We start from the raw sequence: 72,089 nt of genomic DNA on the forward strand, positions 1-72,089 counted from the left end.
CTCCTCCTCCTCCTCCTCCTCTTCTTCTTCTTCTTCTTCTTCTTCTTCTTCTTCTTCTTCTTCTCACTCATTAACGTACTGGCTCTTCTCTTCTCAGTAGATGTAGAAGCAGCAGATAGTAGCACACACATTTACAGACAGCTGTGCAATACAAATTCCACATTAAGATTCCTTTTGGCCACTCTCTCATGGGGAGAGATGGCAAAGCTTGCAAGGACAGCTTCCTATTTTAGAATAAGAGTGAAAATGGATGTTAGCAGATGGTTGGAGAGGAGATCAAATTGGCCTTTAAGTGTATGAGACAAGGGCTTTGTCTGTGCTGAAAACAAGTTAGAAAAGGCAGGGGTCATGTTTGCCTTTCCTGATCTTGAATTGTGTAGAGCTGCCAGTTCCAGAAAACCAAATAACTCTCCCAGCTTTCATAATTCATTAATAACTTTCTTTTAATGAATAGGTTTTGGGTTTTGTACAGAACACTTAAGCCTCTTGAAGAACATGTGGTTCAAAAGTTCACTATGAGTGCTTGAAGAATTGGAAGTCGAATAAAAGATATTCACCCTTTAAGGATGCTTTGTTCAGTAAAGGTAGAGTGAGCCTTGTTAGTGCAATGGCAAATGGCATCACAGCGGCATAAGATTTCTCTGCTCAATTTGTGGCAATTCCCCCCTTTGACTATAGCCCTTCATGGTACATCCCACAGTATTAAGTAGGTATCCTGACCCTCTGTAGAGTTGAGGGGAAAGAATACAGGGTGTAGAGTAAAGCAGGGATAGGAAGCAATATTCCTTAGGAACATGCAAAACTGACTGAGTCAAACCATTTAGGTCCATTTAGGGTGGTACTGTCTACACCAAGGGTAGGCAACCTAAGGCCGGTGGGCCGGATGTGGCCCAATCACCTTTTCAATCTGGCCCGTGGACGGTCCGGGAATCAGTGTGTTTTTACATGAGTAGAATGTGTCCTTTTATTTAAAATGCATCTCTGGGTTATTTGTGGGGCATAGGAATTCATTCATTCCCCCCCCCAAAAAAAATATGGTCCGGCCCCCCACATGGTCTGAGGGACAGCTGAAAAAGGTTGCTGACCCCTGGTCTACACTGACTGGCAACAGCTCTCTAGGGTTTCAGACAGGAGTCTTTCCCCCAGTCCTACCTGGGAATTCTGGGAATAAAACTTGAGATCTTTTGCATGCAAAGCAATGCTCTACTACTGAACCACAGCCCTTCTGCTCACATTGTATACAATCAAATGGCATACAGTTGTAATACTGAGACTATATGGGATTCCAAACACATTCAGTTTTACACTGGAACAAGATTCTATTTTTTAAAAAAATCAGAATTTTACATTCTTCACACACACAAACATGCATCTGCCCCCAAATGAAATCCCTAAGTTCCTTTTCTCACTTCTTTGTAGTCCAAGAGTAGGAAAGTCATGCGTGTATTCATGGGAGGGAGGTTGAAAAGCTATTACAAATGATAACAGAAAGAAAAAATATTACCAATTACAACAGCAGTAAGCTTCCTTGCCATTGTCTTAGTTTTAATCTCTTGCTCACATAGCTTATTAATGCTGAGTTTTTTTATTATTTACTTTTTCCATGAGCTAATGATATATTGGTTTCATCATCAGTGAAGTGTGGGTGGTTACTCCCCCCCAAAAAATGTTATGAATCCCAAAGCTAAAATAAATAAATTGCTGCACGGAATCCTAATCTCTGAGCAGTGTGGGATTCCAGAGGTTCCAGGCACTTACCTAGAGTCCAGTTTCCTTGGAATGAGGGACAGTGGCGACTGCAGTATCTTTATAATATATTAGTTTATTTACACATTTATACAACCTGAGCCAAAGATGGAGGGGCTCACAGCATTAACACCCCTGAAGGTCTTGCTTCCCCCACAGTCACTGTCTTGAATTCTAGCAGAATTCTAGCATGGCTCTGAATCCCAGGCTTCTCCCATCGGCCTCCTTCTAGCCCAGCTCTCACCCAGTCAACTCTGGCTAATGTCCCTCTCACCACCAGCCAGCTGGAGGCAGGGGCCCACCCATTTGCCGTCTGGCACAAAGCCACTTCCTTCATTGTCTCACCAAGAAGTTGACCTGGCTACTTCAACAAAGCGTGTTCTCCCTCATGGAGAGCACGTGTTGCAGTGGGGTCTGCCGAGCCACACCTCTGTTGCCAGGCAGGGTTTCGAAAGAGGGCCTAGGGCAACGATTGGATGGCTGGGTTGCTGGGGTAAATGTTATGTTGCAATTTGGGTGGGAGGGGTCAAATGTTTTAAATACTCTGCACACAGCCTGGAGCTTTCTCTTTGCTGCGTGCAGCGGATCACCTGCCCACCCGCCCTAAATTAAGGGGTTTTTGCGTTGACCTTACTTTGCCTGTCATGGGGTCATCTGCCATTGGGGTAGGAGCCTGTTAGGAATTTTGTCCATTTGGCTGATCTGCTGGGCCATTTGGTTTTTGCCTACTGTGTAGCAAATCATCACAATTTGTAAGGTTGTGGTTAGGCATTGGTTATAAATTGGTTGGAGGAGGGGTTAGGATAGGCTGTGCCTGCCCCTCCATGGTTGCTGCGGAAAGGGAATTCTGTTAAAGGAATCCAGGGGCTTGCCATCTTTTTGTCCGAATCCCTGGAATGGGACTAGGGCTTGCAAGCCCCGGGGAGCATGCGGGGAGAGGTGAGGGCCTGTGACTCAGCTCCATTTTCTTCCCGATATTGTTTTCCCTTACTGGCTTTTGGTGGTGCCCGGAAGTCAGTTCTGTCCCCAGGCGGGGGGGACAGATAGTCTAAACCAATGCCTAAACAACCACTCACATTTATGTATTTCAATAAAGTTGTGGCCAAAATTATGCCAAAAACCTTAAACAAAAATTATGTGTGTGTTGTGAGTTATTTGGGGGGGGGGGTGGATTGGGGACCTTGACACGCAACTGAATCTTCCTTATTATTGAAAGGGGTATAATCAGGGCTTCAGCCAGAACTTGCAGGAACTCAGTTCTGGAACTTTTCAGGTGGCTGCCATTGCCATTCTAAGAGAACAAGGGAGGTGTTCATGGTGAGGAGGAAGTGTTCAGCACTTCTTTTCTAGAAAAATAGCACTGGGTACAATCTAAACTTTTGCATTCTACTTTATCCTGCTGGATGTGTAGATCTGGCCTTAGTCCTCACTTGACAATTGGTTGGCATTCCAGCATCATTGTTAAATCCTGTCATCTCCTAAGTGGCCAAAAACATTACAACTCTTTCAGCAAGGAATCAAAACGAAGCTGTAAGCATACAAATATGAGATGAGAGAAATTTAGGGCAGCAGCATTTCTGAGAAAGGATTTAGAGATTATCATTATTGGATTAAAAAATACTAAGCATGAAGTGACAGAGTTTATACTGTAGCATTTTGGATTATTTCAGTAGAAGGATTGTTCCCAAGCCTTGGGATGAAATTCTGTCTGTGAGTTCCACTCACACTGATTTTCAGGCCTTCTGGCCATAAGTAGGGAAGTTCTACGAAATATTTATCCCGCTATTCATACTTCAGTTGGTTTCTGGCAACAATTTCCTCACTTCATTTAATGGTCTTCATCATTTTTAATCACGCACATTTAATTTGTGGTCACATTGCAGCAAGGTTTTAATAGTCTTAAAGCTGTGTAAACATGTTGTTGCTTTCTTTATTTGTATCTCACCTACGCCAGAGCCTCTAAGTGATTTACAAGAGACAAAATTCACAAATACTAAGTTTTAATTATTTGATTATATCTCATAGAACAGCATCAAACAATCTTTTCATTATAAAGAGCACTAAGTAAATATAAATCCCCCATGCCAGCAAAGCAACTGAAGTAACAACCTCAATAAGACAATCAGCTAGGTGAAAGAAGTTAAGTCTAAAATATTAAAACTGTGCTACTGTCAAAAACTGATAAAACAAACCTGGTGGGATGGGGGAAGAAGTATACTGTACAGTGGACGCTCGGGTTGTGAACGTGATCCGTGCGGGATGATTGTTCGCAACCCACAGCGTTCCCAACCCGCGTCTGCGCATCTGCACATGCGCAGGTTGCTATTCGGTGCTTCTGTGCATGTACAAAGTGTGATTTAGCATTTCTGTGCATGTGCGACTGCCAAAACCCGGAAGTAATCCGTTCCGGTACTTTAGGGTTTTGCCAGTCCGCAACCTGAAGCGGCTGTAACCCGATGTAAGACTGTATTTGCTTGGTGCTGAAAAGATTTTATTGTGGGTGCCAGGTAAATTTCCATGGGCAATGCATTCTATAGATACCACTGAGAAGATCATCTCTCTTACCACCTCCCTCTGAACTTCTGAAAGGGTGGGCAATTTCCTTTTGCCCTGCTGCTTTTCCCAGGGGCGGGGGGGGGGGAAGCACCACTCTTTAGCACTCAGGGTGCTGTAATGTTGTGGCATGGTGGGGACTGGGTCAGGCCTGAGCTTCCCCTGTGGGGCTTCTGTTGGGGCCTGCTGAGGCTGTGGCAGCACCCCAGACGCATGTCTGAGACCACAGAGGGCCCTAACAGAGGCCCCACAGCTGAGGCGCAGGCCCCGGCCCAGTTGCCACCATGGCGCTGGAGCACCAGAGGTAAGGCAGTGATGCATGCGGGTGGAGGCGGGGTGGCAGAGGGGGGACACCCACAGCAAAAATTTAGTGGGTGCCCCGGTCCCGTGCAGATGGCACTCAACTGGTGGCACTTAATCAGAGCAAATGGCAATTAAGACTTTTTTGGGATTGATGTTTGCTCCTTTTTAGCACTAAATCTCAGGTTTCCCTTGGGAAAGGAGTGGAGCAAGGGGGAAACTGTTCAGACCCATGGCTAGAAAGCATGGGGCAAGTGGAGAACGACTTGGACCTGAGCTTTCTAGTCATGGGGCAAGCAGAAGGGCAGATGAGCCCTGAGTGAAGACTGGAGTAATATGTTTTGAAATACCTGTTTCCTTGATCAATAAAGCTTATTTCTATAACTATGATTGGTATGCCATTTCTTTAAGGCATAGCAGATTTCAGGAGCTCTGCTCCTTTGCTCCAGTCTCTGAATGGATGGGCGGAGTTTGGTTCATTAAGGCAAACAGGGCACTGCCCCACCAATCTCAGTCTACCCATAGTGAGCCCCTTGCCTGCCTCCTTCCTTGCATCCTACCTGGTGGCACCACCTGCCAGCTCCCCTTCCTCCGCAGTCTCAGTGGAACTCGGCAGGGAGAAGGATGGGGACAAAACTAGAATTAGTTGGCTCCAATGGGGAGTTCATATAATCAGGTCCCACAGGGGCAAGCATAGTGAGAGTATCTCATTCCTCTTAGAGAATGAAGTTATTCAATTTAAAGTGAGAGATATGTCAGAAAGTGACCACCAGCCTTTCTTCAATCAATCAATCAATCAATCAATTACAGTCAATAGACACCCTGCTCTAAAACATACAGTACACAAGAACCTCAGAACGAAACAATTTGTGAAGTGTAACATAAGAACGATAATACAAAACTGTGACAATCTCAGGTTAGTCCCTGAAGATGGTATTTCCAGTTTCAGCTGGTGAGCTGTTCTATTGTTCTCACTGTTAGTGATAAAAATTTAGCCAGTGATACCTTTGCATTCCTTAAAGCCTCTACTAGATATTTATTGTACCCTGGCAGATGCATTGTTATATCCAATTTGAAGGAGGAGGAGGAGTGAGAGTCCAATACAAGAGGCTTCTTGGACAATAAGCTTTATCCAAACACTATAATAGGTGTCCTCAGATAAATGTGCTAGCAGACCCACTCCTATATTAAAAATAAAGATCTTAAGCTGAAGTTTTAAGGCTGCCGGCCACATTCTTGTCTCCAAAGGGCACTGCCCCATTTCCAAAAGTATAGCTGCATTTGGAATCTGTGGGAAAGTTTGCAGGAATTTGACTCAGCTGACATTCCCCTAATCCAAGTAGCTCCATAAAGAAATTGGGGTTATCCTAGCATTAAAACCTTTCATAGCTGAAAGGATATATTGACTTCCATTATATATATATAATGGTATGTCAGATTGATTAGGATGAGCTTTCTAAGATGCAAAACTAGAACCAAAAAACCCACCCGACAACCAGTCCACAATAAAAGCTAAAGGTAAAAGGTAAAGGACCTCTGGATGGTTAAGTCCAGTCAAAGGTGACTATGGGGTGCAGCACACATCTTGCTTTTCAGGTTGAGGGAGCTAGTGTTTGTCCACAGACAACTTTCCAGGTCATGTGGACAGCATGACTAAACTGCTGCTGGTGCACGGAGGACTATGACAAGTGCCAGAGCACACAGAAATGCCATTTACCTTCCCGCCACAGTGATACCTATTTATCTACTTGCACTGGTATGATTTCGAACTGCTAGGTTGGCAGAAGCTTGGACAGAGCAACCGGAGCTCATCCAGTCATGTGGAGCAGCCCACAATATAGTATGATGAAATACTAAATACTGAAAGCCTTAAACTAGTTCCATAATTTGGTTATCCAGAACCCATCTAAAAAATACAACTTTTGTCTCCTGAGCAAAGTTGTAGAACGGAATCAGTTCAAACTACAACAGATGTATGAACCCCTTTGATGCCAGCCCTAACCTTTCCACTGTGTTGTCCAGCTCAGTCCAGTGATGGTAGTCTTGAGAAGACATCTCTGTTCCATCACACAGGGCTCTACTGATTATTCTACTGATGACTTTGTAACTTATAAAGTAGCACTATATGCGTTGGCAGCTAATAAGATCAGGAGAAAAGAACTAGATAAAATAGTGGTCAATTGCAAAGGTGATTCGGACATTTAAGCTGGCACATTCTAGCTGAGAACCCCCTGCTATTCTATCGTATGCAGCAAATAATTTCTAGGAGACGTGACCATGGTTTATTGTATTGGCAGTACCTGATATTTTTTATGGTTTTTTATGATTATTGTTGCTTTTCTTTTTGTTCCCTTTGTGAATGATGCCATGGCCTTTGGCTAGTTCAATAAAGTTTATGATGATGATGATGATTACTCAAGATCTCTACGTATAAATTTCTGGGAAACCACGTCAAGGCAGGGCAATTGCCACCATGCTCTGCTTATGGGCTTCTAATTAGGCAATGTGGGAAGAGTCTAGACTAGATAGGTCCAGCTGGACCTTTCCTCTCTTCTTAGAATGATGTCATATATAATCACCCAAGTTGGAAGCCTCCTGGGTGGGAGGCACAAAAGTGGAAGAGAGGGCAATTGTGTCCCCACAGGAGAACAAATGCACAGAAGGAATGAATGGGAGGGAAGAGAATTCAAAGTGTGACGCTTTCTCTGTGTCCAGCTCACAGCACATCTCAGTGGATAATAAATGACAGGGCACTGTCTGTATTCTCTCTGTGCAGTGGGCAAGAATTTTTCATTTCATGCTTCATTCCCAGCCTGCTGCTGTAATTTTAGAGTGGGCACCTCTGCTTAGCACAAAAGGAAGGACAACAATATATTTATTGCTGCTTAGCAACTTGGTCACAAATTCCATTTCTAGTTGAAATCTCCCAACAGCTTCTCGCTGCCTTGAAACAAAGTAAAGAGATTGTGGAGGACTCTGCAACAAAAACTCAAGTTAAGTCCCATTTGGATTGTTGGGTTCTGCGGTGTCTTTCTTTGACATTTATGGCATGCAATTGGCTTTGTTTGTTTGTTTTCGGTCTGCAATCTGGGCAACCTCCTGGGGGCCACAGGCTAGTGGTGGGAGGAGCCAGAGTTAAAAGTGGACAGCAAAATGAATGCATTTTTTTCCTTTTGTACAGTAGGCACACACTCACACTCACACCACTCCATCCTCCATCCTCCATCTAGGCAAGCAAGAGGCAGGATAAGAGATCAAGGGCCTATTTCAGCCAGGCAAAAGTACTCAGTGAAGGTGCAAAGCATGGCCAGTGAAGGATGTTGCATGGGGGAAAGGAGTATGACTGGGGCAGAGGAGTGGCCTGAGCAGAGTCCCAGGGACCAGACAGAGAGATCAGGAGGGCCACATTTGGGTCCTGGGGCTGGGTTTCCCCACATTTGGTGTAAGGTAAGATGTATATCTTGCCACAGGGAAAACACTCGCAACCTTTGAACATGAAGGTTTGAAGCTGCTTTCACACGGCTCAGTCTGGGAGGGCTGTGCACTAGATTCAGCCAAGTGCAAGCCAGATTTGAGCATTTCCATATTCTCACACAGACAATTTCCAAGTACTGCTACCTGAAAACATTTTTTTAAATATCAGGGATCAAGCCTGGGGTGTTCAAAGTGTGTGTCTATTACAAAGCAGTGCCCCCATCCCTCATAGAATCGCTGTAGTGTATCGGATGTGCAAAAGAGCTGTAATTTAGAAGGAAAGTGGTAAAAGGTAAAGGTAAAGGTACCCCTGCCCATACGGGCCAGTCGTGACCGACTCTAGGGTTGTGCGCTCATCTCACTCAAGAGGCCGGGAGCTGGCGCCGTCCGAGGACATTTCCGGGTCACGTGGCCAGCGTGACGAAGCTGCACTGGTGAGCCAGCACCAGTGCCGCACATGGAAACGCCGTTTACCTTCCCGCTATAAAGCGGTACCTATTTATCTACTTGCACTTAAGGGTGCTTTCGAACTGCTAGGTGGGCAGGAGCTGGGACCAAACGACGGGAGCTCACCCCGCCGCGAGGATTCAAACCGCCGACCTTACGATCAGCAAGTCCTAAGCACTGAGGTTTTACCCACAGCGCCACCCGCATCCCTCTAAGGAAGGTGGTAGCGTCGGGCTAATTGCTGGAACTGAGAAAACACTGCCCACCCCCACCCCCCTCAAAGAAGCAGCAGAAATGGAAGCCTGTGTTGGCTGAAAGATGATTGGCACTTCCTCCAGTGAATAGGAGTAAGGGTGCAAGATTAAAATTTCATGCCAAATTTCTACAATCCCCTGTCATTCCTTAATGGACTCTGGTAAGCTGCATCTCACACTATAAATAGCATGGCACCAGAAGGTGCAAAATTCCAGGAAATCTTTTTTCATGCATCCGGCTTCATACATCTCTCTTCATTGAGATAGATAAAAAATGCACAGGCTTATAGGCTGCCACCTGGTTGGCAACATTTATATGGTATTATATTTTTGCTATATACGCATCTCTCTCTCTCTCTCTCTCTCTCTCTCTCTCTCACACACACACACACACACACACACACACACACCATACTAAACAAATCACAATCTGAAATGAACAGACAGGTAGATAAATGCACATTGATAGTTCTTTCTTTGCTGTGTATTCAGAGCTGTAACTATGGTACTAATAGCTTTAGAAATAATCATTAATCCAAGAAGTCAGAGAAGATCAACATGGATTGCGCATGGCATATGATCCACATGCATAATCACATACTCAAAATGTTCACATTTACCAGGGTCAGTCCCTATTTTTTCATTTCTAACTACTGTTCCTGTTCTGTGTCTATTTTTGGAAATACCTTGTTGAAATTTTTACTAGTGTGAGCTGCACACATTGTAACTCCTCAGGGCGCAGCTCCCCACTCAAGCATACATGCTTGCCTGGGAGTAAATCTCATTCCACTCAACAAGAGTTATTTCTTAGACATGTATAGAACTGTGCTGTAGAAGTTAAATCCCTGAAAGACAGAGCAAATAGACGTAAGAAGAGCCTTGGTGGAACAGACCAATGTCCCATCTAGTTCAGCATTCTATTCCCACAGCGGCGAGGAATTCCACAAGCGAGACATGGGCACAGTAGCACTCTCTCACATGAGGTCATGGCTCAGTGCCAGAGCACATACTGTGCATGCAAAAGGGCCCGGATTCAGTCCTCAGCATCACCCCAGCATCTGAGGGAGACCTGGTCTGAATCGTTGGTGAGCCACTACCAGTCGACCACAGCTGATCAGTCAATAATCTTTTTCAGCCTAAGGGCTGCATTCCCATCTAAGCAACCTTTGGAGGCCACATGCCAGGGGTCAGAGGCAAAAGTAGGTCGAGTAACACTCAATTACTATCTTCAGTCCTCAACCCAGGAAAACAAGAGACAGTATCAGAGAGCAAGGACACATTTCATGGAGGGTGTGGAGTAGGGCCAGCAGGGGGCTCAGTCTGGGGAGAGTCTGGAAGGCCAGGCAGAAAGGTTTGGGGGCTACATTGGATCAACAGGACTGAGGATCTCCATGCCCAGTGTAGACAGTATTGAGCTATTTATTTATGTATTTCAAAAAATTTATACACCCCTGAATTGTTAAAAACACACACAACCAAACCTCAAAGTGGTTACAAAAGCTAAAACGGTAAAATGAAGAAAAGAAAAATTGCTTTCATAGAATCATAGAGTTCCTGCAACACAGGAATTTCAACTAAAGCATCCATGACAGGTGGCTACCCATCCTCTGCTTTAAAAACCTCCAAGGAATGAGTGTTCCCAACCTCCAGAGGGAGCTTTGCATTAAAACAAATGTTAAAATACTAAAAGAAGATTTAACTATCTAAGCTTGGCTAGACTTGTCTAAACAGGAAGCATTTTAGCAGGTGCCGAAAAGAGGACAGTGAAGACACATGCTTGAATTCAATAGGAGGGAGTTCCAAAGTGTAGGGACTGCCACAGTAAAGGATCAAGTTTTACAAATGAAGAAAGGGTATTACAAGGCAACTGTGTTAGTGCCAATTCTGCTGATCAAAGAGGTGACCACCACACCGGTGCTGTGGAAATGAATTCCACTGTGTAACTATGTTGCGTCTGTAGAGTCTTCCACCGTTCAGCTTCATTAAATGGCCCCTGGTTCCATGACCCCCTAACTGATGCTGGAGGCCCCCCATCCATATTAACTGCCCCCCAACAGGAATGCCTGCTATTATGAGCTGGGGGTGGGAGGGATCATTCCTTTCTTGTCTGCAAAGCACCAGCATATAAATGCAGACACATGAACACCAAGGCACCTTGAAGTTCCCCACTTGCCATTTCTTGGTGCACAGCAGCTGCTGAAGTTTATTTTGAGCAGTGATAACATATTCCCAAACAATTATGTTATTCAAATATGTCTTTCACCTAAAGAGCAAACACAGCTTTGGCTCTTAAACCCCGGAGGACAGCCTGGAGTTGACAGAGAAGAAGCCTGCCTCAGCAATGCATAAAAGGAATGGGCAGTGGTATTCATTGTTGAGAATAAGAGTGGCCCAGGTTTGTTCTCATTTTCACCAATGTCCAGGGATTTAATTGTCTAAAAATATTCATGATGTGCTTTTTTTTTAAAAAAAGTAATCCTGTCTCAATTTTTAATCTTGATGAGAAGCATGGGTTTCCCCCCCTCCCAGTTTCTCCAAAAATATGAACAACCCCTGCATACTATATATACATTGTTATACAGGCAATATTATGCATACAAACCACTCCAGGTTTCCTAAAGCAACCAACACATAAACCAATACATACAGCAATGAATGCAATGGTAAAAAAATATGTACATTATTATGCAGGAATATAGTTCAGCCATGGACTTGAATCTTTTATACGCAAAATATAGATAAGGGGTTTTTTGGGGGTGGTAGAATTCTGAATATAATTTGTTGGGCTTTTTTTTTTTAAAAAAAAAAAAACCCAGTACATAAGCAGGCGTTGAGTACATGAGGTAGTCCAATGTGCACAAAGTTCAACTGGGTCAGAACTATCAAGTTCTAGGTGTTCCTGAATGCCCGTCCTATTTGGAGTTAGACCCCTTGAAGTTCATGGGTGTGACCCAAGTTAACTTGGATTCATTAATGTCAGTCTGTTCACTCTGAATATATTCCTCTTCTCTTCCTGTTTGTGGCAGACTGGATAGTATGCATAAGTAATGATAGTTTAAAGTGCTGAGGATATCACCAAGAGGAGAAGGGCTTGTAAAGATTTATCAGTCCAAGATGATAAGCCTGGCAAAGCTTTGGGATCAATAAAACATTAAGACTACTGCATTCTAGGTAGCAATCCCATCCTACAGATGAATGTCTGTATGCATCATTCCTGATATTTTGCCTTCATTGTAATTCGGTCATTACAAACAGGAAAAGAGACACAGATTCATGAAATGCAGATGATGAACTAGGTGAAATTTCAGAAATAGACTGGAAAGAGAAGCTGCTGAATTGCAACTCATTACCAAACTTAAAACCATGGAGAGACCTGGTCTGAACAAAGACATTGGATTCTTATCTCATTATACATGACTAAGCCATTTCTCACCTTCTCACCCCTTGCCTTTTCCTGTAAGACCTATTACAGTCGTTAAGAGTCGTCAACAGGCTCATCTCAGCTATCTGCCAATCTCCCATTCCCACCACCCTTCTGAGTAATACCCCTCCCCACCTTCTCACTATATAGAAGGATCTGGCAACTTCTGTTTCAGTGTATCTGAAGAAGTGTGCATGCACACGAAAGCTCATACCAAGAACTAACTTAGTTGGTCTTTAAGGTGCTACTGGAAGGAATTTTTTTAGGTGAAATAAACTGATCCTTCCATCCAATGGAAGCAGTTATGTTTTTTAATAACTGTACACTCATACATTAAAAAAATAAGGTTTATTTCTGTTGATTCCCAACTCAATCTACCTCCCCTTTGTGCTCTTCCATAACCAATTTCAATTCAAAGGTTCCATTCTGTTTCAAATTATTACTTATTTTTACTGTGATTCTGGCTTGAGGAAACTGTGGCCTGAAGTACCACAGCAAGTCAGAGTATTACCAAATACCAGAAGCAAATAATTAACAACTTCTTCAGTTCCAATATTTTATATTATTTATTCATTTCATTTCTGTACCGACTTTCACCATGAGCTTCTAGCTATCATGAGAATGTAAGGGGAGCCCTGCCAGCCAGAAGTTCATGGGAAGCCCCAAAACAGAATATGATGGCAACAAGGCACTCCTCACTTGTGATGCCCAAAAACTAGTTTTCAGAAACTCTGCCTCTGACAGAGGAGGGAGGATAAAGCCATCGTAGCTAGTATTCAATGATGCCCATAACGTCGGTGGGACAAGTTGTTCCCTCCACATGTTCACTGAATACATGGGGATGGATGTAGACCCACACTCAGTGGTCCTGCCCAAGACTTCCATGCCAATATCAATATGAGTTCGGAGGAGATTCAAAATGGTGCCACTTTTGAGGCGAGGAAGAAAGTTGTTTGGGGATCTAGCAACTTATAGGCCTATAAGTCTACCTCGCTATGATCTGCGGTTTTATTGACTTTATATTGTTTTCAATATACTGTACACTGGGGGTGGGAGAGAAATTTGATTCACTTCTTAATTTGTCTACCTAATTTGCACTTTTTGAAACAATATCCAAACTGAAACACAGCCATCCTTCAAAATTCACTTTTCTAAAGTGTGCATGAAATGCATGTATTAGTGAAAATAACATCAAAAAATGCATCGTGTCAGGGAACATTGCTTTGCAAAAAATGTGTATATTAGGAGAAATTCATACTAAAAGTCCTAAGTAGTCTAGTAGCATTCTTGGGTCAGATTGCAAACAGTGGATGAAAGAGAGCCTTAAGCAATCTGAGGGGAGGGGAGGCAAGGGGAGCCAACACAGTGACTCCTGTCTCTCCTGTCAGCACACACCACTCAAAATACAATATTTCCCAGTTGACTCAGAACACATATTTACCCACATCAAATCAAGTGATGAATAATCCATTGCTGTGCATGCATTTGTGAACCAGCCTTATGCCTGCTTCTTAACTCTTATGTTGACTGTAAGATGCTGAAACACTGGAGTGATCCATGAAAAACAGCTTGCAAGACGTAGACCTGCATAGCCTAAGGTCATACAAGGCTGCTGTTGCCAACCATGATTACTGCCAAAGATTTTGTTTTTGATTTTGGCTACAGATATATCTTCCTTCATGTGGGCCATTTAGTGACCCTGCCTCCACACTGCAAATTTTCCAAGCTCATCAACTTGGACTTTTGTTAATAAATCAACAGCGAGTCCAATGATGCATTCCATTATCTCACATTTTGTTTGTATGACATTTGACATGTGGTCTTTTCTACTGTGATTCATGCCATTGTGATGTTTATTCCCATAAGCCTCTTACTTTGGGCTCTTTGTTGCACTGACATTCCATTGGATGAAGCCGCAGAGAAAGAATCTAGGTTTTTCAAGCATACACCACCCTAAGTTGCCATACTGATGGTCCCAGTTTTGGCTTTCAAACAAATTGCTTTCCCCTTTAATTTCAATCTCTATTCTGGTTATGTTCCCCAAACCAAAACTCTACCATACAGTAAGCCTGCAACTTACATGTTCTGGGGATCACACCAAAAGCCCAAATCATGCATAGTCAAATCACATTGGGTTCAATGGCAGGTGGATTGCCAGTTATTGTTCCAAAAGCCTCGCCCCCTTTCAATCCCCTTTTCATTTATTTATTTATTTGCCACATACTTAAAGCTGAATTTGCATAAGTTGCAGGCTTACTGTATACAGAAGGACTCTATTATGTGTCTTCTCATTTGCTAATTAAATAAAATTATACCATTTGGCAAAATAAATAGATATGATGCCATTTTTAAATACAAAACACAGCCTGCCATCATTAAAGTGCTGCAAAAATCTCAGGTTTCAACATGCTTGCAGAAGACCTCCATTACAACTGAAAGAGAAGTCTGCGAAAGAGTAAAGGTTAGTTGTGAATAATTCAGTGCCAGGCTGTGGAGAACAATTTCAGCCGCTCAAAACAAGGAGTGTAGACTAGACTTAGACATGGTTCTCGTGTAATTATTTTTACCCCTCCATTCAAGTGGAATATTTCCCGTGGAGTCCTGTACACAGCTAAAGACACATCAAGACAAAAGATCCATGTAGACTCTGAAAGAAAAAGTGAGCAGGTCTCATATCATGTCCACAGAACTTTGCAATCAAATTCAGAGAGCTTACAAGACATGTGGGAATATGTGTGTTGGCCGTTTGCATGGATGGTTGACAAACTGAGCACCGAGTCTTGCAAATACAATTTTGGAAAGATCTTCTGATGTTTGCCTTTTTTGCCTTTGTACCTAACATCAAAAATAGGGCTATTTATTTATTTATCTGAAGAAGTATTCATTTGTCACGCTCTCACAATGTATCAGGACTGTGTACAGCAACTTTCAAACACAGCTTTCCCATTAAAACAGTACAAAAGAATCACAATGACTGGCTACTCAAGAATATTTTTAAATACCAGTAACTCCATGGGTCTGTTGGCATAAAATGTCTTCAAGGCATTTGCCTAAAAGCTAAATCTCTGCTGGAAGAGCATTCCACATATGGGGGCAGGGCTGGGGGTGGCACTAAATGCTCAACTCCTTTCTGACATAGTATGCACCAAAGTTGTTCAAAGCTTTGCATGCAAGAGCCTTGAACCTGTCCCAGTAGCATAAAGGTAAAGGTAAAGGGACCCCTGACTGTTAAGTCCAGTCGCAGACGACTCTGGGGTTGCAGCGCTCATCTCACTTTACTGGCCGAGGGAGCCGGCGTACAGCTTCCAGGTCATGTGGCCAGCATGACGAAGCCACTTCTGGTGAACCAGAACAGCACACGGAAACACCATTTACCTTCCTGCCGGAGCGGTACCTATTTATCTACTTGCACTTTGACGTGCTTTCGAACTGCTAGGTGGGCAGGAGCTGGGACCGAGCAACGGGAGCTCACCCTGTCGTGGGGATTCGAACCACTAACCTTCTGATCGGCAAACCTGCGTCCCGTCCCAGTAGCATATGGGCAGCCAATGTAGCTGTTTCAACACAGGTGGTTTCCAGCCACCCGCTGTTCCACCAGCCGTCCAGCCACTGCATGGTACACTAGGTGGAACTCCTGGGTCACGGGTTGTAGTCCTACATTCCTATGTGCTAAACTTCTTCTTCTTCTTCTTCTTCTTCTTCTTCTTCTTCTTCTTCTTCTTCTTCTTCAAAAGCGAGGTTTAAAGTACTGCTATCAAATTGATTTTGTAGTAGATTTTAAAGAAGAAAAACCACACTACTCATTGGTAATGAAGAGTTTGTGGGCATTCATTGTATTTCATCCAACAGTGATCTCAGGTGGTGAGTGTGAATAGAAATGAAGGGGAAATGGGATCACTAAGGAACAAGAAGGATGCATCAGCATGTTGGGGGAACTCAGTTTCAGAAAAGTACAAAAACCCTACCCTATTTTAAAAAAATAGCAAACCGAAGAAGGCAAAACAAACAAAGAAAGAAAGAGTCCAGAGAAGTATGAGCTTACTTAACAGCCACAGAATGTTGAGTGCTAACTAGAATTTCTTTTTAGAAAATTGGAAGTAGAGGGGAGCAGAATACCCTCCTTGAGGCCCCTGCAGCTTATAGTATGCTAGAAGATGGCATCACTAGCTGGGACTTAGCGATAGGTGAATCTGTCAATTTCAGTTTATCAGTTCAGTTCTATCTTAAGCTCAGTTCTCCAAATTTCCACATCAGTTTGCAATCCCTCTCTCTCTCTCACTCTCTCTCTCTGTATATATAATCATGAAAAAGAATCAGCATTTCAGCGTATGTTTCTTCTAATATACACATTTTAGTGCAATTTTGCCTAATACCTTGGTTCTCAAACGGAATCCATTCTGGAAGTCCATTTGACTTCTGAAAATGCTTGAAAACCAAAGCGCGGCTTCCAACTCCTGCACTCAATCGGAAGCCGCGGAAGCCACGTTGGACATTCGGGTTCCAAAGAAGGTTTGAAAACCAGAACACTCACTTCCAGGTTTGTGGTGTTCGGGAGCCAAAACGTTTGAGTCACAAGGCGTTTGACAACCAAGGTATGACCGTATGCATATTTGGCGAGGCAATTTCCCCCCAATATAATGCATCTATGCATTCCTTTTTTTTTTTTTTTGAAATCAAACCTTTATTAGGCATTGTACAAATAAAACCATAAAAGAGAAAATAACATGTAAGTGACTTGAAATATATATAAAAAAGCAGCGGTAGGCTACATACATATATATATATATACATATAGAGTCAGTGGTTTTCCTTGTTAACCTGCTCCTTGGAGGGCTGCTACCAAAAACTCAGCTACCCCCGCCGTTACCCTTTGGTCAACGTCAGATAGGCAGAATCCCACACATTCACCTTGCTGGGGTTCCAGGCCACCCAAAAGAGGGGACAGCACGCGTTGACGGAGCGTACTGTACAATGGGCAATGAAAGAGAATATGCTCTACAGTGTCCGGGACATTCATAGAACATCTGCAGAATCTCTTGTTTCTAGGGATGTTTTGATATCTTCCCCAGACAAATGCTGAGGGAAAAACATTCAACTGGGCCAGCATAAAAGCCCTACGTTGGGCTGGGATTATTAATTTAGTGACGTAATTGGCTCTGCTATCTAAGATATTTAAATCATAGAATATGGGGGAGCAAATTTTGTTTACAGCTGCCATAATATTTTGTCTCTCGACATCCTTTAGTCTAGTTAGGATATTATGGAAAATGTATTGCTCATTAGAGTTGTACAGGGGCTCCAGCTCGATGCCTAAAGATTCAATCTTTTTTTCAAGGTACTGATACCATCTTGATTTATAGGAGTCTTCGAGCAAATCAGCGAGCAGGCTTGATGGAGAGCAGCGAAAATGGCAGCGTAACCAGTACTTTATTGAGGTGGACCAGGCCCAGTATTCCATTGTGTGTATGCCTATTTCTGCACACATTGTTTCATATTTGATCACAGCTGGGAGTCCAAGAATACGTCTCAGAAAGCTGGAGTGAATCTTTTTTAAATCACTGTTATATGCTTGGACCCATAGTGGGATTCCATAGAGTATCTGGGCTTGCACTTTTGTTTGAAGTATCTGATTGGCCGCAGGGATAAATTGATTACCTTTCTGATAATAAAAACGGGCAACTGCTGATGAGGTGCACGGATGTGAGGGCGATCTGGCTGCGACATCTGTCACCCCATTGATCGCCAGGGTTGATTCGGCTGATCTGGCTGGCTAGGCGGGTGTCCCCTTCCTCCCTCACCGCTCCATGTGCGTCCCTCCCGAAGCTGCGCGCTCGGTGGAAGAGGACGACCATCCCAGATAGAAGGAGTGTACCGTTCTTCGGTCAAGGGTATACGATAGCTGCGCTCCCCTGCTAGAACCTCCAAACAATCTATGCATTCCATTTCACTAATAAACACAATTATGCACACTATATTCTAGCATATGCATTTTTATATACTACTTGGCTGCAAAATTGGAAACCCAAAATTTGGGGGGGGGGGTGAATTTTGAAGGATGGCTGTGTTTCAGTTCATGCATTGTGTTGCAGAGTGCAATTTAGGTAAGTTTCCTTTTAAGTGCAAACTGATTTTCTCCCCCTCCTTACTGAGAGGTAGTGCAGGGACTTTTTTGTGAGCGAAGAAGCAAGGACTAAGGTGCTCTGCTTGTTCACCTCTTCATTGCTGCAGATACAGCTGCCCATTCTCCCTCTTAGAAAGAGGAGAGCCTGAGTTCAAAAAGTCTGAGAAACACCAACTTAGAAGTGAATAAATCAGATTGTTTCCATGATGGCAACAAGGCAATAAAAGCAAATTAAAGTACTTGATGGATGTTAATGGGTTACTAAAATCTATATGGCAAGATCATTAAAGTATATGCTAAAATCTCTAGCCAGTAAACCTAACCTATAGTTTTATTTCAGTAGGCATTTTAAGTAACCTTTATTGTTTATGATTAATTTTAATTGATTTTATCCACTGTATTTTTTAAAAAGGAAACAATCTTATTGTACAGATGAAAGAATCAACAAATTTCAGTTCTCTGTTTCTTATTTTTCCAATCTTAAAATAAGTTCTCTTAATTCGAAGCTATTTGCAGATTTTGGTTTTCAAAATCCTCATGAAAATTATTCAGCACTTTAGTGTGAATTTCTCTTAATAAACACATTTTTAAAGGAGTTTTGATTAATGCACACTTTTTGCAACTGATTTCTCCCAATATGTTGCCTTTTTGTATGTTATTTTCACTAGGAAAATAATTGTACCTTAGAAGTTGAACGGAATCCGTTCTGGAAGTCTGTTCGACTTCCAAAATGTTCAGAAACCAAAGCTCAGCTTCCGATTGGCTGCAGCCAATCGGAAGCTGTGGAAGCCCCGTCAGACGTTTGGCTTCCAAAAATAGTTTGCAAACTGGAACAGTCACTGGTTTGCTGCGTTTGGGAGCCAAAATGTTCAAGAACTAAGCTGTTCAAAAACCAAGGTATGACTGTATATGCATTTTTAAAATATTGGCCTGTTGGGAGAACTCCATCACAAAATTCAGATAAGTGCAAATTTTGAAGGATGGCTGTATTTTGGGAAGGTGTAGATTTGTTAGAGTCACCTTTGTAAAAACAAAACAAAACACTGCTGCTTTTTCTTTTTCCTGAACCACCTCAGGCACAGCGCTTTAGATACTGCAGGGAAAGTATGGCACAGAGTCAATCCCATTTTTGTGGAGTTTTGAACTTAACCCATCCAACTATTCTTATTCTAGGCTTCAGAAAGAAAGGGTGTGTGGAAACAACCCTGAAAACAAAACATGCTACGAGGATAATGTGTTCAACCTTTCAGTTCTCAAATTGTTTATCACAGTTCTAATTGCAGTCTCCCACAAAAATAACCTCCTAGAGAGAACATTTGGATGGAGTATTTTTTTGAATCGTTATTTGCTGTACAGAGATAAGACAATTGATTGTGGTCTACAAAATAACGAGTTACAGAGTATCTACTACTTAATTTTTGAAAAGAAAAACAACTTACCCTTTAACTTCACCACAAAATACATTAGATTACCTGCCATCAATACAGATGCTTCCAGTAGGAAGAAAAAGAGGAAAGCTATAAACCTCAAACTAAGGACCAAACATGGGACATGGGTGGTGCTGTGGGTTAAACGACAGAGCCTAGGACTTGCCGATCAGAAGGTCGGCGGTTCGAATCCCCGCGACGGGGTGAGCTCCCGTTGCTCGGTCCCTGCTCCTGCCAACCTAGCAGTTCGAAAGCACGTCAGAGTGCAAGTAGATAAATAGGTACCGCTCTGGCGGGAAGGTGAAAGGCGTTCTCGTGCACTGCTCTGGTTCACCAGAAGTGGCTTAGTCATGCAGGCCACATGACCCAGAAGCTGTACGCCGGCTCCCTCGGCCAATAAAGCGAGATGAGTGCCACAACCCCAGAGTCGGCCACAACTGGACCTAATGGTCAGGGGTCCCTTTACCTTTACCTTTAAGGACCAAACATGATGCAAAATGCATTAGGAAGTCCAGCAAGATCGTGGTCTCTTTAAATGTGAGACAAATCAGGATTCTGATTTATTCCTCACTGCGATTCCAATTGAAATTGTTCCCACTGCATTAGCTCTAGAAGCAAAAGCTTCTATTGGTACCAATGGGGGCTGCCCCCTGTCCCGAGGGCTAAAAACTGCATGGGGAAAAATAGGACACCCACTTGCTAATACACACAGATGTACATTATTTCACTTAAATCTAGCTTAGCTCTTAGTGTTGCACAGCATTGTGATATCATGTATTGTTCACATCCGTCTGTCTCAAGAGACAGTGGAAGATTGTACCATTGGGGGTAAATTCAAACCGTTGGATAGTTATAGTGCTTGCTGTGGCTGTACAAACCGATATGAGAGAGACATGTTTTATTGCAGTTGAGACAGACGAAGGAATTCTGTTTTGCTGCTACACCAAATTGTGATTCGTGTCACCATTGGCACTGTGATAGCTCTGTGTGACACAAACACGGTTCAATGATGATTGCCTGGTGACAATCAATTCCAACTGGTGCCAGTGGCCTGACCTTTGATATCTGAAACATCAGTTTGAAAGCTGTTGTTCTATATCATGTGGTTATGTGATAATGGGAATGGGGGGCGGGATTTATTTGGTCCACATTTTAATGTGAAATGACCTAATATGCCTCTCCTGAACTTATATGTGGATCAGAACACAGTTGTCCATCAATACACGCACTTCTCCAAATTGTCAGATATAGTTTCAGTTTTCTGAAAAATTGCTGAAACTGTATCAGACAATTGCATCTGCAAATCCGCTCCAGAAACCCCAGAACAGATATGGAAGCAAGTGGGGGGAGAAGGAGGGACAAGTTCCATTGTGTAAATATGAATAATTGCACTAACCAAATGAGTTGCTTTTTGCTATTTCGAATATAAGACTTACGACTGAACCCATGCATCATCATCATCATCATAAATTTTATTTATATCCCGTCCTCCCCAGCCGAAGCCGGGCTCAGGGTGGCTAACAACAATAAAATAGTACAAAATTCTAAAATCATTCATTATAAAATTAATTCAAATCAAACTGATGGCAACCATTGGGCTAGAGATTCTGTGAAGATTGCCAAAGGAGGGAGTCAGGCTGTGCCCTGACCAAAGGAAACTGACATAGAATGGAAATATGTCAGGGGCGTTGACTTGGGCCCTACATTGTGGGTGCCCATCATGTGTGCCCTGAGCTGCGTTGTGATGTGATGATGCAATGTGATGTCATGACATCATGTTGTGATGGTGCGGTGCACACACCGAGGCACTGTAGTAGTGACTGGACCTGTGGGACCTCGCGGCAGAGGCACAGACCCTGATTCAGTCACCGCCATGGTACCAGAGGTAAGGCAGCAGTCAGCTGTGGCTATGGCACACGGAGGCTGCGGACATTATTGAAACATCTTTTGAAGTGGGACTTGGGTCTGCAGGAAGGGCAAAGGGAGTAGGACTGGGGAGGGGACGAGGAGAGAGCCGGGGTGGGCAGGATGGCAGCGGAGGGACCAGGCAAGGGCTGTGGTAAGGGGTTGTGGCAGCTGCTTTTGCGGAGGCAGTGGTAGGCGACAGCTGACATGTACAGAGGAGGGAGAAGGCTGGCTACCCAAAGGGCACCCACAGCAAAAAAAGGGGATCCTGGGCACCCAGGAACCTGGGAAATTGGTGCCTATGATATGTTGATCTGTCCATCCCTGCCTGATAATAGAACATCCAGTTCTGTATAATCCCTTGCAATATTGCTTTTTATAAAAAGAAAGAAAAAAAGAAAACAGTTCAGTCTACCTAAACAGACTTTTGAGGTCCATTTCTTAAGGAGGGCAAGCCATAATTGACAAATCCTATCTTTATCAGTTAACACCCCGTATTAGATCCAAAATCAGCACATGCCAGCCACAAATGGCAAGCACAATGAGAAAATCAACACAGTGGGTACAGTTGATGGCAACCATAGGGTCTAATATAATCTTATCAACACATCATAAAACCTTAAAATCACCTTTTCAATCCAAATTATTTGAATTAAAATTGAAAGTCTATTATGAACCACCCTCCTTTCCCTCCTGCTGGGTTTCATCTGCACATTCAATAGAAAAGCCGAGCGACTGATTTTTAAAATCAGCTTTTGGAAGTAAAAGGCTACATGGGAGAAAGCAAAGCAGTCTACCTACAAATTGTTGGGACACTGGGGTATTTCGTTAAGAAATAACACCCCCTGTAAGGTTGCCTGAATGCAATCTCCAAGAGTCAGATTGCCATTTGATAACTTGGCCCCTCCTGCTGAGAAGATTGACAGCTCTCAATGTGTTATGGGGATAGATGGTAGCAAGTCCAGGCTTACTTATACACACACACACTTGCTTTGCTTTCTTATTATTCTTTTTAATCCAACTGCAGTTTCCAGGTCTCATCTTTAAGGCCTCATAATACTTTTCAGCTTGAAACCACACAGTCTAATTTAATCAAGCAACCTCTGGAAGAATAAGAAAGTTATGCTATTTTATTTTTAAAAAATTAAAGTGTATTTAAAATGAAAATTTCACTTTGTGCCAGAATCCCTCGACCCTATTTTATGAGTAACTTACTCAATGATTTTAATCTTTATTTTTAAATGGAGGACTAAAATGGTTCGTTAATGTGCAATAGGCTCATCAGGAAAGGGTCAGGCAAAAAATCAGTCCTGGGAACAGAGGTAGACAAAACTGTTAAGAACTACAGAGAAAATAGAGCTAAAATTACATTTCTGCAAATAAAGTTTTTGAATATTAAAGTCTGGACATTGGTTTAATTTCCAAATAAATATGACTTGAGCTTTTTAGCTGTGTTTTCACTACCCTTACTCCAAAATATGTGATGCAGGCCAATTAGTGTCACCCCAAAAAATTCCTGCTCAGTCCCCTCAGAGAAAGCAACTAGCAGAGCCTGCAGTGGAAAAGGGGTGGGAGGGTCAGAGTCTGAATGTGAAAACCTGGAGTACTGTGTCCAGTTCTGGGCACCACAGTTCAAGAAGGACACTGACAAACTGGAACGTGTCCAGAGGAGGGCAACCAAAATGGTCAAAGGCCTGGAAACGATGCCTTATGAGGAACGGCTAAGGGAGCTGGGCATGTTTAGCCTGGAGAAGAGGAGATTAAGGGGTGATATGATAGCAATGTTCAAATATATAAAAGGATGTCATATAGAGGAGGGAGAAAGGTTGTTTTCTGCTGCTCCAGAGAAGCGGACATGGAGCAATGGATCCAAACTACAAGAAAGAAGATTCCACCTAAACATTAGGAAGAACTTCCTGACAGTAAGAGCTGTTCGACAGTGGAATTTGCTGCCAAGGAGTGTGGTAGAGTCTCCTACTTTGGAGGTCTTTAAGCAGAGGCTTGACAACCATATGTCAGGAGTGTTCTGATGGTGTTTCCTGCTTGGCAGGGGGTTGGACTCGATGGCCCTTGTGGTCTCTTCCAACTCTATGATTCTATGATTCTAAAACCGGAGAGTGCTCTGTGGAGTGGGCTTAAATAGCCTAATCTCTACTTCTCCCCTAAATGACCAGTTGCCCCATGTGGTTGAGGGAGAGGGAGAGGGAGAGGGAGAGGGAGAGAGAGAGAGAGAGTTTACAGTATGTAATACCCCTTGTACTTTATTTCTAACTTGTACAATTTCAAAATATGGATATGCATTGCATCTTTCTGATATCATTCAGAAACTTTTGAGTTAATTCAGTGAATTAGTAAAACTGAATCAGTTCATTCTATACACAGCTTAAAACACACTGCTTTCACGAACTGTTTTAGTTTGACAATATAGCATTATTTATCTTGCAAAAGCTCCTCTTACCAACTTGACTATTTCTTGAGAGTTTGTGGTGCCTGTGGGGGATAACTCCAGCTGATTTTTTTTTTAAAAAAAAATCCTTAGTCTCTGTTTGTCTTTAATTAGGAATTGACCTACTTGAGTCAAATCTTATTCAAAAACTGCCAAATGCATTCAAAGAGACTGAAAGTGCAACTGGTAACCTATTTGTCTCAGCAAATGTGTGATTTCATAGAGCTACAGTTTTTTTTTAAGTACAGCTTTATAAAATATTTTCTCATGCAAGAGAGACCCTCAAGTAGCTGTCATCGCACAGCAGTGGGTAAAAGCAAGAATTTAGTAGTTCCCTCATCTCTTCTCTCACTATATATTAATAACTAGAGATTATTGAAGTCAATTAGACTAACCACATAGTTTTTGAAGTTGATTTGACTCAACACAGCCGATTCTTAATTAAAGGCAGTCAGCTTTACTAGGTGAGCATGTAACACTGTCTTTTAAGTCTTTGGGAATATCTGAAGCTGTCTTTTACTTAGTCTGGGTCCATCTTGCTCAGTATTGTCTGCAGCAGTGTTCTCCAACCTTGGGTCCCCTTGTTGGACTACATCGCCCACCATCACTGGCCATTGGCTAAGCTGGCTGGGGATGATGGACACTGTGGTCCACCAACACCTGGGGATTCAAGGTTAAAGAACCTCCAGATTTTGTAGGATTCTAACTCCCATCAGTCTCAACTAGCAGCAGGGTCAGGGATGGTGGGAGCTGTATTGTGACAATATCTAGAAGGATCCCCAGCCATGATCTACGCCAGGCATAGGCAAACTCGGCCCTCCAGATGTTTTTGGCCCACAACTCCCATCATCCCTGACCACTGGTCCTGTTAGCTAGGGGTGATGGGAGTTGTAGTCCCAAAACATCTGGAGGGCCAAGTTTGCCTGTACCTGATCTACGCTGACTGGTGTGGCTCTTCAAGGTTTCAGCTCCACCCAGAGATGCTGGAAATTGAATCTGAGACTTTATGTATGCAAAACAGATTTTTGCCACTAGCTACACCCTTTCCTGTTTCCAATTTTACAGTTTTTTAAAGAATATGTGCAGATTTTTCAGAATTTATACAGTTTTGTCATTGAAAACCTGCACTGAAAAGGGGTGGAATTATTTAGTCACATCCTGTGATGAACTAGCTCAACATCTACTAGGTCAGGCGGACGGGTCGGGTCTTGGATCACTGTCTAAATTTCCCAAACTGTAGCGTCACTTTAGGCCATTTTGAGAAATTAAAATTGTGTTGTGGCCTTGACTAGGGTGACTATGGTGAACCCTGCTGACTGAAATTGGCATGTGCTGATGCCTGGCCTGAGTGGTGGACTGATGGGGACAATTATAATGGGATTCTGTGAGAGCTGCTCCCTCTATGTGTAGGGCACAAGATTACATCCCACCCCTTGGCCACAAACATAAATCCTTCCTGTATTGATTTTACTATTTCATATTTGCATCCATTATGTTCCTTGCAGTGGAGAAGCTACACACAAACAAACACACCACATAACTTCCAGTTGCATATTAATAACTAACAGAGATTTGCCCTCTCTTGGTCAACCTCCTTACATCTCCAGCATCTCCAGAAAAATAGGTGTTGGTACTCACCAGGTAGTTGTTACAGTAAGTGCCATATTTTTTAACAACAACAAAAAGGGGTGACGGTACTGTGTGCCCTTGAGAAAACACATTGGCCACCATCCCTTTACATTTGAAACAGTTGCTCAAAAAGCATACTTCCATATCTTGGGACCAATGCACAGGATAAAAAAAAAAGTGTTATATATACACATACATAATTCTATGTGGTATTTAATGTCACTACAGCAGAGTTCTGTGGAAAGAATTATTTGCTACACTCAGACCCAGTCTGAATATAAGCTTTTCAGCAATCACATGGCCTTTGGAGATGCCTGTTGAACATCAGTAACATTTCAGATTGGTTATTTCATTTTCTAAACTACCATATTTAGACACCCCCAAAGAAGAAGGTTAATCATCCCGTAAAATGAATATGTGTTATGAATTGCAGCCCATTACATAGAATGAAGATGGCAAAGCAATATATTTGGAAATAGTAACTGCTGATTATTATGTAAGATATGTGGGGAAAGAGAAGAAGAAAATAACCTACGTGTGATCCAGTCACAAGCCAAGCTCTTTCAAATATGATTTCAGTGGAAGAGATTTAACTCTCTCCTAAGAAGTTGTCTTCTTGATTTTGGGGTTTGTTTGCTTTTTGCTTTTTCAAAATTTTGTACAGGCTGATGTTCAGCATGCACACATCCCAGAATGGAAATGTGAAATAGCTGGTGTTGAGGTCACAACAAAGAATCTGCACCTATTAACTTTACCTAACTGAACCCTGCAGGGATCCTTAACTTGCTCAAAAGGCTTCTGCCCTTTCTCCATGGATGAGACCACCTCAATGTCAGGTCAGAAAATTAACTGATTTGCATCATCCTGGAAGGTTGTATTCAATCAACTTTTCTTAAGAGTAGACCCATCAAAATTAATGAAATAAGTGTAGGAATGGTCATTCATTTCATTGGGTTTACTCTGAGTAAAAGTTAGTTGACTATAACCCTCAGGCTGTAGGGAGTCTCCATAAGTACAGTAGGCTCTGCACTTTGTACATCCACCCTCTAATTCATGGAAGGCATCTGGAACAACAATTGTGGATATAGATATTGCACTCATATCTGTGTCTTCCGTATGTGGAAGGCTGAGGGATAAAATCGATTTTGCTTGCATTTTAATTTGAAGCTACCTGATTCACAATTCTTGACCCAACGTATGAACCAAAACACAGTCATCCTCCAAAATGTTCACTTATCTAAATTTTGCAATGCAGTTCTCTAGCCAGTGTTTTACAAAAATGCATATATTAGGCAAAAGGAGGAATGAAACTGAAAATAAGTGTGAAAATGAGATACAAAAATGCATTCTATTATGGGAAAACATACACATTGGTCAAAACTGTATACAAAAAAACCCCATGGGGTTTTTTAAATAGAAATGTGCTCTAATATGCTGATGGATTTTTCATGAAGGTAAATGTGGAGAACTGATTTTAAGATTGGAAAATGAGAAAATGAGAGAACTAAAATTGACAGATCCATCCATCTCTACTTGCATGCTTTCTTTACATGGTATGCAAATACCTGAAGGTTGTAAAACAACTGAACTATGTCATTGTCATCCAGAAAATGTTTCATTTTAATAATGCTAGGCTGAAAAGAGAAAATCACAGAGATTCCTGATTTATACACACTTCACCCTTCTTGCATGAAATGGACCAAATGGTTTATGTAACGCCATTCCCCAATGCCCATGCTTTACTTGTGTTATCCAGCTAAATTAAAACTTTGAGTGAAATGGAATGCCCTGCATTCTACCCCCCTTGCATATATTGAGACATAATGCTTGCATAATGACACCACAATTATTGTAAGTGCATCCCAGTGAACATAACTTTAGCTGCAAGGGGACATCCCGTTGCCTTTAATTCAGCTCCCAAACATCCAAGACTAATTAAAAGCCTGCATGGAAGATTTATGACATAGAAGAAAAGGATTTTCTCACAGCAAAATCTGCCAAGCACAATGGCAAGGATTTGGAATCTTTGGAACAAGAGAAGACAACACGGTACTAAATGTTCTTTTGCTGCTCCCAAAGAAGGATGCTAAATGCCCTTTTCAAGTACGTGACTTCAATCAGAGGTTATTGGGAGAGACATATGAATAAATTGGTAGATGAATGCAGATCATTTTCAAGTAGTTCTGACAAAGCTGATAATGTGGGCAGCTGAATGTGCATGCAAGGGAGAATGTTGCACATTTCTAAACCTTTAAGGCAGGAGAGGCGAACCTCAGGCCCAGAGGCTAAATGTGGGGGGAAACCCTTGGCACTCTTCCCAGATAACATCCTCCAAGATAACGCCCTCCTTGAATGCTTTTGTCTGGTTGGCATGTGTCTAAAGTGTAAAAACTGTGATAATGCCTCTTGCTTGTCTGGAAGGAGGCAGACTAAAATGCCGGTGAAATTTTGTGAGGGTTTTTTTTTTTCATTATTTAATGCAAACTGGTGTGGAAATATGGAGCACAGAGTTTTAGACTGGAACAAATAAGAAACAGAGAGAAACCAACATTGACAGATTTGCCCATCTCTACCTGGGTGCTGGTAAAGCACTGCACCGAAAGAATCTCTTTGGGCTCCCATTTGTTCTGGATCTTGGCAAGTCATTATTTTTGTAAAAAAACAACAGCTTTGAGGTTCTCCTTTAGAAAGCTCAACAACTTAACTTTTGGGCTGCCCTAGTTTTTACTTTTTGAAAATCACGTCAACTTCTGCAGTGTGTTATTAATCAACATAAGATACACATGTACATAAGTAAAACACAGTAGAAAAATAATATTGATGTACCGGTAATCTTACAAACAATGTTATCAACCATTAATGATAGATCTGGAGGCACAAGAAACTTTAAGAAGACTGCATTTACATAATACAGTTGTACCTTGGTTCTCAAACTTAATCCATTCTGGCAGTCCGTTCCAAAACCAAAGCGTTCTAAAACCAAGGTGTGCTTTCCCATAGAAAGTAATGCAAAACAGATTAATCCGTTCCAGACTTTTAAAAACAACCCCTAAAACAGCTACTTAACATGAATTTTACTAATGACCATTGATCCATAAAATGAAAGCAATAATAATGTACTGTACTATAAAATAAGTAAGACAGTATTGTAGATGATAAAAATTAAAATTATTATTTTTTCTTACCTGCACGGATGATAGTCATGGTTTGGATGGGGGGGCTTTTATCCATTTCCACAGTAACACAATCAGTCAATCAATCAGTAGCTGAACTGGGTTCCACACAGTCACAAAAACAAATTAACCAAAAAAGCCTCAAAAACAAAAACGCAAAATAAATAGCAAAAACAAAAGCGCCAAACTTAATCTGTTCCAGAAGTTCGTTTGACTTCTGAAATGTTTGAAAACCAAGGTGCAGCTTCTGATTGGTGCAGACGCCCTGAAAACAATAGCCAACAACTGCATTGGATGTTCGGCTTCTGAAAAATGTTTGAAAACTGGAACACTTACTTCTGGGATTTTGGCGTTTGGGAACCAAGTTGTTTTGAGTACCAAGGCGTTTGAGAACCAAGGTATGACGGTATTGCATTACAAAATTCAGCCCCCCCCAAAGGGAACTATGGAACATTCCTGATACCCCCATTCTATGCAATTCTGAAATACACAATCAGAGGAGAAAGCTTGTTGAGATTATACTATCTAAGAAGCATCCCTGAAGTGTGTATTATGTATAGTTTAGCACTAGTATGTTTCCCTTGGACAGCAATATAGGCAAAAGTTTGGGAATCATCCTTAAAGTATTATAATATTCCCAGGTTTGACAGAAGGGTTACTAAAGTAAAAGGAGTCCCTATGTGTACACACACAAATTAAATAAATAACATCACCAACACCTGGTTCTGAATACAGCATTGCACCTTTCTTGTGGGGGGGGGATGCACCGAGTATATCCTCCTACCAGTATTTTTAGCTGTCTTGATAATACAGCCACTCTCCTGCCTGGCAGCATAATTACAGCAATCAACATCTCAGTTCCAAGAATCTGAAATAACAAAGCTGAAGCTCTTTATTTGTGGAAGAAAATCTTGAACTGTCTCACAGAGGGGAGAGGCCTAGAATAGGGACTGACTGGTGGAATAAATCAGGACCTATCTTGTATGTCAAGAGAAAGAAGCTTCTGTTTGGAACTCAGTATTGGAAAAATAGCACAATAATTCACAATACTTTTCTTTCTGTGTACACAACTCTGTCCACCTGCTCCCTCAGTTTCCTTCCTTGTAACCAGGAGTGAGGAGTCTTTTTTCAGCACAAAGGCCACATTCCCTTCTGGACAATCTTCTGAGGACCATATGTGAGTGGTGAGGCTAAGCTAGGCCACACCCACCCATCCATACCTCTCTATCCGCCATCTAAGCAAGCATTATTGGAGTTCAAGGATGCATTTCAGCCAGCCAAAAGCACTCAGAATGCAAAATAGGTCTGCAACCTGGGTAGTGGCTGAGAGGTGTAGCCTGGGGAAAATTCCAAGGGCCAGATAGATGGGCCTATGTTTCCCCACCCGTTCTCTACAAACACAGTTTTTCTTCCTCCAGGGGACTTTCTGAAATCTGCTTTCCCACCTTAAATATAACACAAGTTGGTCTGAGTTGATGGAGTGCTAACGCTGTGCTTTGTTGAGCAAGTCATTTCCAGAGCACCTATATATTATGAAGCCTGATTTGTTCGCACAAAGTTTGCCTGTTTACATGATACCAGCTGTGTAGTATTTATTCTGACTTGCCTGTCAGGAGGTTAGATGATGTTGCATCAAGCAGGAGTGATCCCACACTTTCTAGTGCATCTATCCCACCACTCTCCTTATTACCAAAAGTCTGTTTTGTGGGATTGCCAGTGTCATATAGCCAACATGCTTAAGTCCATATACACATTTAGAAAAATACTCTGTGATCACAAGTAACAAGCACTGGTTTCTTAACAACGAGTAATACCAGACCAACCTTATTTCTTTTTATCTTTAATCAGTTGAGACACATTAAGTTCTCAAGTGGAAGGGAAAAGGGGCCCTGCCCTGATTTTCAGATTATAGAATGGTCTGCAAAACAGACCATTGGTTCTCCCTGAGCTGGCTAAGAACATTTGCATGTTTCCCTGGAATTTCTAAGTTCTGAGCTTAGGAAAATGCCTTATATTGAGCTCAACCATTGACCTACCTAGCTCAGTATTGCCCACGTTGGCTGGGAGTGACTCTCCATGGTCTCAGACCCTACCTGTAGATGCTTATGTAAAGCAGATGCTATGGCCCTTCCCCAGGTTGATCATTATTATTGCCTGGAGATCATCTGTCATCACCATGATGACTCACCATCTTCCTGGACCAGTCTGCAGCCCGCCTGTTTCTCCACCTGCTGCCTCTTATTCTGCACAGACCAACATTGTGGCTTTTGCCATAGCTGGTGTATTTTGAACTGTCCCTTCTGCAGAACCCCTTGAACCTCTGCCAGGTGGTCTGTGGAGCCTCTTGGCAATGTCAGCAGATGCCCAAGGCAAAAGTGTTCCGATCACATAGGTGACTTTGCATCTTCAGAATCCTAAGTCAGTTGCAGTAATCCTGTACATGTCTACTCAGAAGTAAACCACATTGTCTGCAGTGGGATTTCCTCACCAGTTAAGTGTGCATAGGATTGCAGCCGTAGGCATTTTTGGGTAACATTATATATGGAAAGCACATGAAGCCAATGACCGGGCAACAATGCCAGCCCCCTAGTAAAGTTGAGTTGATATTCACATTTCCAATTCCTAGTACGCTTCTCACTCTGTGGTTGGCTCATTATCTGCCCCAGTGGATCAATTAATTTTTCTCCACCATCTGTTAAGCCAGTTATCGCTTCCCCTGGATGCTGCCGCAGATCTGCCACGTCCTTTAACAACAAAAGACTGTACAAACCAGAGAGGCAGCAGGTGAGGCTCCTGGTGGTTACAGTACAGTGCAGAATGTCACTTATTATCCAAGGTGGATGAAGCAAAACCTAGTGAGTCTGGGATGGGCATGAGGCATCACCTTGGAGTGACTCGAGCATAAAACTGAGACAGCTGTATTTCCCCAATCTGTTTGATAAAAACTATATTTATTTCAACCACCTGCGTGCAACTCTTGGGTGTTGGTTGTGGTGTAGAAATTAACTCCATGCAATTGTGAGGTTCTTTCACACCAGAAATATTCCCCACATAAGGTATTCCTTATGAGATGGGGCTACCCAATATTCAGGTGGGGCTTCAAGAAAATGAGGGGGGTGGGAATCCACAGTAAATCATATGCCCCTCTCATAAAGGGATTTACCGAAGATTAATGATATTACATTCCTTTTTTCCACATTAATTGCTTAGCTGCATCCATTCTCTGGACATCTCAGGCAAATCTGTAGTTTCAGAACAAATGGAAGTGGCAGTATTTTATATGTTAAAAATAATGATACTGAATTAGTCTTTATTACAGATTAATTAATCCCAAACAGTTTTGTCTCTTGCACCATCCACCACTGGCATGAAGCTGCTGACAAATTACCCCACAGAGAATGTGACCTTTGATATGGAATGGTTGTCCACCCCTTGCATAAGGTTTAAGCTGTTGGAACAGCAACACAAAAAACCTTTGGTCAGGAAAATAATAATAATGTGGACTTTCCTATACTTGTTACTGCCAAAGATTAGGTAGCACATTTTTTATTTTAAAAATCTTATAAAATCTTATGCTTTTAATAAAATTAAAACTGCAAAATTTTGTCATCTCTGAATCTCTGTGTGCTACCAGAGCTTCTTTGCAAACCTCCAAAGGGACCTAAAATTCATCTCACTGTCACATTTAAAATACCAGTATATTATTGCCCAAGCATTAATGAATATATCTGCCTAGGCTGCTCTTTTGCAACTAAAGAAATCTTATGACACTTGTACATACACAGGGAACCAAAGGAATAATTGTGTTGTCATGTTTTCTTTCCTTACAATAACAAAGATGGCTTTTCACATTAAGCACCAAATGGCCTGTAAAAGTGGAGCAGAAAATAAAGTAAACCTAATTCTGTGGAATGGCAAAATCAGGCTGCACTTTCCTTGAAAATATAGGCTTTCCCCCTACTTAAATATGTCACTTAGACTCATCAAAGTGGCTTTTTCTGCCCCTGAAGTCCAATTTTTTCAAAAAGCAAAACCATGGATTCAGTGAAGAAACCAAATATGATAGGTTTCAGCGGGACTCTTCCCCTTTCAATTTATCTCTTCCTGGAAATAATGTGGTGTTCTTTTTGGAAATGCTTGCACAGCCTTTTAAAAATACACTCCAGCTGTGAATCATAGACATTATAGCCAGAGAAAGCCCTCTAAATACACGGCAGCACAATCCCATCCCCCTGGTTATATAGGATTGTTCGCTATGGTATTTCACGCACAGTTGAACATTCTTTCTCTAAGGATTCAAGGCCAACCAGCACATTCAAGAGAGGGGGAATCAAGCAATATGGGCCTCATGGGACTCAGCAGCCTGAGAATGTAGGTGTGGGGGAAATCATATGTTTGCTCTAGTCTGAAGCTGCCATTTTTTATTTTCATTTTCAAGGGGAAATTTAGGGTGCAGGACACTCCATTTGCATTCTGAAATGGTCCAGAGTTCTTGAGTGGCCTGGAAGGATGGATCTGACAAGAAAGAAAGGCTCACATAGCAGAAGATGAAACAAATAAGGTTGCTTCACCACATGCTTCTCAGAATAGCTTACTAGTAGAACAAGGAGATTTCAAAGATGATCATGGATGATCATAGGAAGTAGCAGCAGGTGAAGTTGCACCTGTTTGCACTGGCCTTTGAAGAAGAAGGTTGAGGTGAGATGAAATGAAATCATTATTGTCACTTCTCTGTGGTACAAAGCATGTATCTGTTATATATTTTAGAGTGGTACCACATTTTAGGTGGTTATTATTATGTACTTTATTTATTCCCACCTTTTCTTCAGGGCTGGGACTCAAGATGGCTCCTAAAAATTCAAGCAAATATAGGTAAAACACACCTAGCTAAGAACAGATAAAAGGTTATGGTTAAAAAGTAATTAAACTATAGAATTAAAGCATATATATTGAAATACAAATAGTAGATAAACCAAGCAAATGATACAGCACAACATGAAGAGTTATTTCCTTAAAAGCAGTCAGTTCCCCAAAGTTTGCCGGAACAAAACCTGCATGTGGGAGGGCATCAAAGAGAGACACAGCCTAGCTTCTCTCAGAATCATGTTCCAAAGCCTGGGAGCAGCCACCACAAAGGCTCTCTTCCAAGCTCCCACCAAATGTGTCTGTGAGGGTGGCAGGACTGAAAGAAGAGCCCCCCCCCCAATAAAAAGATATCAGAGCCAGATTCATCAGAGAAAATATGGTCCTTCTGACAGCCTGGGCAAATTAGGTAGGTTCACCTTTAAATGTGAACCGAATCAAGTTACTCCCCCATCCCTAGGCTGGAGAGGTTATGACTGGCCAAAAGTGGTCCAGCAACCTTTGCGTCTTAAGAGGGGATTTGAACCTGAGTCTTTCTGGTCCTGGTCTGATTACACCAAACTGGATGTGTCTAGCCAGAATCCTACCTTTATTTATATCACTCAATATATCACATTGGAAAACGATGCTACTGTGACACTGCTCATGATGATATGCTAATGATAGGCACCATACTAGATGCCCTATTTTTCCATTCCTTCATTTCTGTTGCATTATATTCCTCAGGACACACACACACATACAGGGCGGGGGAAGCTTGCTCTTAAATTATGCCATCTCAACAAAAGTCTATTTATCTCCAAGTCCTCTAGAGTCTAGCTCTTCCTAGCCTCTTTAGTCTCCCTGGAATGGTTCTCTGGATTACCAGCCCATTCACAAGTAACCAATAGCCCACTCATAAATGCTCACAGGTCAGGGAGCATTTTCTTGTACTCTGAGATAAGTGAAGTGTTTATCTCCAAAGAAAACCCTACAACTAATGTCCAAGCTCTTCTGACACTCCGATTATGTTTTTCTTTCTTTCTTCAAAAGACATAAACAAGTCTGCAACAAATCCTCTCTTCTTGTGACAAGATGCCAGGAGCAAATAGAAAATGAATGTGTTCATTGTTCTTCAGTGTTATATAAGTCTTAATTTTCACTCGCCATCATTGGGAGTTCAATTTTTCCCTAGCCTGCAATTTGCAGTCATCAAGAACCTCTTTTGTTCCTGACTTGGGAGAAGCACAGAGTCACCTCTGAGGTCATGCTAAACTTGGGAGTAGCTCTAAAATATGGTGGGAAGTCAAGGACAATGCAGATATAACACCACACCTTGGTTCACCCTGAGAATGTAAGGGAGAAGGAATTTGCCAGAAGAAGTTGGCATGTGAAGGAGTGTGTGACCTTGCACAGCACTCTTGATCTCTCAAGGTTCAGATAAGAGGATGTGTTGCATCTGCACTGAACCTTGGTTGGACAGTGCACACATTTGCCAGCTGCAATTCATGGTGTATCCATGTATCCATTTTTTAATTCCTGTTTTGGCAGTGATGGGGAGAGGGATCATATATAGACTGCTTTGTAGACTGGGGTATAGTTATCTAATTTTAATTAGTGTATGTGCTATCTGGACCCCTAGCTATCTAAACTTTCTATAACACAGAGGAACCCCCACAAATCACAGATGGTGTGTGTGTGTGCGCGTGCGTGCGTGCGTGCATGTACTCCCAGTGGAATATGGCAGTATATAAGGTCTGATTTTCCATAATTCACATATAAACCAGAAACTAAGCTGAAATCTGCCAGCTCTTGTTTTATTGCCTTGGCTGCTTGTATTGGCTCAGGGATCATTAAGTAGCATATCATCTGCATATAAATTGAACAGGTGATTGCTTTTGCTTATATTAACTCATTTTATTTTTGGATTATCTCACTGACATTGAGGTGACATAGCAGGGTGCATAGCGGGGATGAGAATGGGCACCCCTGTTTTCATGTTAATATGTCTAGAGTTTGGAAGAGAAATCCACATCCATGATGCCACCACAGTGACAGTGGTGGAGCAAGTGGATTTGACCCAATCTCTGCAATAGCTCCTCGTTGGCACAGTGATTGGGTCTGGATTGAGTTTGATGTCAGTCAGCTGTAAGTGCAACTCACAATCCAGTGGATCTCTGGACATTCAGCCCTACCGCCTCCCCACCCTTGGAATGCCCCATTCTGGAGCTTTCTGCCAGGTTTTATCAGCAAATATGCCTCTATCAGGCCTCCCATCCACACTTTTGGCAACCAATGGGAGGCTAGATGACCCAGCAGAAATGTTCAATCTAAATTTCCCCCATAGCCCAGCATAGGGTGGGGGATGGATTGTGTCCTAAAAGTGTTGTTCAACTAAGTTTCATTCCTAGATTCACTGAAATGACCTAAGTTAAGCCCATTAGTTTCAATGGGTCTACTCTGAGTAAAACTTTATCTATCTATCTATCACATATCTATATCACAGTTTGTTTGTTTGTTTGTTTGTTTGTTTCTTTGTTTGTTTGTTTCAAAACCTGGGCCCAGTTGTAGTTTGCTAATAACTTCCAATAAAACATTCCAGGTCACTGAGTCAAAACATATTATGAGGGCAAGGACTAGTAGCGGGGCTTCGTTCTATTTGCAATATGTCATTGCATTTAATAATCATTTCAGGGGGTGGTATGTATTTCTTTCTTTTGCGAATGAAACTGAATTGATCAGGATGTACACTTTTTTGTTACAATCTGGTTGAGGTGAGATGCTAGGAGGGAGGTGAAAGTCTTATAATCTTGATTTAGAGTGCAGTGGGGGAGTGTGAGTCTAATTGCTACTTCCTTTTTAAATGGTGTAAGCTGCTGTGAGTGCTGTGTTTGACTTTTACTGTGGAAAGTGAGGCATGAATTTCCTAAAATAAATATAGGTAAAGCAGGTTGGCTGGGGGTGAGGGTCAAATCAACAGAAGCAAAGTGTTTAGCAAAACTGTTGTCCATGCATTGGTAACCTCACAGTTAGGTGACTGCAATGCACTATGTGGGGATGGTCATTTGGTATAGAACACAGTGGCTAGATTGCTTATGGGGGCAAACAAATTGCTTGTGGGATATGCACTGTTGCCTATCTGCTACCAGACCAAGATAAATAAGTCTCTATAGAGCTCAGAACTAGGTTACTTAGGAGACGAAATTATCCCTTATATACCCATGATTATTATTTATCTCCTTTTTGAATGTTTCATAATCTGCTCTAGTAAGGCATCATCCAGGACTTCAGTCTGGCTAGGCGGTCAATAGCAGACACCCACAGTAAGGTCACTGTTGATTCTCTCTCCTACAGTTTTTACCCCTGTGCTCTCAATCTGCTTTTCATGCTCCAGGTTGTGGATTTCTTCACAAGTGTACACATTCTTTATATACAATGCTACTCCTCCTTCCTTCCTGTTTGGTTTATTTGTTTTGAACAGGTTATACCCCTCAATTCCTACATTCCAGTCATGAGTCTTATCCCACCAGGTTTCAGTAATGCCTACCAGGTCGTATTTGTCATCCTATATTAAAAGCTCTAATTCATCTTGTTTGTTCTCCATACTCTGTGCTGCTTCCTTCCTGTAGTTGATTGCCCTTTAGCAGGTTTCTAGAGCACCATCTCAGTTTCATGTGCATCAATGAAACTATTATCTCCAATGCCAGGTGCTCTTTTGTCATTTGAATTGTTTTCTCCCTCCCCCTCAAGATCTAGTTTAAAGCTCTCTTGATCAGATTCTCAAGACTTGTCATTCTTGTCAACTGCTGTGAGGTGCAGCCCATTTCTCACCAGAGGTCCTATCTCAAAAGGAGACCATGATCCAAAAATCAAAACCTTCCTGATGGCACTACCTGTGCAGCCAGTGGTTTACCTCAAGTATTTTCCTCTCTCAGCCTGGGCCACAACCTTCAACAGCCACCTTCATGTCTTCTGAGGTTGGCAAGTGTATACAGTGGTACCTTGGGTTAAGTACTTAATTTGTTCCGGAGGTCCGTTCTTAACCTGAAACTGTTCTTAACCTGAAGCACCACTTTAGCTAATGGGGCCTCCTGCTGCTGTGGAGCATGATTTCTGTTCTCATCCTGAAGCAAAGTTCTTAACCCGAGGTATTATTTCTGGGTTAGCGGAGTCTGTAACCTGAAGCGTCTGTAACCTGAAGCATATGTAACCCGAGGTACCACTGTACATCCTTTACATATAGGTATAATGCTATTTCTCCCACCTTTCTGTTTGGTCTATTCCTTTTGAACAGGCTATACTCCTCAATTCCTACATTCCAGTCATGAATCTCATCCCACCAGGTTTCAGTAATGCCTACCAAATCATAATAGCCCTCCTGTATTAAAAGCCCCAATTCTTCTTGCTTGTTTCCCATACTTTTTGTATTTGTGTAGAGACAACTGAAACCATGAGTTGTTCCCTCTGGCTGCTTCCTTCTTGTTGTTTCTTGCTCTTTAGCAGGTTTCTGGAACACCAATTCAGTTTCCTGTGGATCAGTGAAGCTTTTATCCCCAGTACCTGGTGTTCCTCTGCAGAAGAGTTTCTCCTGCATGTTCCAAAGCCCTGGCCATAGTAACTCAGAGCAGGACTTTCTGTCTGTATGTCCCTGTTCTGCAGAATGGCATTACTGATGAGATATGACAGGGCCAATCTCTCTGCACATTCCAGAAATGACTGGATACATTTTTGTCTTGATGTCTTTTACCAGCTAAATGAATGATCTTTGCCATGAGTTTCTATTTTTTATTGTTTTGTTTTAAATATATCTGCTGTCTTGTGTTTTAACTGCTTTTTGCTGTTTTAATTGTACATTAGATTGAGATTCTTGTTACAAGGTTATTAATAATGATGATGATTAGAGTTCTGTTCTCTTAAAAAATCATAGAACAGAATCCTGGAATTGTAAAGTTGGAAAGGACTCCAAGGGTCATGTTGTTCAACCCCTTGCAATGCAGGAATCACAGCTAAAGTGTCCCTAACAGATGGTTATCTAACCCCTGTTTAAAAGCCTTATCTGGAGAGTTCATCACCTTCGGAAGTTGTCCATTACACTGTCAAACAGTTCCTGCCATCATAAAGTTATTCCTAATGTTAAGTCAGAATCTCCTTTATTGTAATTTAAATCCATTAGTTTGAGTCCTATCCTCTGGAGTAGCAAAAACAAGGTTACTCTACCATTTGATAGCCTTTCAGATCTGTAAAGATGGCTATCACATCTCCTCCCAGTCTCCTCTTTTGCAGTCTAAGCATCCCCAACTCCCTAAACTGTTCCTCATAAACCTTAGTTTCTTAGTCACCCTTCTCTGCACATCTTCCAGTCTGTCAATGTCCTTCTTAAACTTTGGTGCCCAGAACTGGACACAGTACTCCAGGGAGTCTGACCAAGGCTGCATAGATCTGGACAGTATACTTTTGTTGATGCAACCTAGAATTGCATTAGCTTTTTTGCTGCTGCATGTTTGCTGTTGACCAATGTGAAACCTCTGGTCCACTGAGACCAATGCCTCCCAAATATTGTTTTTAAATATCTCTAAGTTAAACTGAAAGGCCAATGAAGCAAGTAGAAGGGAAGAATCATCTCAAGGGGCAAGACTTGAGATCATACATCTCAAGTAAAAGCCCAACTCTTTATGGAATTTATAAGGCTCTGATTTTGTTCAATGCAAGCATTGAATTGTTTTGCTAAAACATACAAAGAGATAGCAAGAACCTAAAACACTGTACAATCTTGGAGAGTTTCTCTCTTTCTCTCCCATTGAAGTAATTAACACCGAGAAAGCCTTTCTAATTCCCTTAGCTGGGCCAAGGGAATGAATAGTTTATTAAGACTCAATATCACCCCATTTCATTGAGACCCATCAGCAGCCCAGGAGTTGGGAGGTGGGGAGGGAGCGTGGAAATGCCTTGTACAAATCACTTAATTGCTTGAAGCCTACCTGGTAAGTGCAAATTACAAAATTGATCAAACTAATTTATATTTCTCCAAAAGAAGTTTTTTATTCTTCTAAAGGAATAAATCTCATTTCCAGCTGCATTTTAAGAGCCCCTTGGCTCTTGTCAGAAAATTGTACAGGATTTCAGCCAAGGAGCTGCTGCTCTTGCGGTGTTTGTCAGACTGTATAATAAAGCCTTGCTTCTGATGTGCCACTGGAGGGCCATTTTTGTAATGGTTAGCAACCATGATGGCTTGCTCAAGAAACAAGAGGCAAAGCAGTGGTGCAAGCAAGGGAGAGGAGGAAAGAACCTATGTGCAATAAGAACCTATGTGCAATAGACCATTTTGAGAATATTAACTTGCAGGTATGCATTTCCTTCTTACTTAGGACAGGAATGGGTAACCTGTGATGCTCCAGATGTTGCTGGACTCAAGCTGTCATTATTCATGAACAATCATCATCTTATCTGGGTCTAATGAAAGTTGGACAACAACAATATTTGAAGGGCAACAAGTTCCACATTTCTGATCTAAGAAATTGCATTGGTTTTTACATGTGAATGCCACAGCTTTCCATATTTTCCAGTGTGCCATAGCCTCTAACACACACACACGAGAGAGAGAGAGAGAGAGAGAGAGAGAGAGAGAGAGAGAGAGTTGTCTTTTCAGAATGTTCCCACATTATGGAATGTGTGTGGGATGAGAGGAAGTTTGAATGGAGTGATAGAATACAAGTCAAAGAAAATGATAGCTGACTTAATTGACTGATTCTAGGCAAGCTGTGCATGAGTTCTTAAATTGTTGATAGTCTTCTCAATACCCCCCCAAAAAAGTTATGTAGAGGGACATAGGAAGTTGTCTTTTAGTGAGTCAAACCATTGGTACTTTTCGCTCAGTATCTGGGGGAATAACTAGGTTCTCCTGCTTCCTTGCTAAAACAATACAGATGACAAATTTAGCAGATGTAGTGACTTTCTACCATCATTGCAGTTATCCAGGCTTGTTTCCAATGTTTCTCCTACTTAGAGTGGACCCATTGAGGTTAATGGACACCGCAAGCTTAAGTTCATTAATTTCAGTGGGTTTATCCTTAAAAGGGCTAGCATTTGCTGCAACCCCCCTGCTTGCATGTTTGACACCTGTGAATATGAGAAAATAGACATGATATTGGAAGTAAGGATTGATGTTTCTGCCAGTTCCAGTTTTTTCATTTTCTCATTTTTCCAGTCTTGAGCTTAGTTCTCCACATTCTCACATAAGTTGGTATTATTTTTTTTCTGTTGTCATGAAAATTCATTAGCATGTTAGGGTCACTTTTTCCTAATATTTTTATTGCAATATTTTGCCAAACAATTTTCCCCAAATATAATGTATTTTAATGTGATTTTCATGAATGTATGCATTTATATGCACACTTTACTCTAGAAAATACATTTTGGCATACAGCAAGTTACTTGGCTGGAGAACAGCAATGCAAAATTTAGGTAAAGGGACCCCTGACCATTAGGTTCAGTGGCGGACAACTCTGGGGTTGCGGTGCTCATCTCGCTTTACTGGCCGAGGGAGCCGGCGTACAGCTTTCGGGTCAATTGGCCAGCATGACCAAGCTGCTTCTGGCGAACCAGAGCAGTGCACGGAAATGCCGTTTACCTTCCTGCCAGAGCGGTACATAGTTGTCTACTTGCACTTTGACGTGCTTTCGAACTCCTAGGTTGGCAGGAGCAGGGACCGAGCAACGGGAGCTCACTCTGTCTTGGGGATTTGAACTGCCAAACTTCTGATCGGCAAGTCCTAGTGAAATATACTCAGAGTCGAGAGTGGATTTCATGCTCTTTATTCAGCTCATAGTGGTGAGGAGGGAATGAAAGTCCCCTCAAAGTATCAGCTTTATATACATTATTTACACACTTGGCTGCATGTGATTGGCTAATTCCAGAATTCTCCTGTAGGCCAATCAGGTTGTGGATTCACTTCTATCTGGAGCTGGATTGGGTGGCTCCTGCCAACCAATCATACTGCTGCATTGTTCTGAATCCTATTGTTCTAGGACCAATCAGACTGCTGCAGTTTGGATCCTATTCAACTCAGTACATAACACCTAGGCTCTGTGGTTTAGACCACAGCGCCACCCGCATCCCTAATGCAAAATTTAGAGGAGTGCAAATTTTTAATGGTAGCTGCAGCTGTGTTTCACTGTATTGTTTCAGAAATTAAGTAATTTGCCCTTCAGTGCAAATTGATTCTGATTTCTCCCCCATCCCTACATGAAAGCATGCATGCTGGCTTCTATAAGGGTTATCATGTTTGTTGACCTATGGCAAACAATACTCATGTACACAAAATTATTTTTATGGGTGGCAGCAAGCCATACTGGAAACAAACAAAAGTCAAAGTCAGGAAAGAGGGAAAAGAGCAGTCCAGTTGTTTAAACAACAACACATTTTACTCAATGATTCATGCAAAATTCTAAAAGAGAGTACCTGTCTTCTAATAATTACCCAGATCCTTATGCATGAGCACACAACTTCTAGCCAAGCTAGTGTGCACTATTTATGTGATTGAGAAACAACAACAATAATAGCAGCTATCCTCCAGGCTGAAAGTTAATGCAAGTCTCTGTGTTCTTTATCCAAAGATGGCCCTGTCCTCTTTTCTTGGATGTAGCATCATTTTATTTAATTATTTTGGCTCCTCTGCGCCTCCTCTTGGCATTGCAGCCTGGCTTGTTTCACCCCTATTAAGAAAATTTTAATGGCAACCATTTGTAGTACAAAGGGTCTAATGTGGAGATCAATAAAAAGAATTCACTGGGTCTTATGTCAAAAAACCCTCTTTCTATTCTCTCTTGCCCAAATGTCAAGTGAGCTGCAGTGTGTTAAATGATGTCACATCAATGCACTAAGTGAAGAGCACTTAACCGTTCCCTGAGAGATTTTGATTCCTAGAGCCATTTATGCTTCATATTAACTCTACCTTTTGATTCTACTGCATGGAGTATCCGGGTTCAATCAGGAAGAGAACAGCCTGGCTTCGCCAACAGGAGCTAATGGGCAAAAGGCACGATTAGATTTATTTTATTTTGTTAAATTTCTTAAACACACTTTTTTTTTTTAAAGGCTCAAGTGATGATATCCAATGTTAGCCATGTTCAGAGTAGACTCTTGAAATCAATAGGTGATGTCTAACTAATCCATCCTGCCAGTACAAGGATTTCTGCTTGGACACCTGGATCTTCCCCACTCTTCTTTACCTGTGCACATCCCATGTCCTCCCCAAATCTGTTGCAGGGGGTTGCAGGAACCTCCAGAATAGATTGGAGGGGATTGGAGGAGGAGGGGGAAAGTCCCATTGTGCAAGTGTTGCACAAGTGGAAATCCTGGGATTGATGGGGGACTTGCTATGACTCTGGATACAACCAAATGGGTTTAAGGAAGTCTACTGATGGTTTTCTTTGTAGGTGTGTTGTTGTTGTTGTTGTTGTTTTGTTTTTTCTTCTTTTTGGGATTTTATGTTTGTAATATTTGTTGTGATACTGCATTGAAAATTATTTTTTTTAAAAAAGGAAGTCCACTGATTTCAGTAGGTCTGCTTAAAATATGACTTAGTTGGATATCACCCAAGGTGCTTTACAACACATTAAAATTTATCATCATCATCTTTACTTCCCACCCTTCACCAGCAGGTCCCAAGGTTGGTTACAACAATTTGAAATTCAGTATTAAGAACAGTTCAAACAATTTATAGTCACAGGGATAAAGTGGGCCTGAAAACACACATCTCAGGTATCAAAGACCAGAGCAAAGAGGTGTACTAACAGTATTCACCAAAAACTGTATAGTAAAGGTGCCAGACACACCTCAGCATGCAGGGAATGCCATGACTTATAGACAAAACAAAAGTAGAAAACAGTATAAATAATATCATGGCATGACAGCCACCTCACACCAGCAGACATCACATCAGGGACAATCAGGTAAAGAATGACCTGAAATCAGTCCCCATATCCAGTCAAATCCCATCCATACATTGATTTGACAACAAAAATATGTCAGAGAGAACTTGAGGAGCTGTTGTGTGAGAGCTCATTAAATCTGTTCACACAGAACACAGTTACAAGTTGCCTTTATCCATGTACAAGTGTTAATGTGTTTGAACAACTCAACTAGTGTGAACCCAGGTGCACAGACTGCATACTGTACTTGTTGAGCATTAAGGTAAAGGTAAAGGGACCCCTGACCATTAGGTCCAGTCGTGACAGACTCTGGGATTGCGGCACTCATCTCGCTTCATTGGCCGAGGGAGCCGGCGTACAACTTCTGGGTCATGTGGCCAGCATGATTAAGCCGCTTCTGGCGAACCAGAGCAGCACACGGAAATGATGTTTACCTTCCCGCCAGAGCGGTACCTATTTTATCTACTTGCACTTTGATGTGCTTTCGAACTGCTAGGTTGGCAGGAGCAGGGACCGAACAACGGGCGCTCACCCCGTCGTGGGGATTTGAACCGCTGACCTTCTGATCGGCAAGTCCTAGGCTCTGTGGTTTAACCCACAGTGCCACCCACGTCTCTCATTGCCTATGAATAATTGTGCAAGTGAACAACTCAACTATTTGTGTGCAGATGATACACTCATTGAATGCAATATGTACATTGTTTATTGGATATCCAGGAGCTTGTACCTTCTGTGTATCCTTTTGCCCATGTTCTTTTTGTCCTCTTTACCATTCTTTCACACACTATTGTGCAGAGCATACATTTACACTAAATTACTGCTTGGGACATTAACTATCTTCTAAGAGTCATTCTTAATGCTCAATATTGACCTCCTTTAAATTTAGGAAGATCATTTAATGACAATAACACTTAGCATTTGCTTAATGCTCTACATGTTTAATGTGCTTTACAAATGTTAACTAATGAATTATGAAGAGAGATTGGTTCTCTCTTAAGTACAGGTAGCTAGAAAATCGAGGTGGGAGAGCTGTGGATGCCCGTTGCATCAGGCTCCCAAGATACTGAGCTAGACCAGGGGCTGACATATTGTTGAGATAGAAGCTTGGGGTCTTCACAGGTAAATCTTTGCGAGAGGCTCATAGCACTTACAAGCGAATCAGAGAAGACTGCAATCCTTTGCATGTTAGGACTGTCTCCTACTGAACACAGGATTGCACAGAACTGGGCTTTGTATCAGATACAAACAGAACTGTGGCCAGATATTTAATCTTCTAAGCTGAGGCAGTCATAAGAAGGCTAAAAACAAGGTAAAAGTTCAGAAAAATGTTAGGAAAGGAGCAATAAATGGAAGTCGCACAGCACATAGTGCAAAATGATTAGAGTAGGTGTTAGCTTAAACTAATACATTGACCATCCTCTTCAGTATGTTTGTTTATAGTCATAATGGGCCGTTCAATAAAGTATGTGTGGGATGGGGAAGGCAACAGGACTGCACTTACCATCTCCAGCATTGACATTCATACATTCAGTGGTGGGTTAGAAAGATTTCTAATCAGTAGGGAGAGATTATGTACATCAAAATATATTTATGGAGACTGATGGAGACTGGGGTGTGTGACTAACCTGTCGCTAATGGCTACATGCAGCCTTCATCCTGATTTTGTATGGGTGATGGGAGCACAGAGAGAATATAGGATGGCCGGAGGAAAAAAATGTGGTGTGTGTGTGTGTGTGTGTGTGTGTGTGTGTATGTGAGAGAGATTTGCCTAGATCTGTCCCTTCACCAGCACTAAGAGCAATCTGTCCCTCCTCCAACAGCTTTCTGGATAAGGAGGAAGATGATGGAGGAGGAGGATGGGGGGCAGCTGAGGTAGAGAGAAGTGGGGCATAATTTATGCAGTTGTCCATCGGTTTAATAAACTTTCTACCTTTTAAAAATAATAAGGATAATACAAAGAGTAAAGCTAGCTGCTCCCTAGGAAATAACCATTTTGGGTCTCCTTCCCAAGAGATTGGGGTGTGGCAAATTTCCCTCCACTCAAGGGTGGGAGGGGCATTCTACAAATCACCACCCCCATGGTCCGCACCACTTCAGCCTTTCTGGGTGTCCGTGCTTCAATCAAAGCCCAGGGGAAGACACCGTGAGGTAACTCCTTCCATGGGGCTTTTAGGGGAAGTGTGGAAAGGCTACAGAGTATTGGAGAAATATTTGCTGGAAAGAATAATGCATAGCATGACAAGAGAAGTGTGAATTTTGAAGAATGACTCTGTTTCAGTTCCTGTATTGTTTCAGAAAGTGCAAATTAGCCCAGTTTGCCTTTAAATACGAACTGGATCAAATTTTCCCTCATCTCTAGCCATATGTCATTTTGCACTTGTTGATGCTTTTCTCATAGGCTTAAAAATGTCTTACGCTGTATACCCATTTTTGTGTTAGCACCAGCTCTAATTTATCTCCTTTTGGAAGGCTTGTGTTAAGATGCTTCAGTACACTTCAATTCCCTTGTAAGTGCCTTCTCCCCGGGTATCCAAATCAAGGTAATGGGCCATTGCCAGACTTCCATCAGTGGCGTCACTCTGTATTCTTGGAAAGAACTGACATGTAGCCACATGTACCAGCTGATGACCCAGCTTTCAGGCAGATCATTCAACTTCAGCACTTATAAAAATTGGCTTATGATCTTATAAACTGTGGTGGTGTCTTCATGTTTGTAAAGGAATAAAGAGTACCTTTGTCTTCAGAATAAAGGCAGATGCCTCTGAAAATATGTGAAAACCAGAGAGATAGCTCTGAGACATCAATTGCAGTATGACTTTTTTTAAAAAAGCAACTTTTTTCCTATGATAAAATAAGCTCTCCTTACTGGCCATCTGAAGTGGATTTGTGTCATATGTAACTCAATAGTACGGGTAATAATAGTTTTTGCAATGATACATTTCTTTTCTCTCTACCACTTGTCAGCCCATTCTGTCTGAGTGTTCTTTAATATATCCATGCATTTAGGTTGCATACGAACATTAGGTTTTTGCACACTTAAAATTAACTTGTAAGAAGCTTCTAAGAAACTCCTGTGGGATTGTTCACAAGATATTATAAAATCATACATCCAATTAGTGTTCCATTAAGAGAGGGCTGAGGAAGCTGTGGCCTTGCAGTGCTGGACTCCAATTCCCATCAGCCTCAGTTAGCATGACAAATGGTTGGGGATGGTGGGAACTCTACTCCATAAAAATCCCCTGGGTTAAGAAAGCTCCACTTTCAGATGCCCACATTGCAGGAGTATATTAATGTTCTGTCTGGCAGGATGATATCATGAATGGACAGCTTTGTTTAGGAGGTAGTTGCAATAAAGTACTTGAAAAATATAGATGAGCGAATCACTGAATTGGAGAGGTGGATGGGATCCAAAGTGTCATCTAGTCCAGCTCCTTGCAATGTGGGAATCAAGCTTTCACGATGTCTCCACTCTCTCTGCCAATACATACGTCAGAAGTGCCTGGCACAGGATCTGCCTACTCATGCTGTCAGCTTGAGAGGTGGCTGCAGAGGGGAGCCAAACAGACCAGAAGAGCGTGGGAAGGGTAGCATTGATGGAAGGCTCTCTTTCACAATGGAAGTGTGGTGGGTACCACATTTAGAGGGAGGGACTAGGCCATGGGTAGGCAAACTATGGCCCAGGGGCTGGATCCGGCCCAATTGCCTTCTAAATCTGGCCTGTGGACAGTCCAGGAATCAGCGTATTTTAACATGAGTAGAATGTGTCCTTTTATTTAAATTGCATCTCTAGGTTATTTGTGGGGTGTAGGAATTAGTTCATTATTATTATTTTTCAAAATATAGTCTGGTCCCCCACAAGGTCTGAGGGATAGTGGACCGGCCCCCTGCTGAAAAAGTTTGTTGACTCCTGAACTATGGGCAAGCCTTACCACAGTGACTTAGGGCACACTGTGGAAGGAAGGAAAAAGCAGCAGTTATGAGGGCCAGCTACCCCAGTGGCAAGCCTAGGAGGGAAAGGTTAACTGAAGGAATGGGGAGCCTACTTGGTGATAGAAGGATTAGTGGGAAAGTAGGACTGTTTAAAGGGGTCTGAGGATGAGGAAGAGCTTGCCAGGTCTTTTCTGAATGCAAGAGAGCCACATGGACTCTTGGGATCCATAATGGGAGGGTGAAAACTGTCACAGAAGGATTGAAGATGAAGGCTTTGGTCCTGACTTGTGTATAGAGCACTGAGCTGCATGCTCATATATGTTCTCTGCAGCCAGGAAGACTGCTTCCTGTAAATTTCCTTGCTTAGTGAGTTGGCAGAGCCAGCTCCCATACGAATTGACATGCACGGCTCTATGCATGCATATTATCATCATCAATCATCACCACCACCACCATCATCATTTATTAAATTTATATACCACCCTTCATCCAAGGATCAGTTTATAAAAACACAAAAAGCATAACATGATAACAAACAAAAAAGTAGCCACACACATAAACACACACATAGGAAGCTGCCTTCTACTGAGTTTAAGTTATTAGCTTAGTATTGATCAGTTGGGTGTTTTTGGTGTGCAAATCGGCAGTAGAAAAGTGTTAAAGGTAATACAGTGGTACCTCAGGTTAAGAACTTAATTCATTCTGGAGGTCCGTTCTTAACCTAAAACTGTTCTTAACCTGAAGCACCACTTTAGCTAATGGGGCCTCCCGCTGCTGCCGCACCGCTGGAGCATGATTTCTATTCTCATCCTGAAGCAAAAGTTCTTTACCTGAGATAATATTTCTGGGTTAGCGGAGTCTGTAACCTGAAGCATCTGTAACCTGAAGCATATGAAGAAGTGGGACCCCTCATATATATATATGTATATGTATATGTATATGTATATGTATATGTATATGTATATGTATATGTATATGACTGATGTGATTGTATACCATAAAGTAATGTTACCAGATTTGCATCTCCAGAGGTGGGAAGGTTAATATATAACATGCATATATATAGAGAGGGGGGGCAAAAACAGATTTTTACAATCCTATAAAAACCTGCTCAAAATTACTCTCACTGAGTTCTATGGGATTTTTACTCCCAGGGTATAAGATTGCAGCCCAAACAGATTGTTTGTCTTCTCTTGATTTTTTAAAATTTTCTTTAATGATAAACATTTTTGGAACTCATATCTAGCGTTTAAAATCTATCTCTCTGAAGAATAATCCATCCAACTAATCAAACCATTGAAGTCACAATCAAAAGAACACGAATAAATGTGCAGATTCATATTACGCTAAAAAGAAACACAACTCAACAGAGCAGTCAAATATAGAGTTTCCCTCCCCCCCCCCTTGTGAGCAAGAAATAATGGGACAAACAGCATTCTGTGCAATCAGTAAATAAAGCAAAATACATAAAAAAGAAGGGACCGAGTAAAGCAAATATAAAGAAAATGGAATTACATGGCTTTACAAGATGTTGATCTCAGAGTCAAACGACGGTCCTGTCATGTGTATTCAGTGCTGTTCTTTGAGCTGACTGGTGTTGCTGCTTTATTTTCCTGTTAACTCTTTACTAAGCTCACCATTTTCTTGACATAGATCTGGCAAGTCCTAATCTAGCCCCCTGGATCCCCCCCCCAAAAAAAAGTTCAACAACTTTGGTCGGCCCTCACGCATGTTCACTTCATCAAATCTGGCCCTCTTTGAAAAACGTTTGGGCACCCCTGTCATAGATTCACTTGTTTTAAACATTGCACAAATTGTGTCTAGAGTGGGTTTAGGAGAGCTGATAAATAAGCAGTTCACTATGGAGCTTCATCCTTGTATAAAAACACAATTAAAAACAAAACAATGAACGGGCAAGTTAAAACAACAACAACAAAACCACATGAGCATATTTTTTTCAAAGTTGAAAAAGGTGGAGAAGCTGGGACTGGTCACATGCCACATCCCATCTTCGTAGCAAAGATCGCTGCTTAAATACTCCAAGCAACCAATTTACAGTCCACACCCACTCTCTGAGGATGACGGAAATCACTTCAGCTGACAGGAAAAACTGCAACAACTACAAAAAATTAGCAGGGGCAGTTAGAATAAGATCTGTTATTTGATTGGCTTTCTAACATTGCTTTAAAAAAAACAAAAACAAAAGAAACCCTCTTGGCTCACATGTTTTATCTGTGGCTAAAGGATCATGTATCACTTCTGTCATTTGTAGTGATGTAAACCTCCAGAGGGGACGCGGGTGGCACTGTGGGTTAAACCACTGAGCCTTGGGCTTGCTGATCAGAAGGTAGGTGGTTCAAATCCTGTGATGGGGTGAGCTCCCATTGCTCGGTCCCAGCTCCTGCCAACCTAACAGTTTGAAAGCACACCAGTGCAAGTAGATAAATAGGTACCGCTCCGGCGGGAAGGTAAACGGTGTTTCCGTGCACTGCTCTGGTTTCACCAGAAGCGGCTTAGTCATGCTGGCCACGTGACCTGGAAAAACTGTCTCCGGACAAACGCCAGGTCCCTCATCCTACAGAGCGAGATGAGTGCCACAACCCCAGAGTCGTTCGCGACTGGACCTAATGGTCAGGGGTCCCTTTACCTTTACCTTTAAACCTCCAGAATGTATTATGTAAAGCTAGCTATTTAGCTCTACCCTCAGTATATTTTATCTTATTGCTATGGCTAGTGGCTAATGCAATTAATGTTTCTATCATCTATCTATCTATCTATCTATCTATCTATCATCTATCATCTATATCTATCTATCTATCTATCTATCTATCTATCTATCTATCTATCTATCTATCATCTATCATCTATCTATCTATCTATCTATCTATCTATCTATCATCTATCTATCTATCTATCATCTATCTATCATCTATCTATCATCTATCTATCTTTCTTTCTATCTATCATCTATCTATCTATCTATCTACCGTATTTTTCGCACCATAGGACGCACCGGACAATAGGACACACTTTGTTTTAGAGGGGGGAGAACAAGAAAAAAAAATCTCCCCCTCTCTGCCCAGCGCCCCTTCAGTGAAGCAGTAGGAGGTGCTGCACAGAGAGGGGGAGAACTTCCCCCCTCTTGTTTTTCCGCTCTAAAACAAGGTGCCGTTTAAGGTGCGTTCAGGCGGCTACCTTGGAAGCCTGGAGAGCAAGAGGGGTTGGTGTGCACTGACCCCTCTTGCTCTCCAGGCTTCAGGTTCCTTTCGACCTGCTCTTTGGGGCTGGCGGGGGGAAGCCCACCACCAGCCCCAAAGAGCAGGTCAGGGAGCAGCGGAAAGGCGCAGTGGAGAGGCTCCTGCCATAGCCGCGCGTCACCTCTCCAGCCAGGAGAGGGTCACAGGGGGCTGCTTTAGCCCCGCGTGCGCTCTCCCGGCTGGAGAGGTGACGCGGGGCTGTAGAGGCTCCTGCCATAGCCGTGTGTCACCTCTCCAGCCAGGAGAGGGTCGCGGGGGGCTGCTTTAGCCCCCCGCACGCGCTCTCCCGGCTGGAGAGGTGACACGGGGCTGTAGAGGTTCCTGCCATAGCCGCGCGTCACCTCTCCAGCCGGGAGAGGGTCGCGGGGCTATGGCGTCTTCGCTCCATAGGACGCACACACATTTCCGCTTCATTTTTGAAGGGGAAAAAGTGCGTCCTATAAAGCGAAAAATACGGTATATCTATCTATCATCTGTCTATCTAATCTATCTATCTGAGGATGACTGCTGTTGAAACAACATCTGTGTTCTGCCTTTATGGAGCCTCCAGCACCTTGAAGCCTCACCCACTGCTGAGAGCAACACTCAGAACAGAGCACAAATGAATTTTGTGTTTTGTTTTCATTCTTGTTTTTATTATGTACTCTGTGGTTTTATTCTATGAACTGCTCCAAGATCTTCGGATGTAGAGTGGTATAAAAAATGAATAAATAAATGAATAAATAAGACTGAGCATGCCTAGTGAATAGAGGAAGCAGTAAGGAAGGGGAAATTGGAAAGAAACAGCAAGGAAAGAAGTGGGGTATCCTGGAAAGGAGCAGAGTTCCAGCCAACCAGGCTCCATATTCCACACTGTAACATTTTGTTGCAGCTCCGTCTGACAATAGTGAATATCAACAATGTGAGTATATAAATGATCCCTATTCTCTCCTCAGAGAAAATATTGAGGCAGAACTCATTTAGGTGCTTTGGAGAGTGCCAAGTCAGAAGTGACTAATGGACTTCATGAGTTGTTAAAGAGGTGGGGGGCTTATTTTGTTCAGAAGCCTCCCATGAAGGTGTTAGGTACTCCTAGCATTTGTGGCAGTATTGCTTAAGGACCTTGATGCTTGCTCTGGTATTAAAGCAGGGATACAGAATCACTTGAAGCTGGAGGGGTCCGGTGTCTTCCAGAGATACTTCTGGTGGGCAGGGCCAGGGGCAAAATTGGACAAAGCAGCAAATGCAAAGTTTACCTTTGTACGGTAGGCCAGTTTCTACACAACATTCACACACCTCTTTCTATCCTACATCCTGGCAAGAAACAGACATTATCAGGGTTCAAGGACACATCCCATAGCCTGATAAAAACTGTCTAGGAGGATGCAAAGTAGGGCCAGTGAGGGGTATAGTCTGTGAAGAAGGGGTGTGGCTTGGAAAGAGTCCCAAGGACCAAATTGGGAAGACCAGGCAGGTGCATTTGGCCCCTGGACCTGAGCTTCCCCATTCCTGTTTTGCAGAGCTCTGGTCTGGAGATTAGGGTATGGCCCAGAATCTTGTGAGGTCATGGTCTGAAACCACTATACAGAGTGAATCTGCTGGATGCCTGGATATGTAACAGTCAGGGAGCCACATGAAAATGGAACATGGGCATTGTACACTGTGGAAAAGGAAGTAAAATAAAAATAGGCTCTGCAAGTCCCAGGATGCAGTACTCTCTTATCCCTCCCAATGTGCTCTGTATGACGTCTCACTCTTGTTTATATAACCCATCAGTAGTACCTTCAACAAGAAGCACTGCCTGAAATCTTTTAGTTTTAACTTTTTATTTTCCTTTCCTAGGGTGATTGTGCAGGGTAAATGTTTGTGAATTCACACAGCTCTGAAGATTGCTGCTATCATCTTGATGACATAAATATAGGACTTTGATTGGGGCCTCCTGGAAGCCTGGGGGACGAGGAAATGACTTTAAAAATCTCACTCCACTTTTCAATGGGTTTCTTTAGGGAAAAGGGATGGCAGAGTAGGGGGTACTGAAAAGCAAATGACTGTCACAGGAACACCAAGGCACTCAGCTGGCCCTGTAATCAAAGGCCATCAGCCGCCTCTCTTGAGATCTCACTCATCTTTCTTGCCAGTGATCTTTCCTTTTAAGCAGCCTAATTCTATCTGCTCACTCCCTTATGGATGTTGCTTTTTATTGGCAACCACATTATTATTATTATTATTTTGCTGTGGGCAATCCATATCTGTCAGAGGCTGTGTATGCACATCCAAAGGAAGAGCACCGTTACTTTTCATTCATGTCACATTCACATGAAGGATGACAGAATAGATGCGTTTTATGAAAAATTCACCCTCTTGGAAAACATTCCCCTATTTCAACAACACATGAGTGAGTGGTGGGTATTTTTGGTGGTGTGAGGGATTAGAATAGGGTGAAAATGTTCACCCATTCAGACTGTGGACAGCAACCATTGTCCTTACTCTGATTTAAGTTTTTGATGTCATCAAACTGTACCTTTTCTGTGTGGCCTTTGCCTCAACTCCCTCATTCTCATTTTCTACCCTATGAAACTGTAAATAAGAATAAGCCAATGCATAGGAAATAATGACACATTCTTTCCCTCTTTACCCCTGCTTTCCTCCCCTACATATGTTACTTCTCATGCCAAATTTTTGGTTTGTAATGTCCTTGGGGCAGAGGCATGTTCTCTTGGACTCTGTAAAGGACCATGAACACTAATGGGGCTATGCAAGTTTATTAACAATAATAATTACATATAGTTGTATCGAATGCTAGGCCTGTGCAGACCCATTGAAGTTAATGGACATGACTAACTTAGGTCCACTCATTCCATGGATCTGCTCTGAGTAGGACTAGCAATGCATAAAACTCATAGCATTGTCAGCAATCTTCTTTAGAGTGAGAATAATGTTTCTTGTACTTAGAAAAAAAGAAAAAGAAAACTGCATTCTTCAGCTGCCAAGGTATTAGCAAGAACACAGCAAGAATAGTAAGAAATAGAAAGAACACTTAAACTCAGTACCTACACCCTTGTGCAAATTAATTGAAACAAACAATGTAATTTATTGTACAAAAGTCATATATACATGTACAAAACTTACATATACGTACATTAGTAACGGATATGACCACCACTATTTTTAAGGCATTTGAACATAGTTTGGCATGGAGTCTACTACAGTCATACCTCAGGTTACAGATGCTTCTGGTTGTGCGATTTTGGGTTGCGCACCGCGCCGAACCCAGAAGTACCTCAATGAGTTACTTCTGGGTTTCAGTGCTTGCGCATGTGCAGAAGCGCCAAATCATTCTTTGCGCAGAAGCGCTGAATTGCGTCCCATGCATGTGCAGGTGCAGCGCTGTGGGTTGCCAATGCTGCGGGGTTGCGAACGTGTTTCCCACACGGATCATGTTCGCAACCCAAGCATCCACAGTAGTTTCGAACAGTCACTGTTGATTTTGGGATCCCTATAGCACACTTGAATCAGTGCCTGAATGAGCTTCTCCATAGTCGTACAGTCTACAGCACAGAGGCGACTTTTGCATATAGCCCACAAATTCTCAATGGGATTTACGTCCGGGGAATTCCCTGGCCAAACAAGTACCTGTATTTGCTGCTCTGTCATGAATTTCTTCACCACTTTCAATGTGTGACAGGGGACTAGGTCCTGCTGCAATATCCCAGTACTGCCAGGATACCTCTTTTCCAGCTCTGGAATAACTCTCTTTTGTAGAACCTCAGTATATTGTGGCCGAGCACATCATTCCTTCTATTGGCTACAGGCGTCTGACACCATAATGATCAACTGACTTTTCATGTTTGTTTTGAGTACAGGATTACAAGTAAGATAGAAAACATGCTTTGCTTCAATTAATTTGCACAAGGGTGTACTATAAATGTGGGTTACGTAAACTAAGGCCACTTGCATATACAGTATTTATTTTCTATTTCTTATTCTATGGAGCAGGTGTGAAGAACCATTGGTCCTTTGGATGCTGCTTAAAGACAACTCCCATTCTCCCTGGCATTGGCCAGGCTTGCTGGGGCTAATGTGAGTTGTAGTTCAACAACATCCAAAGGGCCAAAGGTTCACTACCCCTGTTATTAAGGATTGGAGGTGTTGTCTAAGGTTGTTCCATTCCTATCTGCACAACCAAAATTATGCTGGAAGAGTAATCCTTGCCCTCCCAACATCTATGCTTTGGGGTCTTTGGGTTTCTATTTTATTCCACATGATTTTAACATTTTCATGAAACCATGGAGGGAATCATCTGAAGGTCTGGAGTCAGATGTTGTCAGTATTAAGGACAGGCACTGCTTGGGGTTTGTGTGTTTGTTTGTGTGTGTGTGTTTTGTGAAATAGAAAAAGGTAAAGGACCCCTGACAGTTAAGTCCAGTCGCGAACGACTCTGGGGTTGTGGTGCTCATCTCGCTTTACAGGCTGAGGGAGCTGGCGTTCGTCCACAGACAGTTTTCCCGGGTCATGTGGCCAGCATGACTAAGCCGCACACGAAAATGCCATTTACCTTCCTGCCGGAGCGGTACCTATTGATCTACTTGCACTTTGATCTGCTTTCGAACTGCTAGGTTGGCAGGAGCTGGGACTGAGCAATGGGAGCTCACCCCATCGCAGGGATTTGAAATGCTGACCTTCCGATCAGCAAGCCCTAGGCTCAGTGGTTTACACCACAGCGCCACCAGCGTCTCTTTGTGAAATATATCTCCTTGCATTTTCTCCTCTTCTTCATTCGTGTATCTCTGATGCTGCCATACATTTCAAACATGTTGTCTAGTTTCTGCTTACATTATCTGCAAAACACTTTATCTGTGTCAGGTTCTGAAGCCCAAATGTTGATCTACCTTTCAGTCCCATCTGTGAGGCTTCACCTTCTGAAACCTTCCCATCCATCATATTCATTAGAATTTAGCTGTGAGCACAATATGAATGCAACAAGATCCTTCTTGATAATGCTTCATAAAGTGATGAATGCTCTTGTGATTTTTTTTAAATAAACCCTGAGTCTTTCAGTCTTCAATATATTATCTTGAAGGTCTAGCTACCAGTCAGGTAACTTGATGAGAATCACAGATTCTATTCTATTTTTTCCTCCTGTCCACCAGTAGAGTCCGCTCTGTTTACATAGTATTGGCTCTGCAAATCTGTACTAGACTTACCTACCTACAAAGAAATGTGTATCAGGATTCTTCCACAAGTAGTGACAGGCTCCTAGGTGTTGGGGAGGGACAAATCATTCTATTTCTTGTCCATGCCACTTTCACACATGTTCACTCATGAGTCCATCTCTTCCTGCCAATGTGGTGCAGAGTCCTGGACTAGGACTGGAGAGAACTGGGTTCAAATCCCCACCCAGTGAGGAATGTCACTCTAGATGGCATTGCACTAGTCGCTATCACTCAGCTCAATGTACCTGCTTTAGGCATGGGACCACGACTTTTGCACAATGGTCTCACTAACCTTTTAGGAGTAACCTGGGAGTGTCAGTGACTAGATAGATGGTTGTGATATGGAAACACCAAATATGTGAACCTCCAAAAACCTTCCGAAAAAGCCCCTCACTTCAATGATCTACGGGCTTATCCACTCTTACCTTCTGATTTGCTCTTTTAGATAAGTCCTAAAATGAAGAATGTTTGACCAAGGGATGAGAGAGGTTGAAACATTAACAATTCTATATTCATGACTGCATATGTAAGAGTTAGTTCAATGCTATATTCTCATGAGCTGATATCCCAAGGCTATAAATAGTTGTAGTACAATGGTGCCTGGTGTTGATGTAACTAAAGTGGCAGCTTCCACGGTGCAAGCGGAGCAGATTCTTCCTTCCTCTTATGTCCTCTCAGGGGTGATCCACATATTCAGAAAAAAATGACTTTACGGGTCAGAAGCACTTTAGAATGTAGGTATGGGAATCACACATTAAATAATTTTCACAAAAGTAGCAGTGTTAGTCTTTTGCAGCAAGGGCAATAGTCTTCTGACCCTTTAGGGACTAACAAATTTATTGTGGCATAAACTTTGATGGACTACAGTCCACTTTGCCAGATGCATGAAATGTTGTCCTGGGTTGCAGGTATAAATGGCTGGGTGGGAGGATTGTAAAAAGTGAGACCAAGGGAAATGGGGTGGAGAAAAGTGCAGACAGTGATAATTAAACATTTAACAGTTGTAAATTCACAAAACAGTTTTTGATGACACAGACATCCTGGCAATGGTAAGTCACACATATGTGCTGAGATTTAATTTAGTTCAATCCACAAGTGGTGCCATTGAAACACTCACCGTACTGTAATAAAATGTTGCAGTCCTCCTTTGACATTTGTTTCCTTCAACATGGCGACTTTAAGGTTATTTACAGAGTGTATTTGAATGTATTTGAACATCTGAATATTTCTAGCTAACAAGCTAGTATATAAATACAGTCCATTCATGTAAAAAGTTAGCATGTTAGAGAGAAATGCTCTAGCTTTGCTGCTTGTGTGACGTGTTAGCTTTCCATAAGCAGGAAGTGTTTTTCAATGGAAATGCTTTCAAACAGGAATTCCCCACTGGCATTGTGAAGCAATACGAACTATCAAATGTTTTAACTGACGTGAAGCAGAATTACAAAGCTTCAGTACATCTGGTGATTAAGTTTGTACTGACAGTTTGATCTGTGGTGACCCATATGCCTGCAAGATGTGACACTGATGAGTTCATCCTCAACCTACTCTTCAGCTGCCACTTCATCACCTCCACTTCCTGATGCATGATGGCTGCAACACATATACTGATGCTTGTGGTTTCACTGGTTCAGTAGTAGCACCTGCATACACCATTGCATCAGCTGGACATTGTGCAATGAATCATAATCTTATAAGACGCAGCTCTGTGTTGCAGCATCAGTGACAATTATAAGCTCACCCTGAACATTGCTTTCCCTGTCCAGAAGCTCCAGAACTGGAGTACGTAAGAACAAATAACCCAAGGGTTAAAAAGAGGACTTGGTCGATTGCAGATTCTACAGTCTGAGTGCAAAGTAATGATTTAGTAGCAGTGAAATGCCTGGTATGAAAATGAATGACCTATGCCCAGCCTTTCCATTTGTGACTGTTTTATAAAACCTCAGAGATGCAGTTAATAATGATGATTTATATTGCACTCAGATGTGAGCTGGGTGCATTGCAGAAAGCTAAAACCGATGAATCTTGTCATGAGCTCTGAAATCTTTGAAACGATGCCACCAGTTGTGATCACAGATACATGTGAGCACTTGAGGAGGTCTTCTTTAGCAGAACATGGCTTGCTTGGCACTTGCAAACTAGGTTATATGCTTCAGAGGAGATCTGAGATTAGTTTTGTGCAAAAGTGTTCTTTTTTAAAAATAAAATAAAAAAATCAAATCAAATCCCATCCTGCTTCCATGAACCCATTTGCAGGATGTCAAAGTAGGGCAGGATTTTTGCCAAAGTTCTTTGGGGCCAAAATAAATCCTTTTTAAAAAGTTGGCTGTTGGAGTAGTTATATGGTTTATGGTTATATGGTATCTTCCATCTGTGGTTTCAGCAAGTGAATCACCCACAATTCCCCTTTAATGCCACCACATACCAACAAAGCATCATATCAGAGGCATTGTGAGAGGATATGAGGGTCAACTGTGGAACTGATCTTTATCTCCTTCCAGCAGTTGCCCCAATTCAACCAGGAGATCTCTCTTCCACCACCCATGCCTTTGCTTACTGGCACAACTGGCCTGTATACGCATCCACACCTGCACACACCCTGATTTCCACTCCACTCTCAACCAGAGATTGAGCCTGGAAAGCATCCCATTCATAGCCTGACTGGAGCCGTAAAGGTACAGAGGGAGTGGCAATCTTCCAGGATGTGAAAGTGGCCAGATTCCCTGTACCTGCACTTGTATTGTAGCTGTTTTCACATATTTGAAGTGTTTTATCACTTGGGTATTTGCTGTCTTGTTTTCCTTTGGGATGATGGGTGAAATATAAATTTAACAAATAATAAATAAACAACACATACATTCATTTCTTCTTCTTTTGGTTGCAGAACTGCATTGCCAAAGTGCAAATTTCAAAGGAGAGCTGTGCTTTGGTTTTGCATTGCAATGAGAAGTGAAGCAGCCCTGCAGGAGGTCGAGTACTTCCTAAGTCAACTTTGAAGCAATTGTGTCATAGATTCTCTTCACTTAATCAATGCTCACCCCCTACTTGATTCTCCACAGTTGTTCTCTGCAGGACTCCCCTGCCTGCTCCCAAATCAACTGCTGCCTCGCTTTTAGTCTTTTTGTAATGCCCCTGGGTGGGCATTGCTGCATTACAAATAGCAGGGGTCATAAGAAAGGGTCAAGGCTCTTCAATAGGTTAAGTGCTAGCTCCCCTCCCTGCTAGCAGTGAAATGTGGCCTCTCCAGTGCCAGCCATCATTTAAAATAGATTTCATTCCACCCCCTCCCTGGCTCCAGTTAGTGTCAAGCAGATAACTTAGCAGTTCATTACTTATAGCCCACTGACTCTGTCTTTTAATTACTGTCCTCTGTGACATCTGCTTCCTAGGCATCAGAAAAGCTTCCCAGAATACAAAAGAATCTATTGATAATTGTTTTTTATAAAATTTATTTATTTTGCTTTAGTTCTGCCTACATAAGTAGTTCCTAGGGGGAAAGTGTGTGGGGAGATAGAGAGAGGCAAATATTTAGCAGAGTCTAACCATGATGATAATATATTATTATATTCCATAATAGGTTTGAAGCTGAGTTCGGAAACCTTTTACAACTTGAGGGCCACACCTCCCCATGGCCCATGTCACTGGTGGGTGGGGCCAGGGGCAAAGGTGGGTGGGGTAAAGGAGAAAAATCATATGGAGTAATGGATGGGGCTCTTGAACAACCTACTGGCTACCTTATAGCTATGCAAATCTCTGATGTTTCTGCACATGCCTATCTGTGTGTGTGTGTCGAGGGTCGCTGTTACAGGTTGCTGTAAGTGCATGCTTTTGTCAGCAAACAATTATCTATCAGGTGTGTGCCTTCCTTGGTTGAGGGTGCCTAGGACATTTTCGTATGTATTTCTTTTTTACACACTTTTACTAATGTATGCATTTATTACACATTACTTGGCTGCATTGCAAAATTCAGAAAAGTGCAAATTTCAGTTGATTACATTGAGGTTCCCATATTGTTCTGGAAAGTCTGAATTAGATACAGTAGCTTCACATTTAAATGTGAACTGAAACAAATTTCTCTCCCATTCCTACTCATGAGTAAATCATTTCAGTAGCTTTTCAGGAAAGGTTCCAGCAATTCCTGTCAGCTTTATGAGGCAGTCTCCCACTGTAATTTTCCGATAATGGCACAGACTTTTGGCGGCCACAAACCATTTTTAGCCTAACATAACCAAACAAAGCAAAGCTCTGATAATGCCTTGCCAAAATCAGGAGTAAGATAACCTCTTACTTCAGGTTTACAGTTTAAAAGACAAGACACGAAAGGAGGGAAGAAGGATTGGGAGGGAGGCAGGAAGAAAGTAACCTCAGGCATCACTTCTTGAAGTTACAGTTCTTATAACAGGGATGGGATGGAAACAGCTCAGGTAGCCTGACGGAATGGTTGCTGCATGATGAATGCTGAAGAGCAAAATACAGCAGGTCTCACAGCAGAGGTCATGGAATAGCCTTGCTTTGTGCTAGCTTGCCAGTGCATAAGTTGCTATTGCTTACTGGGAAGGAGAGGGATAGCGTACAAATCACACCAGTATTGCCAACCTGTCACTCTTGATGGTGTATTTGCACCCAACAAAGCATTTCTGGTCATGGAAGATCCTAACCAGGATCAGGATTGCAGCAAAGCAGGAGGGAATGTTTGACTGTTTGCCCCCATGCTGTGACCCAAATACACATATGCAAGCATATGTTGGGAGCTGGAGAAAGGAGAACTCCACATCTGCTTTCAAATATTGAAGCAGAGTTCCTCTAAGTGGACTTCTCTGAGGGCAGGCATTTTTTTGCATGCTGTGAAAGAAAAGCTTTAGAACTGCAAGTGTCAAAACTGCCTTGATTTGATTGCCATGGAAGTAGAGAGGCTTGATAATAATAGTTGGCAAGCCTCTGCAATGGTTAACACAATGGGATCAACCCCACAGCAGCAAGTCAAACCAGCAATGCCATTGACTCCTGGGGCGATATGTACAGCTGGTGGTCTGACTGATCTGACAGTTGAATCCGCTGAGAGGTCCCTCCATCATTTACATTGTAAATGAAACACTCTCCCAAGTCCTGGCACCGTCTGTCATAAACACAGCTTAAGCCACCTTCAGCATCAGAATGCTTTCCTTTCTCTACTTTCAGGTTGCAAATACAGACTTGGCAAGATCCTGTGTGCCTTGTTCTAGAGAACTAAAGCTGCAATCCAAATACACATACCTAGGAATAAGCCCCGTTGAATTCAATAGTGCTCACTTCTGAGTAGACATGTTTAGCATTGTGCTGTAAGTGATTACTTAGTACAGTGGTACCTCAGGTTACATACGCTTCAGGTTACAGACACTTCAGGTTACAGACTCCGCTAACCCAGAAATAGTACCTCGGGTTAAGAACTTTGCTTCAGGATGAGAACAGAAATCACACAACAGCAGTGCAGCGGCAGTGGGAGACCCCATTAGCTAAACTGGTGCTCCAGGTTAAGAACAGTTTCAGGTTAAGAACTGACCTCCGGAACAAATTAAGTACGTAACCAGAGGCACCACTGTACATGGGTGGGGAGCCTGTGGCCCTTGGAACTACAACTCCCACAATTACGAACCATGGGCCAAGTTGGCTGAGACTGATGGGAGGCAGAATCCAACAATAGCCAGAGTGCCACAGGTTCCCCATTTAGACCGAGTGCCTTCTTACTTTTGGTTGCAGTCCTATGCTCACTTACTTGAAAGGAAGCAAGTTGAACTCAATGGGACTAACTTCTAAGTAGACACATATAGTATTGTACTGTTAGAAGGCGAACAACCACTTAGCACATTTTGGTTTCTATCTACTGGTGGATATGCCATCTTTAGAGGGGAGGGGGCAACTATTAAAGACCTTCCTTTTGCGATGAGCTTTAAAAGTGGAGGAGCCCACCCCCCTTTTATCCTTGTTTGTGGTTGAATTTGAAATTGTGTTAAATATGAAATGATTTAATTGTGTTTATATTTGACATTGTTTTAGAAGCTTTTATATATGGAATTGTTTATATGCATTTATATTGTTAAATCCCTTTGAGATGATTTATAGGAATAGATTGACAAATGGCATAAATAAATATGTAGGAATGCTTATGCCATAACAATGGCACTGAACAGCAGTGGAACAATCCCTCATTTTTTGCAGGGACATTGGCCTGCCTTGTTGAGAGATGCAGTCCCATTCAGTATTACATAATCCCCCTTTCTAATCTATGTTGTGCTCAGTACCTTATATGATTAAGCCAGATATTATGCATTTAATTCAGGAAAGCCAGAAAAGGATTACTACAAATCCAATCTGGAATAGAAACTTGTTTTTGTTTTTAAGCGGCTGCTTCTGCCTTTCCACTTTTAAACTCATCCAGATACCTAGAAGATTCCTCCCCACAATTTTTATGGTATGATTAGTTTATCCCTTCATCCATTTTTTCATTTTTATATATTCATGAAAGGCAAATATTTAATGTTTTCCCCCACCTGCATGTTGTTAAGATCAGGATCAGTGAGCACCCTTTTCATCATGTTCTGGGATGAAATATAAATATTTGGCTAATTTTTGTGAAATGCAGTGAAAACTTACTCCTCAACCCCACCCCCAAAACGAGACTTTGAGATGATGTACTTGCTTAACTAAGTTCAGGGTTAGTTCACATCAGGAGACATCTTCATTTCTCTCATTTGCATCTGCCCTGTGAATCCACAAACTGTTCACCAGCCTCTGCCCCTTCTCTTCTTTCCTATCCAAATGTACCCTGCAGAACCAAGGAGGCCTCAGGGGGGAGGCTCCAAAATATCCCATATGTCAGTGATAACCAATGTGGTGTCCTCTAGGTGCTGTTGGGCCATCCATGACCACTGACCATGGGTGCTGAGGGTGATGGGTGATGGAGTCCCATCTAGAGGGCACCATGTTGACTAGTCCTAACCACATGTTAATAAGAACATAACAAAGGTCTGCTGAAACAGGCCAATGGCCCATTTAGTCCAGCAAGCTGTTCTCATAGTGGTCAACACAACATAGCCATCATGGTTAATTGATAGTACAATGTGGAGGGCATCAAGAACCATGTGAAACAGTGACATGTTAGGACTCTTCTTTACAAAGTGTGGGTCAGAAAGGGAAAAGGGTGGAAGTGGTGAGAAGGGGAAATTGAAACATGCCAAGGTGATTACAAAATGGTCTCCAGACTGAAGGAGTTAATTTCTGAACTGCCCACACCCACCAGTTCCAAACTTTGTAAGCATCACTGGCATCAAGCGATGTGGATTAAATACCACAGACAGCTGACCCCTCAACACTTCAGTGTGGTTTTAATGAAGCCAGTTGTAGTATTCAACTATAGGCCAGCAGGTAATGTTCCTACATGTGTAAATCAGCCTAGCACCTACTTTGCAAGATCATGGCATGACCATGGCCATGGAAGAATGGGGGAAATTCACAATCAAGCCCTTTGTCATTCGTACCTGTAGGGATGGGGGAGAATTAGGTAAGGTGCGCAAATAACACACAAAATGCATTCTATTAAAGAAAATTGCTTTGCAAGGAATGTGTATTTTACTGTAAGCAACATTGTATGCAAAAAAAAAGTGTAAGAGGAAACTTTCACAAATGCTGATGTGCAAATTTATGTGGAAAATCAAATTTAATCTTGGAAAAAGAGGAGAAACTGGGAGAAGCAAAAATGGACAGATCCACCCGTTGCTACTGTCAGGGAGCAGTTAGACACAGAGGAATGTTGGGAAGACCCAGCTGGGGGAACTATCAAGGGAAGAAGGCTCAGAGCCTGGGGCGTGGTGGTTGCCCACATCTATCCAAGCACCTTATCCACAACTTCAAGCCTTACTAACTGAAACTGAGCTACCGTTGGTTCCACCACCTCTTTTGGACCAGATTGAAAGAGGCCCCACACTACCCGGAAGAGCTCTGCCATACAGCACAGTGAGGATGCAATGGAGTAACCTACTGGATCCATCAGCCTCCCAGGGAGGACTGTCCTAATAGGTCCCCTGCCTCTGCAGAGGGGGGAAGGTGCTGAAAGCCTAAATCTGAAAAGAAGTGATCTGATCATGACAAGGGGCTGATGTCAATACCTACTACTTTCAGATCACCCTCTTCCTGCCCAGTTGAGAAAACAAGGTCCAGAGTGTGGCCTGTCATTTGCATTGGGCCAGGGACATGTTGGGATAACCCCATGGTCATCATGGCAGCCATGAAGTCCTGAGCCACTCCAGAGCCAGTCGCCTCAGCATGGAAGTTGAATTTCCCCAAAACTAGCAGTCTGGGACTCCTCAGCACTGCCTCTAAGAACAGCTCTGTCAGTTCAGGCAGGGAGACTGCTGGGCAGCAAGGTGGGTGGTAAACTGGCAGGTTTCCAAATCTGACCCAATTGTCCAGTGCCACAAACACACACTCTAGATTCCCCTCTCCGCACTGGACAGAGAGGCCGGAGGCACAGCAGGAATAGACTACAACATCTCCTGCTCCCCAAATTCAAGTGGGCACAGCTGGGGGAGACCCAAAGTCCACTCTGCTTACCTGCCTTATTAGAAACAATTAAAAACATACAAAATGGAACAATGCTAACAGCAACAAAACCTGCTAAGCAATACCCAAACTAAGGGTCTGTTCAGCTGCCTCAGCTGTGCCCCACTCTCCTAGGCCTGGAGGAAAAGGCCTGCAAAGCAGGGAGCAGGGCCCCCCAGCACTCATAGACAAGATTGTATGTCCAGTGTGTCATCATTCTGCAAGTGGGGGGGGCAATCTTTTGTCATCCTATCTACTCCAACATTATTTTCTATTCTTGCTCTTAGTTAAAGCTGTCAACTCCTGTCTTTTCTTCACTTACTCCTCTATGCATCAGTGGATTGCAGTGACTTAGGTTCCCTGTAGAGATATATTTCCACATCTCCCCCAGCTGCATTATGTGGACGACTCTTTCTTCCTTTGAGACTTTACCTTATTCAAAGGGTAGGCAAAGAATTCAACTTACTTATTTCCTGCAAAGTTCCCACTTGTAGCTTCAGTAAGAAAAGCCATACTTTGTAAATGTAGTTAAGGTCCTAAGGCTTGATAAGTTATAGAAGTGATGGGGAACCTATGGGGCTCCAGAAGTTGTTGGACTCCAGCAATATTTTGAGTGTATGCCAGGTGGGACTGGTGGGAGTTGGAGAACAACAATATCTGGAGGACCATGCTTGAGGTGTAGGTACCTCTTTGAAAATGTACTCACTGGCTCTTGTGGCATTCATCAGTTACATTTAGGTACCAAATTGCCAAGGAATTTCAAGTGAGTCCTACTTGGGAAAGCATGCCTGGAGAATCTGAGAAATTTGGAAAGAAAATTTCTGGAAGGCCAGTGGCATGCAGAGCCCAGAGAAAGAACTATGAGTGGAAAGAGTTATTTTTGCCATCATTTAGCCACCCTGCTGTAGCCTGGAACTGGGTGTGTGAAGTGCAGCTGAATACTGAATGGGACACAGTTGTGGGCGACCTGAAGCAGCTCCATCAAACCTTGGTACTTTAGGTTGAACCCTAAAGTGAGAGCAGGTGTGCCACCTGGGGTGGGGGTGCCCACCCCAAATTCAATGAAGGGGCAGGTCCCCTCAAGGTTCCACAGTAGCCATGGGTCAAAGGAGATGTTGAGTGGAGACATTCGTCAGAAGATATTCTTATCAGTACTCAGTTACAGTACTGATATCAGTGTGTGTGTATGTCTGTGTGTGTGTGTGTGTGTTGGTTGGTTGCATGCATGCATGCATGCATGTGTGTGTGTGCGCGCGAGAGAGAGAGCGTAGAAGGATGGCTGTGTTTTAATTCCTGTATTGCTTCAGAAAGTGCAGAAAGATGCAATCATAACTGATGCAATGCATGTAGCCTCTGGCATTTGTATACAAGTAGTGATGTGACATATTCATGTTTAAGGATATGAGGAGTATTATGTTCAGATTAGTTTTACAAACTGTAGATTGGGTACATTTAATAATTTCTTACACAAGGGGAATGGCAGGTGTGATTAATGACAAGGCTTAACAACTGAAGTGCAACACAACTTTGTATCCAGCAAAGGAGCTGTGCCTGTTTGATAGATTAAATGTTTTGTTTGTTTGTCTCTTAATATTACCTCTGTGGCAGAAAAGCAAAATGGGCTCAGAAATATCTGAAGTGGGAAGCTTCTCCCAGTCCTTCAATTTTTGTGGCATATAATTGGGCCCTGAAGGAATTGCTTGTTGCCGTTGTTCAGGCTGAGGTGGTATATGGATATTGCCTCTATTTCTCACAGTTGCCTTAGAGCAATACATTTTGACAGGAGCCCTGAGGACTCTTACCTCACAGGAGGGGGAGGGAGCACAGGAAGCTTCGGCTCTGTTAAAGGGTCAAGTTAAAATGATCCAAAGTTCCATTCAATTTAAGAAATCCACCAAGGAATAAACTCCTCAGCATTTCAGAAAATTCGGTGGTACTTTGAAGAAGGCAAGTTCACTGGCAGTCTTTTATCATTTGTCCCAGATGATGTCTGAGACATCTCACTTTTACAAGGCTTTAAACCTTACAGACAGGCTGCTGCTTCACCTGCCTATCCTAGCGCAGGTGCATTTGGGGTTGTGTTATGTAATGATGCTCAAGAAATAACTCCTATGGTTTTAGCACACATACTTGCACAATGAGGGTGTGGAGTTTGTAACCTAGAATTGTAGACTGGGAACTCAAAGGATCATCTAGTCCAACCAGGGGGACTAGATGCAATGCAGGAATCTCAACTAGACCATATATGACAGATGGCTATCCAACCTCTGCTTAAAAACCTCCAATGAGGAAAGTCCACAGTCTCCCAAGGGAGCCTGTTCTACTGTTGAACAGCTCTTGCTATCCAAAAATACTTCCTGGTGTTTAGTTGGAATGCCTTTCTTGTAACTTGAAACCCATCCCAATTTGGTGTTGTTTGCAAATTTGATGAACATCCCATTAATACCTTCATCCCAGTAGTTTATAAAGATGTTGAACAACAATGGGCCCAGGACAAAATCCTGCAGCACCCCACTTGTCACTTTTTGTGTTTTTAATATAGTGGTACCTCGGGTTAAGTACTTAATTCATTCCAGAGGTCCGTACTTAACCTGAAACTGTTCTTAACCTGAAGCACCACTTTAGCTAATGGGGCCTCCTGCTGCTGCCGGGCCGCCGGAGCATGATTTCTGTTCTCATCCTGAAGCAAAGTACTTAACCTGAAGCACTATTTCTGGGTTAGCAGAGTAACCTGAAGCATATGCAACCTGAAGCATATGTAACCCGAGGTACCACTGTATTTTGTTGAGAGGCACTCTAAGTGGATGGGACAACCCAGTGACATGGGCAGCATATAACAACAACAACAACAACAACAACAACAACAACAACAACAACAACAACAACTGAAATCAAGATACACTATGTCCACTGCATTCCCCTGATCTATCAAGCTTGTAATTATCAAAAAAAGAAATGTGATTTGTCTGAAATGACTTATTTTTGAGAAACCCATGCTGGGTCTTTATAAACACAGCATCCTTTTCTAAGTGATCACAGACTGACTGTTGAATTATCTGTTCTGTGTTCTTTCGTGGTATGACTGTCAAGCTCACCAGTCAGTTTTTACCTGGGTCCTCTTTCCCCCCTAGGTTAAGATGAAGACAACATTTGCTTGCCTCCAGTCCACAGGGACCTCATCTAGTCTCCAAGGATTCTCAAAGGTTATATGCGAAGGTTCCAATAATGCATCCACAAACTCCTTTAATACCCTTGGTTGCAGCTCATCAGGCCCTGGAAATTCAGATTCATTTAAAGTAGCTAGGTGTTCCCTTACTGCCTCTTTTCCTATCTTGGGTCACAGCTCATTCCTTGCATCATTTATTCTGTTATCACCAGATTAGGCACTGCTTTCCTTTTGGGTAAAGACAGAGGCAAAATAGGTGTTGAACAGTTCTGCTTTCTTTCTGTCACCCAATAGCATTTCTCCATCTTCCCCGTGCAAAGATAATAAACCTTTTTTTTTTTTTTGCAAACTTGAGTTCATTCTGAGCTTTGGACCATTTGACCTTCTTCCTGCAGCTGTTGGCTACTCGTTTACACCCTTCCTTTGTGATTTCTCCTTTCTGCCATTTCTCATGCATTCCCTTCTTACACCCCGGCTCATTTGTAAGTTATGCAACCACACCAGTTTCTTTAGGTGCCTCCCACATTTCTTCCTTGTTGGAATTGTCTGCATTTGGGCCTTCAGTATTTCACCTTTAAGAATCTCCCATCCATTAACATCACTGGTGCCCTGATTCTCAACAAGCCCTTTTCTTGTTCTAGATGTGGGTGTTCTAGATCCAGTGCCAGTGGGACTTTTTTCATGATTCCCTGAGATGATCCTGAGTGCAGGAGGCAGCAGCTGGCTTGGAATAAGTCACCCAAAGAATGGAAGGGAGAAGGTGTCTGTTTAGGGCATTTAAGGTATGAAAACTGCGGTGACGAGAGGCAAGCACTCTGTTGGGCATACAGACAAGTTGGGGGTCCAGCCAGCCAGTAGATTCTGGGTTGGGTCTCCATTCACTCTCCTCTCAGTGGCGTGATACCTGCCTGGGGCTCCTCCAGGCTCCTTCCACTGTTTTGAGGACCTTTGAGAAAGTCCTCATTTTGGCTTTATGTTGATAGGATTTCAGTTGGAGCTGGGTGGGAGCTGACACCGGACTTGCCAGCACTTCCTTTCCACAGATCTCTGCATACAGGACCATCAAAATTTGTTCCCTTTAGGCAAACTCGGGCTTTTCCTCTACAGAGAGGCCTGGAGTTGTCTCAAAGCTATGGACATGTTTGGCAGTGCCAAAAAAAAAAAAAAAATACTTCCATATGTATCCCCCCCCCATTCCTTACATTTTTTTCATTTAAATTGTCCAGTAGCACCTTAGAGACCAACAAAGTTTGTTCTGGGTATAAGCTTCCATGTGCATGCACGGTACCCAGAACAAACTTTGTTGGTCTCTAAGGTGCTACTGGAAATTATTTTAATTTACTTTGACTGCGTCAAACCAACATGGCTACCTACCTGAATATTTTATATTATTTCTCTTGCCTTCATTTTGCCTTCACTTGCCCATGGTGAAATCATCATGTAGCTTAATCCGATTGACCAACATCCAGGGTGGGATCAGTTGAAGTTATAGTTTCAATATGCTCTTCATTAGTGGCTAGGAAGATTTCTAGCACCATGGTTGTTGGAGCACATGCTGTTGTACAACCAGTGGCTTTTGCGTACAAAGTCCCATGCCAGTTTGTTCAAACGTCCATTTCCATTAATCTAGATTTTTTTTTTTGCTCCTTTCTTACAACCCTTTTCAAGCACCTTTCTCAAGTATTCAAGGAAATGCTCCCCCCCCTCCTGACATACTGGGGAAGGGGGCAGGTGTAGGGGCAAAGACTCACCACCACCTCTCTGCATATTCATTTTGCAATTTGCATAGAATCCTAGTCTCTCCAGGCAAGTGAGATTTTGTTGGGCAGTTTGATTAACTCTACTACAGTATAGGGACGCGGGTGGCGCTGTGGGTTAAACCACAGAGCCTAGGACTTGCTGATCAGAAGGTCAGCGGTTCGAATCCCCGTGACGGGGTGAGCTCCTGTTGCTCGGTTCCTGCTCCTGCCAACCTAGCAGTTCGAAAGCATGAAGTGCAAGTAGATAAATAGGTACCGCTGCTGCGGGAAGGTAAACAGTGTTTCCGTGTGCTGCTCTGGTTTGCCAGAAGCAGCTTAGTCATGCTGGCCACATGACCAGCTGTACGCTGGCTCCCTCGGCCAATAAAGCGAGATGAGCACCGCAACCCCAGAGTCGGCCGCAACTGGACCTAATGGTCAGGGGTCCCTTTACCTTTACCTTTACTTACAGTATAATGAGTGAAAAAGCGAGAAAGAAGTCTAATTTATTTGTCACGATTGCTATTGCTCCTCTGAGTTTGCTTAATCCATGTACTTCTTAAGGTCACCTTTAAATCCCTGAAGTACACATAGTCCTATAACTCTCAAGCAGAATTTGAGAGTGACTTATGTGTGACAGTTTAATAATACTTTGAAATGGGAAGAAAATGTCTCAAATATATATATGGTACATCAGCATTAACAGTGTGATGTACTGAATATTTTTTTCCTCTAAAAAAAATTAAAGAATTAAGTGTACAGAAATGGCTTGCTAAAAGGTTACTTGTCTAAAAATAAAAAAGACCCAAGTGTGGCTGGTTGGCTAGGAGTAGTAGTCACTTTCTTCTGCCTACAAGGGACAATGAGAATGAGATTTGAAAGGTCATCAGTTCTTTTGTATGTTAATAAACAATTAGTATGGCTAAAGGGGAGAAGTGGCAGTCTACCTCTATATATTCCTAGGCAAATTAACTATTCATGACAAGGCTCGAATATTAGTTAAATCAACATGCCCTGTCTGATTTCCTTGCCATCATGTTCTGCCTTTCTGAAAATAAAACTATTTAACCAGAATTTGCTACCAATGATTTCTCATTAACAAATACCTCCTGGGACTGTCATTCACTCCAGAAAATTTATTTTATTTTTTTTTTATTTTTTTACCATTTCAGAAGTGATAACAAGAAGGGCTGATGAAAAAAGCACACACTATAATAATTGAAAGTTCCTTCCAGGCAGCTGTATTTCATATGCGCAAACTGTCATGTGCAGAGAATCTAAATACGAAATGACTTTCAGTCATTTGTCGTGGGTGTTTGCTGCAGTTCTGCACATTCCCATAATTATGATTCTGCCTTCCCTCCCCACAAGGCTACTGCACAGAAAGTGGCCATCTGGTCAACATTTTTAAAATAAAATCAGTCAGCAAGTGAATGCAAGTGCCCAGCCTGCTAAGCACGAGATATATCCATCTAAAGGGTGCACACAAAAGGGCTGTTTTTGGCTATTTTGAAATACCCCACCAACATCTGCAGTTCAGTAACCAATTTCCTAATCATTAGAAAACACATTTTGTAACCCACTGAATTAGTTTAGCCCACATGGATGCCGAACTTCGCTTTCTCTGTGTTTACTATCAGGGCAAAGCAGCACCAACAGCATTTCATATGGCAGGAAATGCATTGAGAGAATTGTAGAGCAGGAAGTCAGTTTAAGATCATCCAGCCCAACACTGATTTTGGCCTTTAAGGTAAGGCTGGCCGCAACTTACACTAGTGAGAGTTTCCTACCGGATGCCTTTCAGATGTTTCGAACTACAACTCCCATCAGCCCCAGCCATTATAGTCAGAGGTCAGGGATGATGGCAGTTATAGTCCAAAACATCTGGCAGGCCCTGAATTGGGGAAGGCTGCTATAATTACTCAGCCCTATTTCTTTCTTTACACGAAGAGGGGTATACTGAGATTCGTGGTAGTTTATTAAGGCAAGACACAGTTGCAGATTCTCATCGTCTTGATTCATTTGCAGGACCTCTATATCATGATTCACGAAAAGAACAGTACAGTACAGTACAGTACAGCTCTCTTCTCAACCTGTGTTGCTTGTCGACCTTTCCTGCTGGTGGAAACGTGAAGTTGGATTGCTGGCCCGTCTTTTCGTGAAATGTGTTTGGGAAGGACGTGCCGCTGCATCTTCCGCTGCATCCAAGCAGCACCCCCTAGCCCCGGGGCACTTGATGTCATGCCCAGGCTGGGAGAGCACTGGACTGGAAAAGCAGGAGAAGAGACTGGCTATAAATAGGAGCTTGGGGGGTGGAGGGGGAAGAAAGGGATGAGGCAAAGCTCTATAAATAGAAAGGAAGAGGCCTGGGCTGGCAAAGGACTGTGTGTCACGGTCAGGAGGGGAAGGAAGAGGGGCTCGGGGTCCCAACTAGGGGGGAATACGCAATGGGACAAAAGATGGAGCTGTGGGTCAAGGGGCGGTGGAGGAAACGGAGGCTGCTATAATTACTCAGCCCTATTTCTTTCTTTACACGAAGAGGGGTATACTCAGATTTGTGGTAGTTT

The 72,089-nt window shown here is 42.4% G+C and overlaps 1 long non-coding RNA gene across 1 annotated transcript; it reads left to right on the forward strand.

Moving 5' to 3' along the window:
* Positions 1-21,546: 21,546 nt before the first annotated feature.
* LOC309519633 lies at positions 21,547-33,626 on the forward strand. The gene is made up of 2 exons (XR_014213911.1): positions 21,547-21,628; positions 33,335-33,626. It is a non-coding gene; the product is annotated as an uncharacterized lncRNA (long non-coding RNA).
* Positions 33,627-72,089: the final 38,463 nt, after the last annotated feature.

The sequence above is a fragment of the Podarcis vaucheri genome (assembly GCF_965113315.1).
Source record: "Podarcis vaucheri genome assembly, chromosome: 15".
NCBI lineage: Eukaryota > Metazoa > Chordata > Lepidosauria > Squamata > Lacertidae > Podarcis > Podarcis vaucheri.